The sequence below is a fragment of the Orycteropus afer genome, unplaced genomic scaffold, assembly GCF_000298275.1.
Source record: "Orycteropus afer afer isolate SDZICR_OR568_19922 unplaced genomic scaffold, OryAfe1.0 scaffold00456, whole genome shotgun sequence".
Lineage (NCBI taxonomy): Eukaryota > Metazoa > Chordata > Mammalia > Tubulidentata > Orycteropodidae > Orycteropus > Orycteropus afer.
The window spans coordinates 1,267,663-1,333,684 of record NW_006922043.1 but is presented as its reverse complement, the minus strand read 5'-3'; the positions used below and the strand labels follow the sequence as shown (position 1 = coordinate 1,333,684).

The following is a 66,022-nucleotide window of genomic DNA, read 5'->3' as shown; positions in this document are numbered from 1 at the left end:
CTTTGTCTCACCTATTTTGGTCATGTTGTCAGAAGGGACCATTCCCTGGAGAAGGATGTCATGCTTGGTAGGGTGGAGGGTTGACGAAAGAGGAGGAGGCCTTCAAGGAGATGGATTGACACGGTGACTGCGATGACGGGCTCAAGTATAGCAGGGATCGTGGAGCTGGCGCGGGATCGGGCAGTGTTTCCTTCTGTTGTGCATGGGGTCGCTATGAGTCGGAAACGACTCGACGGCACCTAACAACAACAACATATCCCTCATGAACATAGACACACAAATCCTCAAGATAATTTTAGCAAATCAAACTCAGCAATATACAAAAAGAATAACACATCATTACCAAATGGGATTTATCCCAGGAATGCAAGGCTGGTTCAGTATTTGAAAATCAATCAATGTAATCAAGCATGTTAACAGAAAAAAGAAGAAAAATGATATGCTTTTATAAATTGATGCAGAGAAAAAGCATTTAAAAAAACAAATAAATTAAAAGAAAAAGGATTTGACAAAATTCACCACCCATTCATGACAAAAACTCTTGAAAACTGGCAACAGAATGAAATTTCTTCAATGTAATAAAAGGCATTTACAGAAAAACCTACAGCTATCTTCACTATGGATTACACCTCAACATAAAGAAAGTATAAATCCTCACAACTGGACCAATAAGCAACATCATGATAAACATAGAAAATACTGAAGTTGTCAGGGATTTCATTTTACTTGGGCCCACAATCAATGCCCATGGAAGCAGTTAAGAAATCAAATGATGTACTGCAATGGGCAGCTGTGCTGCAAAAGGCCTCTTTAAGAATGTTCATATATTTAGTCACAGGAACATCAAGTTTAATTGGCATAACATACTACACAAAACATTGTTCCACCTCCTACTTTGGTGAGTAGCAACTGGGATCTTAAAAGCTTGCAAGCAGCCATCTAGATGCAACGATGGGTCTCTCCTTATCCAGAGCAAAGAAGAATGAAGAAAACCAAACATTCATGGAAAGAATTAGTCCTAGCGACTGGTGCACCATGTGATCCATAGCCTATATGACTATGAGACCAGAAGAACTAGATGGTGCCTAGCTACCAATGTCAATCCCTTGGAGGAAGATCTATGTAGGAGACCCTGGATAGAGAGGAAGGACAATGTGGAACAAAACTCAAAAGCATTTGGAAAAAAAAAAAGTGGGGGGGGCCAGGTTTGCTGGTCTGATAGAACCTGGTGGAACCACTGAGACGATGGCCCCTAGCTGCCCTTCAGGTCTGGAATTGAACCCACACCTGTGGCTTCCAGCCAAACAAAAGACAGGCATATGAGTTGAACATTTATCTGAGGTAAATATACTCCTTGGAGAGAACAATCATGGGAGAAAGAAGGACTATTTATGCACAGGGAGACAGCTCAGGCAGCAGGGGACACAGGGAAGAGGTGACTGTCGGGAGGAAGTGGAAGGGGAGCTATTGCATTGTGGTGAATTGTGGTCAATGTCATGAGACAAAGTGTATGTGAACTGCTGTATGGAAAGTGAATTTGCTCTGTAAATTTTCACTCAAATCACAATAAAAAAAAGTCATGAGAAAACAGAAGGGCAGTATTTGCACAGGAAGAGCTTGGGGGGCAGGAGTGTGTGGGAGGGAAGGACACAGGGAAGAGGTAACAACAGGGAGGAAGTGGGAAGAGAGCTGTTACATTCTGTGGAACTGCAGTCACTGTCACAAAGCAAAATGTGTATGAACTGCTGTACGGAAGATGAATTTGCTCTGTAAACTTTCACCCAAATCACAATAAAAATAGAAAAAAAAAAAAAGAATGTTCATATATTTAGGATAGAGTTAATAGGGGGCAAAGTTATGATAACTTATTAGCCGCAGCCAATCACCCTGAGGGAGTGAGTTGTTGGGCCTGTGCCCTCAGGACCATAGTCATGGGGAACATCAAGTTTAATTAGCATAACATACTACACAAAAACGATCTACATCCTACTTGGAGCTCTGGTGGTGTAGTGCCTAAGGCATTTGATTGCTAACCAGAAAGTTGCCGGTTCAAACCCACCAGCCACTCTGCAGAAAGAAGACTGGGCAATCTACTTCTGTAAAGATCTACCACCTTGGAACTCAGATCTTTAAAGCAAGCAACCATCTAAATGAGATAATTGGTCTCTCCTCATCTGGAGCAAAGAAGAATGTTGAAAGCCAAAGATGCATGGAAACAATTAGTCCAAGGGACTAGTGAACCATAGGAACCCATGATCCTGAGACCAAAAGAACTAGATGGTACCTAGCTACAACTGCCAAGCACTGGAAAGGGGATCAAAACTGGAGATCCTGGATAGAGTGGGAGAAAAAAGTGGAACAAAATTCGAAATTATGAAAAGATCAGGCTTATTGGTCTGATAGAGGCTGGTGAAACCTCTGAGACTATGGCCCCTAGTTACCCTTTGGGCCTGGAATTGAACTACTCCCTTGGCTTAACTTCCAGCCAAACATTAGACAAGACTGTGACGTGAACGATTACACCACGGAGGCATATCCCTTAGAACAATCAACCATGGGAGATCAGAAATGCAGTACTTGCACAGGGAGATAGCTCAGAAGGCAAGAATGCATAGGAAAGACAACACAGGGAAAAGTTTACCACAGGGAGAAAGCGGGAAGAGAGCTGTAACAATGTGGAGATTGCAATTAATGCCATGAAACAAAATCTGTATGAACTGCTGTATAGAAAATGAATTTGCTCTGTAAATTTTCACCCAAATCACAATCTGAAAAATAAAAATAAAAAATATTTTGTAGACAGCTGTGCCTTTCTTTGAGTATTTACTGGATTCTGGACCATGCACTGGGAGCTCTGGTGGTGTAGTGCCTAAACCATTTGACTGCTAACCAGAAGGCTGGCAGTTCAAACCTACCAGCCACTCCGTGGGAGGAAGACTGGACAATCTACTTCCATAAAGATTTACTGCCTCAGAAACCCAGAGGGGGTCACTATGAGTAGGAATTGACTTGATGGCAGTTTCCTTTTTTTGACCCTTCACTTGGGGCTTCGTGTTACCGTGTGTGAATCCTTAAAATGTCTGGACAGGTTGGTCTGACCACTCTGATTTTACAGGTGAGGAAGTTGAGAGGTAGGGAGGGACCTAGGTATGTCTGATCCCAAAACTTAGGCCTTTCACCACTGCCCACTTTAAAACCAGAAACCAAGCCAGTTACTGCCAAATCAGCTCTGATTCATGGTGTTTCAGAGCAGAACTGGGCTCCACTGGCTTTTTAATGACTGTGACCTTTCTGGAGTAGATCGCCAAGCCTTTCTTCTGAGAGGCCTCTGGGTGGATTAGAATCTGCAACCTTTTGGTTAATAGATGAGCATTAAAGCATTTGCACTGCCCAGGGACTCCTATTATTACGTAAATGACCTCCCTGTTCCCATAAGCATGTTCTCCCTGGCCTCTGACAGCTATCACTAATTAATGTTACCCCATAAAGTCAAAATCTGGGGATCAGAACGAGCCAGAACTGTCCACATACCATAGACTAGGCCTTTGTTGTCCTGGACAAAAACACCCCTAGTTTTTAGCCTGCTCCCCTTTCCCCAGACAGGCCCACACTGGGGGCACCTGCCCCAGCTGCCTGTGAGGCAACTGAGCTGGGCAGGGCAGCCACTCCCTGCTTCCAAATCTGTCCTCCCAAGGTCAGCAGCCACAGGGAAGACAGCTGTGAGGAAAACCAGGCTGACCCCAGCCTCCAGAAGCTTCCTCAACATTCCCTGCAGTGCTAGGCCCCAGGATGGAGGGCAGGGCAGGCAGGAGGAGGGACCACAGCACTCCTGGGGAGCCCAAAGGGAGGGGGCACCTGCAGCTGGCCTGCGGCCGCCTGGGCAGAAACTTCTGACTTTGGCCCCTGTGTTTCCTCATGTCAGCTTTTCTATTTTAGACGGATTGCTTCTCTGGGAGAGAATTTTCAGTGAGCTTGTGGGAAACCAGGAAAGGCCAGGCCTGTGCCTCTGGTTGCTGCTCGGCCCTGAGGCCCCCTCGGTGCTCTTAGTTGGGGGTGGCCAAGCTGGCACGCTCCCAGGCACAGGCTACTCTATCAGTTACGCCTCCCTGTCCAGAATGTTCCTGCCTCTTGACCCAGCCAGGACACCCTTGGATTTTATCCCAAAGAGTCATTGTATGGCCATGAAACCTTGGAATCAGCCTAGAGGTCCTGTTGAGGAGGAAGGTACAGCCATGGAAAGACAACGGGAGTGAGGCCTGGAAGGCAAGGTGGGGAAATGCTGATGATGAAAACTTGTTGTTGTTCTGACTACAGCACCCCCATGTGACAGAGTAGAGCTGCCCCATATGGCTTCCTACACTGTCATCTTAATGGAAGCAGATGGCCAAGTCTTTTTCCCATGGAGCTGCTGAGTAGGTTCGAACCACCAACCTTTCAGTTAGTAGCTTAACTGTTGCACCAGCAGTGCTCTTTTGAGGAAATGTTAGCCAACTGCACAACTATTGAGATTGCAGAGTGTGGACGCAACACCGCAACCTAAGAAGTGCTGGTGAGCTTGTGGACACGTGCAGAACTGAAGGAACCAGGTTTAGCCCCTGCTCTGTGACTTATGTGATGTGTGATCCTGGACAAGACGCCGAGGCTCTCTGAGCCTGATTTCCTTGTCTGTCAAAACCAGACAAACTTAACAACCATTGCTGAGGATTTAATGAGACTGCATTTAAAGTCCTTGTCCCCAGGTAGGGACAAGCAGATTGTGCTCATTACTAATCTAAAGGTTGGCGGTGCAAACCCACCCAGGAGTGCCATGGACAAAAGGCCTGGGGGATCTGTTCCTGTAAAGGTTGTTGTTGTTTTAAAAGTCAAAATCATAAAAGAAAAGATCAGATTTACTGACCTGACAGAGACTGGTGAAACCCTTGAGACTATGGCCCCTAGTCACCCTTGAGGCCTGGAATTGAACTCACTCCTGTGGCTTTATTTTCAGCCAAACAATAATAGACAGACCTATGCAGTGAACAGTTACACCAGGTAGGTAACACTCCTTAGAACAGTCACTCATGGGAGATCAGAAGGGCAGCATTTGTGCAGGGAGATAGCTCAGAGGGCAGGAATGCATAGGATAGAAGGACACAGGGAAAATGTAACTACAGGGAAGAAGTGTGAACAGACCTGTTATATTGTGGGGATTGCAATCAATGTCACGAAACAGAATGTGTGTCAACTGTTGAATGGAAAATGAACTTGCTCTGTAAAGTTTCACCATTGTTTTTGGGTGCTGCCAAGTTGATATCAACTCACAGTGACCCCATGTGACAGAGAAGAACTGCCCCTTAGGCTGTGATCTTTATAGAAGCAGATAACCAGGGCTTTTTCAGGCAGAGCTGCTGGTGGATTCCAACCACCAACTTTCTGGTTTGCAGGCACATGCTTAACCGTTGTGCCGCCAGGGCTCTTGCTTCCATAAAGATTACAGCCAAGAAAACCCTATGGGGCAGTTCTACTCTGTAACATATGGACTCTCGGTAGCATAGTGCCTAAGGCACTTGACTGCTAACCAGAAGGCTGGCGGTTCAAACCCACCAGCCACTCTTCGGAAGGAAGGTTGGGCAATCCTACTTCCGTAGTGATACTGCCTCGGAAACCCAAGGAGGGGTCGCGATGAGTTGGGGCCGACTCGACGGCAAGTAACAACAACAACAACAACATGAGTCCATGGCAGTGAGTTTTTGGTTTGTATTTAAAGTCCTTAGCCACATGAAAGGCACATAGTAGGCACTCAGGGAAGAACAGCTGTGATGGCTTTTAATAACATAGACAAATGGTAATAGTCTGATATGACAGACAGAGGTGGAATACCAGCAGCCAAATTTATATTCCTTAAAAAAATGACCCCTTCAACCACTGTTGTGCTATACAAAAACAAACAAACAAACAACAAAAACGCTAAGTGTGGTAGTTCAGTTTGTGTGTCAGCTTGGTTGGGCCTGGTTGAGTGGCTGAGCAGCTGGATGTAGTATTCCCCATGATGAGACTGGTAATCAACTCCACAGTGGAATCTACTGTGAGCAGCTGAGTAGCTGCCTTAGAGAATGTGGTCTGCTTCCTGTATATAAGCAGAAGCCTTGGGGAATAGGCTCTAGCTTATGGCACACTTGGACCCTGCATATAGCTCTGTCATTGTTCAGCACCCTGCCATGCTTTGCCGGTCTTGGGCTTACAATGGACTTAAATTAATGGCTTGCCGTGTGGTTTGGTTGGGACAGCGCCTTTTTACTTGTCAACCTTGGCCTTCTCAGCCTCAGCAGCCAGCAGCTGTCTGAATGAAGAAACACCTCTATCTCCAGTGGGCTGGGAGCACGAGGTAGAACTAGACCCCAAGGTAGAGGGGCTTTCAGCCAGCCCCTAGAGCCTGGCACTTTGAACTTGGACTTAAAGCCTCCAAACTGTAAGAGAATAAACTCCTGTTTGTTAAGGCCATCCCATTTGTGGTATATTCTTGTCAAAATGGCACTAGGTAACCAGAACACTAAGGCCCCTGAAAAATTCCCTTGATGATGTGGGCCTCCAGTTTTTGCCTGTCTATGCTAGGAGGTGTCTGTTTCTCACCTGTTTGGACCCCTCTCCTACCGGGGGATTACATCCAGGTCCCAGGTGGGGAGAGGTTCTGCTGTCAGCACCAGGTGCAGCCTGGCTTCCTAAGGGGGAGCCTGCATTCCTGGGATTCCTGGAGGTGGATACTCCCAGTCTGGGCCTTACACCCAGTGCTGCTTCCTGGTTCAGAGTGGTCAGGTTCCCAGCTCCACCTGGAGGCTGAGGGAAGCCTGTCCAGGGAGGCTCAGGGCCTGGGATGGGGTGGAAGGTGAACGCAGGGGCAGGCAGTTGTTAGGACTTTGAAGCAAGTTTGGGGAAGTGTTCAAACTAACAGGAAGGAGGAGGAGAGTGGGGGAAAACTGCTCAGTAGGTAAGGGGCTTTTCGCTGAAGTAGTGGGAATGTTCTGGAACTAGAGAGGTGGGGTGGTTTCATGCAAATGGACTAAAGGCCACTGAATTGCTCATTTTAACATGGTTAATTTCTTGGTATGTGAATTTCACCTCAACCAATGATTTTTTTAAAAAGCCCACAGGAAGAGAAATTGAACATTGGATAATGTGGAATTTCAGTGACCACAACCATCTCTGGGGATTTAATGAAACTGCATTTAAAGTCCTTGTCCTTGGGTAGCACAAGAGGCTTATGCTTGTTACTAACATAAAGGTTGATGATTTCAAACCCACCCAGGAACACTGTGGAAGAAAGGCCTGGCCATCTGCTTCTATAAAGATTGTTGTTTTGGGGTGTGGGGGTCAAGTGGAACCTACTGATTTCTGGGTGTGGTGTCTTGTTCCTCTCTGGATTTCCTCTCACCCCGCCTGGTCCAGCAGTGAACAAGGTCCACAGTGTGTGTGTGTGTGGAGGTGTAGATGAGTGAGTGCATGCTGGCAGGATTGAGATGATGTAGGCACAGGGGAAGGCCTGGGGCTCCCTGAGGATAGGAAAGCCCAGCACAAGGATGAGTAAGAGAGGCAGAGGAAGGGGCGAGGTGGCCACCATTCTGGTTTAACTGGGACCAAGTGGTGCCAGCATGGGGACATTCAGTGCTAGACCTGGGACATTGCTGGGTAAACCAGATGGTCAAGAACTAAACCCACTGCCATCAAGCTAATTCTGACTTATAGCAACCCTATAGAACGACATAGAACTGCCCCATAGGGTTTTTAAGGCTATAAATCTTTGTAGAATCAGACTGCCTCAACTTTCTCCCATGGAGCAGCTCGTGGGTTTGAACTGGTGGGATCTATAGGTTAGCAGCCGAATGCTTTAACCACAGTGCCACCAGAGTTCCAGATGGTCACCAGAGTGCCAGATGGTCAGTCACCTCTAAGTCATCTTTTGTTGTTGTTATTAGGTGCCATTGAGTCAGCTCCAACTCATAGTGACCCTAAGTACAACAGAACAAAACATTGCCCGGTCCTGTGCCAGCCTCACAATCCTTGCTACATCTGAGCCCATCATTGCAGCCACCGTGTCAATCCATCTTGTTGAGGCCTTCCCCTTTTTCACTGACTCTACCAACCATGATATCCTTCTCCAGGGAATGGTCCCTTCTGACAACATGACCAAAGTTGGTGAGACGAAGTCTGGCCATTCTCGCTTTCAAGGAGCATTCTGGTTGTACTTCTTCCAGGACAGATACGTTAGTTCTTTTAGCAGTCCATGGCACTTTCAGTATTCTTTGCCAACACCACAACTCAAAATCATCTTTTCTTTGGTCTTCCTTATTCATTGTCAAGCTCTCACATGCATATGAAGCGGTTGAAAATACCATGGCTTGGGTAACACACACCTTAGTCTTCAGAGAGACATCTTTGCTCTTCAGCACTTTAAAGAGGTCTTTTGCAACAGACTTGCCCGATACAATACGTTATCTGATTTCCTGACTGCTGCTTCCATTGGTGTTGATTATGGAACCAAGTAATATGAAATCTTTGATAACTTCAATCTTTTCTTCATTTATTGTGATGCTGCTTATTGGTCCAGTTGTGAGGATTTTCATTTTCTTTATGTTGAGGTATAATCTATACTGCAGACTGTAGTCTTTAATCTTCATTAGTAAGTGCTTCAAGTCATCTTCACTTTCAGCAAGCAAAGTTGTATCATCTACATATTGCAGGTTGTTAATGAGCCTTTCTCCAGTCCTGATGCCATGTTCTTCTTCATGTAGTCCAGCTTCTCGTATTATTTGCTCAGCATACAGATTGAATAAGTATGTGAAAGTATACAACCTTGGTGCACTCCCTTCCTGATTTTAAGCCACGCAATATCCCTTTGCTCTGTTCAAACGACAGCTTCCTGGTCTATGTACAGGTTACTCATGAGCACACTTAAGTATTCTGGAAGTCCCATTCTTCTCAACAGTATCCATAATTTGTTATGATCCACACAATAGAATGCTTTTGCATAGTTAATAAAACACAAGTAAACATCTTTCTGGCATTCTTTGCTTTCAGCCAAGATCCATCTGATACCAGTAATGATATCTTTGGTTCCATGTCCTCTTCTGAATCCAGCTTGCATTTTTGGAAGTTCTCTGTCAGTATACTGCTACAACCGTTTTTTAATTATCTTCAGCAAAATTTTACCTGCATGTGATATTAGTGATATTGTTCAATAATTTCCACATTCTGTGGGATCACTTTTCTTTGGAATGGGTACAAGCAAGGACCTTTTCCAGTCAACTGTCCATGTAGCTGTCTTCCAAATTTCTTGGCATAGATGAGTGAGTGCCTCCAGTGCAGCACCTGTTTGTTCAAACATCTCTATGGGTATTCCATTAATTCCTGGAGCCTTGTTTTTCACCAATGCCTTCAGTGCAGCTTTGACTTCTTCCTTCGAAACCATTGGTTCTTGGTTCAATACCATTTGTTCCTGAAATGCATGAACACTGACCAATTCTTTTTGGTACAGTGACTCTGTGCATTCCTTCTATCTTCTTTTGATGTTTCCTGCATTATTCAATATTTTGCCCACACAATTTTTCAATATTGCAACTCGAGGCTTGAATTTTTTTCTTCGGTTCTTTCAGCTTGAGAAATGCTGAGCGTGTTCTTTCCTTTTGGTTTTCTAACTCTAGGTCTTTGCACATTTCATTATAGTAATTGTGTGATGGTTATGTTTGTGTGTCAACTTGGCTGGGCCTGGTTGAGTGGCTGGGCAGCTGGTGGTAGTTATTCCCCATGATGAGACTGGCAATCAACTCCATGGTGGGATCTACCACAAGCAGCTGAGTGGATATGATCTGCTTCCTGTATATAAGGAGAAGCCTTGGGTATGGTCTCTAGCCTTTGGCACGCTTGGACCCTGCATGTAGCCATGTCGTTGCTCAGCAGCCTGCTATGCTTTGCTGACCTTGGGACTTACAGTGGACTTAAGTTAATGGCCTACCGTGTGGATTGGTAACATTGGGACTGTGCCTTTTTACTTGTCAACCTTGGGGCTTCTCAGCCTCAGCAGTCAACAGCTGTCTGAGTGAAGAAAAGCCTCTAGCTCCAGTGGGCCAGGAGCAGGAGGCAGAGCTGGACGCTAAGGTTGAGGGGCTTTCACTCAGCCCCTAGAGCCTGGCACTTTGAACTTGGACTTAAAGCCTCCAAGTTGCAAGAATAAACTCCTGTTTGTTAAGGCCATACTCCATTTGTGGTATATTCTTGTTAGAGCGGCACTAGGTAACCAGAACAAATTGACTGCCTTCTCAAACTGCTCTTTGAAATCTTCGGTTCAGCTCTTTGATCTTGTCATTTCTTCCATTTGCTTTACTGTCTGTTCAAGGGCAAGTTTCAGAGTCTCTTCTGACATCTATTTTGGTCTTGTCATCCTTTCCTGTCTTTTTAAGGACCTTTTGCTTTCTTTATGGGTGATATCTTGATGTCATCCCACAGTTCCTCTGGTTTTTGGTCGCTGGTGTTCAGTGCATCAAATCTATTCTTTAGATGGTCTCTAAATTCAGGAAGGATATAATTAAGGTCATATTTTGGCTCTCATGGACTTGTTTTAATTGTCTTCAGCTTCAACTTGAACTTGCATATGAGTATTTGATGGTGTGTTCCACAGTTAGCTCCTGGCCTTGTTTTGGCTGAAGATATTGAGCTTCTCTATTGCCTGTTTCCACAGATGTAGTTGGTCTGATTCCTGTGTACTCCATCTGGTGAAGTCCACATGTATAGCTACCATTTATGTTGGTATTTGCAATGAATAAGTCGTTGGTTTTGCAAAATTCTATCATGCAATCTCCAGCATTACTTTTTATCACCAAGGCCATATTTTCCAACTACTGGTGATTGTTCTTTGTTTCCAACTTTTGCATTCTAATCACCAGTGATAATCAACACTTCTTGATTGCAGGTTTGGTCAATTTTAGATAGCAGAAGTTGGTAAAAATCTTCAATTTCCTCATCTTTGGCTTTGGTGGTTGGTGTGTAAATTTGAATAATAGTAGTATTAACTGGTTTTCCTTGAAGGCAAATGGATATTATCCTATCACTGACAGCACTGTACTTCAGGATAGATCTTGAAACATTCTTTGTGAAGATGAATGCCTTGCCATTCCTCTTCAATTTGTCATTCCCAGCATAGTAGATCAAATGGTTGTCTGACTCAAAATGGCCAAAACCAGTCCATTTTAGCTCACTAGTGCCTAGGATATCTACCTTTATGTATTCCATTTCATTTTTGACAACTTCCAATTTGCCTAGATTCATACTTCATACAATCTATGTTCTTATTGTTAATGGATGTTTGCAGCTGTTTCTTCTCATCTTGAGTTGTGCCATATTAGCAAATGGAGGTCCCGAAAGGTTTACTCTATCCACATCACTAAGGTCAGCTCTACTCTGAGGAGGCAGCTCTTCCCCAATTGTATTTTGAGTGCCTTCTGACCTGAGGGGCTCATCTTCTGGCACCACCCCCTTCGGACAATGTTTCAGGGCTATTCGTAAAGTTTTCCAGCAACATGTCAGTGTTTCACTGCTTTTCATAAGGTTTTCACTGGCCAATTCTTTGAGAAGTTGGTGGCTCCTTCCTTCTTCCGAGTCTGTCTTAGTCTAGAAGCTCTGCTGAAATCTGTCCTCCATGGGTGAACCTGCTGGTATTTGAAATACTGACGGCATAGCCTCCAACCACATAGCAACATGCAAGCCACCACAGTATGACAAGCTGACAGATGAATGGTGGCTAAATCACCTTCAAGGATGGCAGTGGGAAGAGATAAGATGTAGGAGAAAAGAGCCAGGAGGGAAGGAGGCATGGGGGGAACATGTGCCTGGGTGAACCTGGAAGGAGAGAATTTGGTATTATGAAGAAACCTCACAATGTCATGAGCAAGATGTGTTCAGCCTGTTCTTTCTATAACTGGGAAACTGAGGTCAGGGGAGGAAGAGAGAATGGTGGCCCAGTTGGGACTGGTTGGATACCAAGAGTGATAGGTGCCCACCCCAGGGGGTGGAGAAGGAAATCCTAGGAAGGGGGTGGTAGCATAAGTCCCCTTGGCTGCCTGGCATCCTTGTCAAACCCACAAGCTACTCCTCAGAAGGAAGATTGGGCAACCTATTTCCGTAGAGATACCGCCTCAGAAATCCAAGGAGGGGTCGCTATGGGTGGAATCGACTCAATGGCAGTGAGTTTTTTTTTTTAATATATCTATATCTACCTGCATTTATATATACACATATATATATATTTTTGAAGCTTCAAGTCCTATAAGAAAATGATGTTATTATATTTCAGATCTTTGGCCTCCACAGACCCTCCCCTACTGCTCAAGTTCATGAGCTTACTGTCTTCTTTGAAGACATACAACATGGGCTTATCACTCACTCACTCATTCACTCACTCATTTATTCATCCATACAATAAGCATCATTGATCCTGTACGCTATAGTCCAGGGGTCAATGGCGCAGGCTGGACCTTCATCCTGTTCTGATGTTGAGCATTTGGCTACTGGCTGGGGTCCCTGGGCCATTTTCATCCTCTCGGGCCCTCAGTTTTCTCATAGTGAAAAGGGGATAATGAAAGCAGCCACTTGTGAAAGTGTAAGGAAGTAACATGTGTAAGGAACTTAACAGAAAAAGGAGCATCTAAGTGCTCACTGTGTGCTCCCCCCATCCCAGCTCAGTCAGCCCTAGGAGAGATTGGACCAGGAATTTCTACTGGGGAGGAAGTGGCAGCAGGACCACTATGGAGGTTTGGGGATCAGAAGAGGAGGGCCAGGAGGACGTTGGCTGGCCCTATGGAGGGACCTGGGGAGCCCAGGAAGTGCCCTGTCTGGCTCACTCCATCCCTCTGGTGGATCAGGGGGTGAAGCTTTCTAGAAATGTTGTCTGTATAAAAATTGTTCACGGAAACATCTTTACTAATTCACCCCTGTTGGTCCAAGCAGTCTGGAAAAAATCACTCTAAAATGTTTTCCCCTTTTCTGTGGCTCTCACTCTTTTCAGTTTCCCCTTGTTTTTGGGAGGGGTATAAAGGGATTTGAAACTTAAATAATAAAACACATTGCTTCCTTTTGTTGATCCACTCTACCCGCTGGTTATTCCATTTCAGGATTTTAGCTCTGACTGCAAGGGTAGATTGGAAAAATTCTCCACAGCTCAGAAAGCTTTTTCCTTTTCACCGGAAGGTTCTTTCTCCCGGGGTGTGGGGAAGAGAGGGCGGGGCCAGACCAGTTTACCTGGAAGTCCGGAAGCTGAGTTAATTGTTTTGAGTTCTGCCAGTTCCAGTGTCATGATCCTCATTCCACTTTGCTAGGAGGGTTGGCTGTTGTTGTTATATGCCGTCGAGTCGGCCCCGACTCATAGCGACCCCTCCTTGGGTTTCCGTGGCAATATCACTACGGAAGTAGGATTGCCCAACCTTCCTTCCGAGGAGTGGCTGGTGGGTTTGAACCACCAGCCTTCTGGTTAGCAGTCAAGTGCTTTAGCCACTATGCTACCAGACTGGAAGTAATTTGTGTCTGGGGCTGCAATCTGGGGTTCACAGTTGGGGGTGGCGCTAGGCTGGAGGGGGAGGAAGGGTCTGGTAAATCCTGTCAACAGTTTGGCTTTTGACCTGAGGGCCTTGGGAAGCCATTTCTGAACGTTAAACTGGGGAGAGACAGACCAGAGCTGGAGCTTTTGAAGCTCCTCTGGTGTGCTGGGCAGAGCTTGGAGGTTGGAGGGCAGCGTGCAGTCTTATTGTGGTAACAGGATGTGCATGGAGAGGAGTGGGTAGATCTAAGGGCTATCTGAGAGGTGTGGGCAATCCGGGGTGGGCTCAGGTGTCCATCAGCCAGGCTGCCAGGTGGGTGGGAGATGCCCATCTTCACACCTGAGCTGGTTTTGTTAAACATTGGAGGATGCCCGCCTCCCGCTCTAGGGCACCTGGGCCACAGGTGACTGGGCCTGGTGGACGCAGATCCACGTGAGCCATGGGCTTACCTCCCTGTGCCCTCCCCAGGAGGAGGCTCCAGATCAGCTGCCACGCTTCAGTTCTCGTATCTATGACAACCACACACGTCACGTTCCCAGGGTGTTTCCACTTCTAACGCATGAGCCCTTTGTTTGCTGAGGTACCTGTGTCATATTAATTGGAAAATAAGAGACTGTCATTCTACCCACAGGCCTGGGCTGGGGTGGTGGAGCTGTGGGGGCCACCTCCAAAAGTTTAAAACCCATGTAGTTTGCAGAAGTGGGGTCCCAGGTTCTGCTCCTGCCCTTCAATCCTCCTCTCTGGGCCTCACCAGGCCATCTGTGATGGAGGTGGAGCACACCTGCCTGGAGGCCAACATGAGAGAAGGGCTGCAAAACTAGTTTGCATCCAATAATTTTTAGGATTGGCTATACTGGATAATTTTTAGGATTGGCTATACATAGGAGCTCTGGTGGCCTAGTACCTAAGGCATTTGACTGCTAACCAGAAGGTTGGTGGTTCAAACCACCAGCCACTCCTGGAAGACTGGGCAATCTACTTCCCTAAAGATTTACTGCCTCTGAAACCCAATAGGGGAGTCGGAATTGACTCGATGGCAGTGAGTTTGGTTTTTGATTTCTTTATACTGATTACACAAGGCTGGACGGAAAGACGGTGTGGTGGCTGTGGGAAAGAGTTGGCTCTGGAGGGACTCTCAGCACTTTGCGCGGGGACTGAGTCCCTGATCTTGTAAACGGTGGGTATCAGTACCTATCCACCTGAGATGTGTGGGGATTGAGGTGCTACCTGATTCGCGGGCTGGCCGCAGATGCTCTCAGACAGTCAACTGCTGCGATCATCAGTATTAACGTCAATAAAGAATTGATCACTGGACCCGGGCATGATTCGGAGAAGAAACGTTGGGCAACGCCCACTCCTCAGAATCCCCGGGGAACATTCTGTCCCAGGATGTGGGTGTCGGCTACAGGGTTGCTTACAAAATTCACTAGTACTTCCCTGTGTATATATTATACTTCAATTTTAAAAAGTGCGGGAGAAGGTGGGCCCGCACCAACCAACTCCTGCACTTAGACGCTTTGGAGAAGGAAGCGCGCACAGCCTGCGGTCCCTTTAAGGCGTTGGGCTGGCCGAGGCATTCTGCCCCTTGTCGCTCCCTGTAGCGCTCCTCCAAGAGGCCGGCTTTGTGTCTTGGCTCCACCCCCGGGACACCGCCCCCTCCCCTCGCGCACGCGTACTGGCAGCGCCCCCCCTCACGCTGCCTGGCGCCCGCCGGACCTGCAGCCTCGTCGAGCTCGGCCCGCGCTCCCGCCCAGGCGGCGGCCGACGCGACGCCTGGCCCCGCCGTTGCGACTTGGAGGTAAGCGGCGGCCTTCGGGCCTCGGGCCGCAGCGAGGTGACTGGGCGGGACCCGGCTGCCCCCTCAAACAGCTCCCAGCCGCCGCACGTGTTCCCCGCCGGGCCGGCGCCCTGAGCCTCGGCCCCTACTGCAGCTCTTTCCCGCGGGCCCCAAACCGCCTCCTGAGGGTACGGGCCCTCCCCGTGCAGGCGCCTTTGGTGAGGGCCGCTTTTCGCTCCCACATTGTACCCGTTTAGTGTCCCCTTCTTCACCTTTCTTCTGGCTCAGTTTCCCCGCCCGGCAGCTGGTGACCCTTCCCCCAACCCAGCCCCCCCGAAGGTCCTACCTTCTTTCCTCAGAGTATCCTCCCAAACTCCCATTGATTGCCTGGTACCTCCTGCAGTCACGTCCTAGTGTTCCCGAACTTCTTCTCTTTCCTCAGCGGTCACATGACAAGATTAAAGCCTCAGGGTTTGGGACGCCCCCTCACCCCTCCACACTCCCCAGCCAGCGTGCACATCGTCCCCTTTTCCTCCATTTCTTCAGATAGACCCCAGGCAAACCTGTCCTGGATGTGGTTCATGCAGACGGTGACTGTAGATGTGCCTGCTCTCCTCCTCATTACCCCTGAGCCCTAGGCTGCCAGGCCCCATATCCTTTAAGAGCCCAGGGTCCTAGGTTGAGGTCATTGGGGTGTGAGTCTGCCCTCATGAAGGGAGAAGCCACCCACCTTCCCGTTTAGGTGCCTCAGACCACTTCTAGTCTAGTCTGCGAAAGCCATTTGGGGGAGGGGTTTAAAAGACTCCTTACCAGCTTTCTCTTCAGCAAATGTCTTAAAACTTGGAGTTTGGTGGGGCACTACACTGAATCTTGTCCCTGAGGTTGCCCTCTAAGGAAAGCAGGGAGCGGAAATGTGCCCAAGAGAGGCCAGGTAGAAGAGCGCTGTGTTGCCTGGTATCATCTGGGCACCTGAATAGATATAGGAAGGCAGGCTTGCCTTCCTGTTTCTGGGATGGAGCCCAGGAATTTGTGTTTTACCAGAGTCCAGCGAGCACTCAGGTGTGGGGTTCTGCCTTAGATGTTAGGCTCATTGGGACAAAAGGTGCCAAGAAAGGGCAGGGAGCGCTGAAGGCCACATTCACATCGCCTTAGGTTCACCTTCTTGAACCTTGTCTTAGAGATCTGGCCTTTGACCAGCTTCCTGTTCCCTCAAAATGGCCATTTCTCAAAACATGCCTTGTAGATTCGCCTCAGTGTTTGTGAAAAATGCAGTCCTGTGCCCCCTACCCAGTGAAACAGAGTCTTTGGGTGTTTGGTCAAGAAATCTATATTCTTAAGAGCCCACCTCTCCACTTGCTTTATTTGTATGATGATTGTTGAGGGTTAGGCTTGAGCTGGGTGGGGTTCAGACCCCCAACTTTAGCCTGTGCTTGCCCCCCACCTGTGGGCAGCCAGTTTGCTGGAGTTAAACACTGCCTCCAGGTGGGTCTTTTTACTCTTTATGCTAATAGGAACTCTCTGGCCCCTGAGCCACCCTTTTGTGGAGGCTGAAGACCAGCCCTCTGCATCCTCTGTTCCCACTGATTTACTTGGGGGCAGGGCACTGACTACTCTCAGCCCTGTGCTGTGATGGGGCTTGATGCATGGAGACCGGCTTCTCAGCAAATTGAGCTCCGCACGGGGTGTTGCTGGGTCCATTCTCTCTCTCATGGATGAAGACTTTGAGACCTTTTTGATGGTTTCTATTTTGCCTTAGTGTTCCCAGGGACCTGGGCAAGTTTGTGTTTTTAAGCTCCAAGCCAGAATTTAGAGCATGTGAGCTCATTAGATGAGTGTTGGTGCCAGCTTAGGGATGTGGATGGCCAGTGACATGTGCAAGAATGGGCTGTTGGCTCTCTGTTTTAATAGCACTTCCCCTCATTTCCACATAACCAAGTGAGTTTTTATAACAGTTTTCCAGTATTGGAGGTATCCTAGTGGTGCAGTGGTTCAGTGCTCAGCTGTAAACTGAAAGGTCAGTGGTTCATACCTACCAGCCACTTCAGGAGAAAGAGGTGGCTTTTGTAAAGATGACAGCCTTGGAAACCCTGTGGGGCAGTTCTCTGCCCTGTAGGGTCACCATGAATCAGAATCAACTCAACGGCAGTGAGTTTGGCTTTGGTTTTATCCAGTAATGAAATCTGCCCCTGTGACAGAGGAGCAAAGCGCTTACTGCACGGATTTTGGGTATTTCCCATTGTCAAGCAGAACCTAACTGAGCTTTGGTCTCTTTCCTCTACAGTGAGTCTCTCTCTCAGGGATCAGTGTTGAATTAGGTGGCTTACAGCAGGCAAGGCCGGCCCTGGTTTGCTCTTTTCAGCTGTGTGCTGTTGTTACCTCATCTGTTAGCAATCCTGAGGCAGCCTCACACTGCAGCCTGTGCATTGAGCCTGCAGAGCTGTGGGACCCCTGGGTGCCTGCTCATGTGTCCCCATGTGGCTGCTAATGTCACTGCATCACTTGGGATGCGTTTTAGGTTTTGGATGAGCTCCCACACTTCGACACCCTGATGCTGAATCACCTGTCCTTTGGCATGGTAGGTTTTTGTTCAGTAACCTTGGGTCTTTTTTTTGTTTATCAAGGGCTCTTTAAAGAAAATCATGTTTTATGTGGACCAAGCTGCATTTCTGGTGACTGTCTGGGTGACAAAATAGGAAGCCCCTGGAAGTATGGGGTCTTTGATTCCAAAAGGGTGAGCGCAGGGCTGTCTTGGCATAGCATCTGAAAAGCGTTAGCATGGATTTAGCTTACTAGTTAGGTTCCCCAGCTTGAAACAGGCTCAGTATGGCAGGCAGGCATTTTTCTTTTTGATTGTTTTTCTGTTGTTTTTAAACTGCTTTGTTTGTTGGCCTGGGTCCCCCTACGATAGGTTTCAGTAAGCAGACGCGTCTGTCCGTTGTGACCCTTCTGCCTGGAGCTCTGCCCTCCTGTGTCCTTGCCTGGTGAGTTGTAGAACCATGGCGACTGAGGAGAAGAAGCCGGAGACTGAGACTGCCAGGGCACAGCCAACTCCTTCATCATCGGCCACTCAGAGCAAGGTATGTGCAGCGTACTTCTTGGGGACTTCCATGGGAAAATAGGCTTAAAAAGTCTTGGAATATTATTTTAAACCCTTAAATTTGTCCTCCCTACTCTGCTAACAGAGCTACCAGTTTTACTCGTTGAGTACATGGCTAACGGATACTTATCATATGTCATGTCAAGGGTTTCCAAACATGTCACCTGGAGAGGGAGGTTGATCAGTAACGTATGGACTCTTGTTGATCTTGAATGTAAGACTGAGAATGGGGCCCAGGAGACGTCTCTTTACAATTAGTTCCCTCTACCCTGGCCCGATAATCCTGATGCCCAGCCAGGCTTGTGGGCCCCTCCTGTAGATAACAGGAAGCAAGCAGGTCTTTCACATGGGTAGCAAGAGTTCATATTTGCTGTGGGGAGGCTGGACTTGGGACAGGATAGGAAGAGATGCCAAAGCCAGGCCAGAGCTGGTAGAATTCCTGTGATAGAGCAATGTCCCAGTGATGTGAGTAATAGGATGTGGGCTGAGGCTGTGCCTTGAGGTGGCCTTAGACCTTTCTGGCTCAGATGATGGATCATCAGAAGACAGATGAGGAATTCAGGAGAAACAGGTTTGTGTACAGAGGTTAGTGGCACAGTGCTGAAGTGCTTGGCTGCTAATGGAAAGATCAGTGGTTTGAACTCACCAGCTGCTCTGACTAATGTGGCAGTCTATTTCCATAATGATTATAGGCTTGGAAACCCTATGGGCAATTCTTCTCTGTCCTATAGGGTTCCTAAGTGTTAGAATTGATTCATTGGCAATGGTTTGGTTTTGGGTTTGAATTAGCTCAGAAAAGAGCCCTGGTTGCTCAGTGGTTAAGCATTCAGCTAGCTAACCAAAAGGTTACCAATGGGAACCCATCAGTGGCCACAGGAGAAAGATGAGGCAGTTTGTTTCCGTAAAGATTACAGCCTTGGAAATCCTATGTTGTTGTTGTTGTTGTTGTGTGCCGTCGAGTCGGCCCCGACTCATAGCGACCCCTCCTTGGGTTTCCGAGGCAGTATCACTACGAAAGTAGGATTGCCCAACCTTCCTTCCGAGGAGTGGCTGGTGGGTTTGAACCGCCAGCCTTCTGGTTAGCAGTCAAGTGCTTTAGCCACTATGCTACCAGAGCTCCTTGGAAATCCTATGGAGCAGTTCTACTCTGTCCTACAGAGTCACTGATTTGGAATCGACTTGATGGCACCCAGCAACAGCAGTGAGCCCAGAATTAGACATGTTCAAGTTGAGAGGTGACATCCAGGTAGCAATTTCCAGGGGCCTGTGGAATACGGATTTGGAGATGGGTCTGTGTTTAAACTGAAGCTTTGGAAATTACATCCAAGCTGGTAAGCACTGTCCTACAGAGTCACTGATTTGGAATCGACTTGATGGCACCCAGCAACAGCAGTGAGCCCAGAATTAGACATGTTCAAGTTGAGAGGTGACATCCAGGTAGCAATTTCCAGGGGCCTGTGGAATACGGATTTGGAGATGGGTCTGTGTTTAAACTGAAGCTTTGGAAATTACATCCAAGCTGGTAAGCACTTGAGTGGACAGTGGTGGTTGCATTTTGCAAACTTAGATGTTGCACCATCTCTCCAACAGCCTACACCTGTTAAACCAAACTATGCTCTCAAGTTCACCTTGGCTGGCCACACCAAAGCTGTGTCCTCTGTGAAGTTCAGCCCAAATGGAGAGTGGCTGGCCAGTTCCTGTGAGTACCCCTGCTCCTGCCAGCTGCTGGGAGGAGTGGGCTGAGCTTTTGACCAGAGTCAGGGGACACTTGGGTGGGTTTCCTTCTTAACCCTGATGCTAGTCGCTTGCAGGGAGCTGCGTGTCCCTCACTGTAACTGAAGGCGCCACTGCTGGCTGCTGCTCCTGAAGTGGTACGGGAGGGGGAGGGCGGAACCGTAGATGGGGCCCAGTCAAACTCCTCAGCCTTCCCGATGTAGCAGTGCCCTATGCTGCTGGGCTCTGGGCAATTTGTGTTTGTCATTGGGGCAGGAATCCAGACTCCAGTCTACCAGCTGGGTTCCTGGATGGTGTGTGACTGCCCTGCACCTCAGCTCCTTTTCATTCCCTCCTTTCAGCTGCTGATAAACTCATTAAAATTTGGGGCGCTTATGATGGAAAATTTGAGAAAACCATATCTGGTCACAAACTGGTAGGTGTCTTCCCAGTTAGAGCAGGGTAGTAGGAAGGTGGCTGTGGAACAGGGAGCTCCAGAGGTCGGGGGCTTGGCAGGGCCTTGTGAGGTTAAGATGGGCTTTTTTGTAGTGCTTTGCCTCTTGTTTTTTTCCTACAAGTACTTTGACCCCACAAGGTGTTTTTGCTGGATTAGGACCCCATGGTGTCCCTTGTGGTGGGTGTTTGATGTTTGCCAGAGAATTTTCCTGAGAGTGGGGTACCTATGTATCCTTAGATGGATGTGTGGGATTCTGACCTTTGTCGCATTTCGTCACATCAAACTGCTAACCCCAGCTTTCTCCCCAGGGGATTTCAGATGTGGCCTGGTCCTCAGACTCCAATCTCCTTGTCTCTGCCTCTGATGATAAAACCTTGAAGATCTGGGATGTGAGCTCGGTAAATAGCACCTTGTGTTTCCCTGTCCAGTGGGCATATGGTGGTTGGGGAAGGGGGCACAGTGGGCGGGAGGTAATTAAATTTGGGGACAGCAGTTTCCTGGAAGCTCTCGCTTGTTGTCTGAGGGTGCAGGTTGGTGGGAGTCTTGGGTTGATTTAGCCTGATGGATCTGGGAAGCAACCCTTGGGGAATGACTTAGTCTGACAATGCTGTTTTAGGGGAAGTGTCTGAAAACCCTGAAGGGCCACAGCAACTATGTCTTTTGCTGCAACTTCAATCCCCAGTCCAACCTCATCGTCTCAGGATCTGTAAGCACACTTCATTTCTTGTCTGTGGGAGGGTAGAGGACCTGTGCTCTTCTTCAGGGTGTGAATGATCGTCCATCACACATCAGTTGACAACGTGGCGATGGGTGGTGGGCTTCAGACTATTTTTGTTCCTGGGGACATGGGACTGTGGCATGTGGCAGGTCTTGGGAGCCAGGAATCTCTCATCTCCTTGCCTCCCTTTAAAATCATTTCAACCTGCTCTTTTTTTTGTCTTCAGTTTGACGAGAGCGTGAGGATATGGGATGTGAAAACAGGGAAGTGCCTCAAGACTTTGCCTGCTCACTCGGACCCGGTCTCAGCTGTAAGTCCCTCTTCTTGCTGGGGATGTGGCTCGTGTCCAGCTGAGGGCATGCATATGTGACTGTGTGGGCCATTGAGGACACCAAGAGAGAGCTCTGTTCTGGCCCAGTGGAAGGATGGGTGGTGAGCAATCTTGTAGTGCCTGCAGTGAGCACGGAGGGCCTTCTGTGCACTGGGGTGCAGGCTGTAGGTGGACTTTCGGGGGAAGGCATCCCCTGGAGACTGAAAGCTGCTGTGAAAGAGCGAGCCATGTGTGTGGAAACACAAATTGTGAGGGGCACTAGAAGGGTTGGTTGGGTGGTAGGTGCAGGGGTTAAGGGGGCACAGAGTTCCAAGGGTGTTGGGGACACCAACCACATGGATCACAAACTGCTCCATTGGGAAAAATGACCACAAGGGTCTATTCTTCACAGAGTCTGCTTACTTCTGTGATGGAGAGGGAAGCTGAGGAAGTGGGTTTGCTCCTTGTCCCCCAGTGGGTATCCTTGCCACTTTCTAAAGTCAAGCAGGTGGATGTATCTCAGGCCTGTGTTTTTCCCAGCTGAGACCTTGTGTGGTGTCTTGGTGGGAGTGGGGTCTTGGGGAGTCCTGGGTTGTGAACCCCCACCCCCCCGGTCTAGGTGCCTTTATTCCTGGTCTTTGGAGGGGGTGCTCCCGCAGAGCCCTGTGAAGTCAGTCCTGCCTCCTGAGTGCCTGTGGGGTCAGCCAGAGTAGAACTGTGAACCTGCAGGAAGTAACCAGAGATTTGAGTCTGAAAGAAAGAGGAGTGATGCATGTCACAGAGGTCAGGACCAACTGCAAGGGGACTCTCTGAACTTAAAAAAAAAAAAAAAAAAACCACAACAATCCAATGCCGTTGAGTTGAATCGGACTTGTGTTGACCTTAGAGGACAGAGTAGAACTGCCCCCTATGGTTTCTAAGGCTATCATCTTTACAGAAGCAGACTCCTACGTCTTTTTCTCATGGAGCAGCTGGTGGGATTGAGCCACCAATCTTGGTTAGCAGCTGAGCCTTAACCACTGTGCTTCTAGAGCTCCCTCTGAATAGGCAGGGCTTTTAAAGTTTCTTACAAAAGTAATGTGTGCTCATTAAAGGGGGGAAGGGCAACACCGCAGGTTAACTGCTACTAGCACAATCTTCCCTTAGGGGTTTTGTTGTTTTTAAACACATACTGGTCAACTTACCTCACTCCTTTTCTTTCTTTAAGTAACTATGGTACTATATCATAAGGGTCCTGGGTGGCACAAATGGTAACACTTGTCTGCTAACCTAAAGGTTGGTGGTTCAAGTCCACTCGTTGGTACTGCAGAAGAAAGCCTTGATGATCACCCATTAAGATTTCAGCCAAGAAAACCTTATGGAGCAGTTCTGCTTTGTAGCATATGGGGGTACCATGAGTCAGTGGACTTGAGGGCACAAGACAATAGCAGCAGTGACTGGGCCACAGCTTTTATCCTACAGCTTTTCCTGGTTTCTTGGCCATCTTTCTGTACCAGTGCCTGCAGCTCCACGTGCTGCCCTTTGACTGCTGTGATGGGTCCACAGTCTGGCTTGTTTGTGGTGATTGACCACCATTGGTGGATGTGTGTGTGTAGTGTTTGCATCTGCACAGTCATGCCGGGAGCACCCTGGACTGAGCATCTAGACTCTGTGGCTAGTTCCTGCAGGAGAAACACTAAGAAGCAGAAGTGCTGCTTAGAGCACACACACATAGTTTTTTGATGAATAGATTTTAGAGCTAGACAAACTGGTGGGAAGATGTTGCTCAACACGCTCCCCTCTCTGTGCCTGCCTCCCCTTAGTAGTGCAGGCTGCTGCTGGCTCCTGCCTGGGCTCCCCTGCATTTTTTTGTCACTCTGCTCTGTATACTTCTGCACCAGGCTCCCTTGCTCAGCTGATTGGTCAGTGTTTTCTCTATGTTCAGCCAGCTCTTCTCTCCTCAGGTAATTGCTGCTCTGTCTGTCAGGCTGACCCTGTCTCGCTTCTTTCCTCCCTGGGGCTCTGTCACTTCCTCAGAGAGCTCTCCTTGCCTGTTCTGCTTTGTTGGGGCCTGGTCTCCCCCATGACTTATTTCTCGGTGACACTTCCTTCACCGTTGTCTTCTTGATACATGGCTGCTGTGCCTCTCGCATGGCTGAGCCTCCCTGGCTGTCTGGAGAAGCTGTGCCACAGTTGGTGGTGTTGGTGTGTAGATGAGCTGTGCCATAGTTGCCAGTAGTGCTTTGTAGACGTGGTTAGGAGGTTAAATCGTGAGGTTGGACATGGACGTTTTTGGGACTTATGACAGCTACCATCTAGCGTAGCAGCCTTGACAAATCTGTTTTACAAACTCAAAGGGATGAACGTGGCTAGATCGATTGCTGTGAGTTAGAAAGAAAAGTCCTTTGAGAGGAGAGTGAACGGATCTATGATTGCACTTGAGAGGCTGGTGTGGCATTTGCCTCCTACCAGCATAGCTGGTGGTGGAGGTTGACTGTTTACAGAGCTTCTGGAGTGTCTGCTGAGAGGGTCATTAGGGACCCACTTGCTGTCCAGCCTGGGGACCACTGGCCACACATGACAACAGAACACTTGACATGGCAGCTCCGAGCTGAGATCTGCTTTGAGTGCCTTATGCTCAGTGGTTTCCCAGTCTGAGAGCTGCAGAAAGAGTGGGGGCAGCGTACAGGTGGGTTTGATATTTACTACACGCTGTAATGATAGTTGGTTTTTTTTTTTTTAATTTTGACTGTGATTTGGGTGAAAGTTTACACAGCAAATTCATTTTCCATATAGCAGTTCCACACATTTTGTTTCATGACATTGACTTCAGTCCCCACGATGTAACAGCTCTCTTCCCACTTCTTCGCTGTAAATACCTCTTCCCTGTATCCTTGCCTATGTATTCCTGCCCCCTGAGCTATCTCCCTGTGCAAATACTGCCCTGTTTTCCCATGATTGATTGTTATAAGGAGTGTATCTAAATCAAACCCACTGCTATCGAGTTGATTCCGACTCACTGACTCCCGTTGGGTTTCCAAGGTGGTAAATTTTTATGGATTTATATTGCCCCATCTTCCTTTCACAGAGTAGCTGGTGGGTTTGAACCACCAGCCTTCTGGTTAGTAGTCAGATGCCTCAGGCACTGTACTACCAGAGCTCCTTAAGGAGTATATCTACTTGGTATAAATATTCACCCTAAATACCTGTCGTTTGACTGAAAGCCACAAGAGTGAGTTCAATTCCAGGCCTGAAGGGTAATTAGAAGCCACAATCTTGGTGGTTTCACCAGGCTCTGTCAGACCAGTAAGCCTGTTTTTTTTTAATAATTTTGAGTTTTATTTTATGTAATGATAGATGTTAAATATATTGGCTGAAGTAAAATCCATTAAATTGATTCCACACATGGTGTGGTGCCTTGGGATATCCAAATGGGCATTCTCCACACGTGGCATGTGGTGATCTGGGACACCTAGACATGTGGTCTCAACTGGCAGCCTTGGCATCACCTAGGGACCTGTTGAAAATACATCCTGGGTGCCACCCAGACTGCTATACCAGAAATGTGGGTCAGAGCCTAACAATCTTAAAGGCCCTTCAGGTTTATGTGGGTTTGACAGTGCCTGTAGTCACACTGGGGGGTCAGGGGACTGCTTTTGGCATCTGGTGAGTAGAGAGGCCATTGGTACAGCTTAACAGAACAGCCATCCACAGCAGAGCCACATCTAGTCCTCCACATCCCGAGGGCTGAGGACTCCTCAGCTCCAGACTGTAGAGGCAAACGTGGCCTCATGCCCTCCTGAGTAATTCAACTGGGCTTTCACTGTGGGGCTTGATGTTACGTAGGAAATATCACAGAGCATGGAGCAAGATGGAGCATTTCAGAAAGGTGTCACCTGTTTGTAAAAAGGCTTATGTTGGGTACCATGCCCAGGATTCACACTGACAGAAATATATATACTCCAACCCTTGACATGGTGTTCTTTTTATTCCCACTAAGATTCCATTAGAAAAAAAATCAAAAGGGAAAAGAATAAATAAATCAGGTCACAAGCGTGAAACTCTTGTCAGGTTGCAGTTCTCTGAGGAAGTGTCTCTGGCCCTGTATCGGTAGGGGATGGTGCTAGGGGGTCAGGGAGAGGGTTTGGAAATATTACAGGTAAGCTGCTTGGTGTCTGCAACAAGTTGGAAATTTTCCCTCTTCTGAGAGATGAGGGGTGGAGTGTCCTGCCTCCCACTCTGTTCCCCCTTAGAAACCTACCTGGGATGGGCACTTGGTGGCTTTGAACAAGTGAGACGAGATGAGCAAGAAGGCACTGGGCTTCCTTCCTTGTGCTCAGTAGCGAAGAATGGTGCTTTCTGTTTTCTTTTTTTCCTTTAGGCTGATCCCAAAGCTGTTGTGAAGCCCATAGTTTTGTAAAATGGAAGCATCTCTCAATTTTTGTCTTAAATGAGCTCATAATTGGTGGTTTTTTTGGGGGGCCTTCCTCTTCATGCAAATTAACATGTGTCCACTCTGTAGTTAGTGGTTTGCCCTCCTGTCCCCACCCACCCTGGTAACCATCAAAGATTGTATGTCTTTTTGTGTGAAACCCTTTTCTTTTTGCGGTAGTGGTCTTATACGATATCTGTCGCTTTGTGATTGACTAATTTCACTCAGCATGATGTTCTCTAGGTTCATATCCAAGTTATGGGATGTTTTGCAGATCCATAGTTGTTTAACACTGCCTAGTATTGCATTGTGTGTATGTATCACAGTTGATCCATTCCTCTGTTGATGGACACTTAGGTAGTTTACATTTTTTGCTGTTGTGTATAATGCTGCTATGGGTATGCACATATCTCTGTGTCATGGCTCTTATTTCTTTAGGATATATACCAAGTAGTGGGATTGCTAGATCATACGGTATTTCTATTTCTAGCTTTTTAAGGAAGTGCCATACTATTTTCCACAGTGGCTATACCACTGTACAGTACCACCAGCAGTGTATGTGGGTTCCAGTCTCCATACCCTCACCAGCATTTGTTGCTTTCTGTTTTCTTTGAACTTTGCTATTAGTACTGGGTTGATATGATATCTTGTTGTTTTGATTTGCATTTCTCTAATGGTTAATGATTGCATTTCTTCATGTGTTTGTTAGCTGCCTCAATGTCTGCTCGTGTCCCCTGCCCATTTTTTTAAATTGTATTATCTTTTTATTGTTAAGGTGTTGAAGTTTTCTGTAAACTTTAGAGATTAGTTCTTTAATGTGTCGCCAGAATTTTTTTCTTAGTCTTTGGGTTCTCTTTTTACTCTTTTGATGAAATCTTGATGTGCATATGTATATCATTTTTGGGAGGACCCATTCATCTATTTTGTCTCCTGGTGTTTGTGCAATTTTGGTTGTGTTCAATAGTGTGTTTATACCATGAATTAGGGCCCTAAACTTGTCCATATTTTTTCTTTGATGGTTTTTATGGTTTTAAGTTTTATGTTCAGGTCTTTGATCCATCTTGAGTTTGTTTCTGTATATGGTGTGTGATATGGCTGCTGTATCGTTTTTCTGCAAATGGATATTTTGTCAGTACCATTTATTAAAGAGATGTCATCTCTTTTTTAATACCAACTCATGACAAGCCACGTTGACCTCGTCTCTGCTGTCACACCTGTGACTAATGGCCAGGCAGACTGGAGAGCCCAGTGGAGCTCAGCTGGCTTGCTTGCTTTTGTGAATGGTATATTTCATAGTAGAGTGATTGAAGAGTGGTCCTTATGCTCAGTTGTCCCTTAGGAAACAGCAGGTAGGAAGATCACCTTGTCCAATTTGTTCGTGTATCCGTGGTATCTGTGGGGATCATGGGAACCAGGAGCAGAGGGTGGCTCTGTCGCTGCATGTGTCCGTTTATTGGCTGCTCACCAAGTCACAGGGAGGATCAGTATTGATGCTTTCAAATAAATTTCTTTTTTTCTTCCCATTCTTGTTCTTAGGTTCACTTCAATCGTGATGGGTCCTTGATAGTTTCCAGTAGCTACGATGGCCTGTGGTAGGTATGGCTTTCCTGTCACTTGGTGAGCACGTGTGTATGAAAGACCACCTCAAGTGAGGTGCTGCCTTGGAGACAGAGAAATAGAGACACGTCCTCACCCTCAAATAGCATACAGTCCATGGGTTGGAACAGGTGTGTAGACATGTGATGCAGTTTGAGGTTCTGATAATGCAGTACAGATGGACAGCAGGGCCAGGTGACTGGAACTGGGAGGGTGGGGCAGGCTAAGCCCCGTGTAGATGCTGAAGTGCCTTTGCAGTTTCATGGCTGGTCGAGCTGTCCTAGTGAGAACTTGTGTACAGTGGATCAGCAAAGACCCCAAGATAGGGAAAGTGAGGAGGGAATGGCATGTAGCCTGCATAGTGCCTAAGGCATTTGCCTGCTAACCAGAAGGCTGGTGGTTCAAATCCATCAGCCACTCCTCGGAAAGAAGATTGGGTAATCTACTTCCGTAGTGAAGTACCACCTCGGAAACCCAAGGAGGGGTCGCTGTGAGTCGGATCCGACTCAACGGCAGTGAGTTTGGTTTTTGTTTTTTTAAGTATGTTTAGTAGGTCTGGTAGTGTAGTGCCTAAGACATTTGACTGCTAACCAGAAAGCTGGCGGTTCAAACCCACCAGCCACTCCTTGGAAGGAAGATAGGGCAATCTACTTCTAGTGGGGAAGGAAGATGGAGCAATCTACTTAGTAGTGATACTGCCTCGGAAACCCAAGGAGTAGTCGCTATGAGTTGGGTCTGACATGACAGCACATAACAACAACAACAGTAGAGAGGAGCTGGTGCACTGGCTGCCACCCTGGTCAAACTTCTCAAGGAAAAAAGCAGACTAGAAACGTGTCCACATTCAGAAAAATGGAAAAAAAAAGGGAAATGAGTGAAGGCATTTAACTACTAACCAGAAGGCTGGCAGTTCAAACCCACCAGCCACTCCTTAGAAGGAAGGTTGGGCAATCTACTTCTGTAGTGATACCGCCTCAGAAACCTAAGGAGGGGTCGGATCCGACTCCATGGCAGTGAGGTGTTTTTTTTTTAAAAAACAATATGTGTAGAAGAGATGTAATTCAATGTGTTAGGTATTACAATAAATGATGAATTGGATGATTACCAATTCAAAGGCTGTCAGATTTGATTATGAAAAAAAAAAAAGCCTCTGAGTTGTTTTCAAGAAACATGCCTGGAATAAAACGATGAGTAAAGCTTAAAAAAAAAGATGGGTAAATGATATTAAGCAGTTAAAAAGTGAAAAGAAATTCGAATGATTCAGTGGAGCTTGAAGACACAACACTAAACTGCAGAGTTGTCCTTTGCCATCGACAGATGGTGACCCCCCCCACATGTGTAGAATACACATGATCCATAGGGTTTTCAAGGCTGTGACTTTTAAGAAGCAGATCACCAGGCCTGCCTTCTGAAGTGCCTCTGGGTGGATTTGAACTGGTGACCTTTTGGCTGCTAGTTGAGTGCTCAACCATTTGCACCATGCAGGACTTCTGGAGTCAAGTAAAGCCCACTGAAGCTCTTCACGGGAACGGGTGGTAGTTCTAAAATCTTCCTGGGCCCCTCCAGTTAGGAACCCAGACGAGCCCCAGCTGCTGTCGAGTTTACTCTACTCTGACAGCCACCACGGTGTGCAGAGTAGAACTGTGCTCCAGAGGGCTCCCAAGGCTGTGACTGTTCTGAAGCATATGACCTGGCCTGTCTCTAGGTGGATTCACTTCAGTCGTGATGGTTCCTTGATAGTTTATCAAGAACTTAACCATTTGTGCCACCCAGGAAAACCAAACAGGACTAAGAGTGACATTATTTAATGGGCAAGACAGCAGGGCACCAGAGGACCAACATTCAAATTGACAAAATGCAGGACAAACAGGATTGCATAAACATGAGGGGCACAGGGGGAGGGTGACTGGCTATAGAGGGAGGAGACTGGGTTAGGGTTGGACATGGTAAATGGAGAGTAAAACTAAACGTACACGTAACGTTGAATGTAAAACAAGCTCTTAAAAAACATTTATGAAGAAGACCTGAGAATCAAACTTTTATGCATCAAACAACATAGCAGCCCCCCCCAAATAAAAAATAAGAACTGGAAACCTAAGAAGAACTTGAAAACATTTTGAGTGATTTTTTTTTTTTATATATTGCTTTTGGCCTTTGACAGAAGAAAGGTTGGGACTTTGCATGAGGGTGGTAAGATAAGCTGTCAGCTGTGTGGAGAGCGTTTGCTGCAGATCAGACAAGATGTCCGCCTTCCTAAGCATAGAACTATCTCAGAATAGCTGTGGACTTGGCTCTAAACATTTCCTAAAGAAATTAGAGAAAGAAAAACTAAGCATACTTTAAAAAGTAGGAGGAAGGAATAAGTTAAAAGCTGAATGAAAAATAGGATCATTAAAATCAGGTGTATTCTTTGATAAGTCCAATGAAGTCATTAAAAATTTGTAAGCTTGATTAAGGAAAAAGCAAAAACAAGATTAGAAATGAGAAAAAAGGGTGCGATGGAACCACAGGTTCAGGGAAGGACTAAAGCCCCTCCCCTAACCACACACTAGACCGCTAGAGAATGGGTTTCCCATTTTTGAAACCCACCTGAGAAGTGGGAACTTGAGTGGACCAGCCACTATCAGAGACTGGAAAAGTGGTGGTGGTGGTGGTGGTGGGTGCTGTCCCATTGATTCTGACTCAGCGACCCCATGTGATAGAACTTCCCATAGCCATCCAGGCTGTAATCTTTACAGGAGCAGGTGACCAGGTGTTTTCGTCTGCAGAGTGGTCGAAAGGTCAAACCGAAGACTTTTTGATTAGCAGCCAAATGCTTAGCCCCTGTGCCACTGGGGCTTCTGGAAAAATGGTTGAAGGTGTAAAAATAGTGTTGTCCTGTGGTTTTATACCTGAATCTAATAAATTAGCAGGAACTTCTAAGGCTGTATAAGTGATTGGAGCCCACAGAAAAGGAGGGACCCTCCCCAGTTCGTTCTGTGAATTGTGTACTACCTTGTTACCCAAATCTGACTGTGAGTCCCAGAAAGAAACCCCAAGAGGACACTGTGGCTTGGGAATCTTGGTGTCAGTGTTCTTAGTAACATACCAGCAGACTAGATCCAGCAGTGCATCAAAAAATGATATTCTGAGACCAAGTAGGTTTATTGACCAATTACAGGATTATAGTAGCAGTGTAATAAACATCAGGAAACTTCCAGTCTGATTAATAGTGATACATTCAGGGGGACCCCAGCATGATGTATTGATGGATGGAAGGGCACCTGGTACCTTTCATGGGGGGAGAATGGGGTATCTTTGTGGGTGATGTGTGTATATGTTTCTGAGTGACAAACCATTGGTGTGGTGCTTTATACTTATGGGCCCAGTTCTTCCGTAGCCCGTGTGCATGCAGGTGGCAGTTAAAGGTAAAGCTTGCCGAGAAGGTGTCTACTCCATTAAGTAGGCAGATGAGAGGGGATGCTGACCGTGGGTTGGGGATGCACGAAGCGGGTGGTGGGAGTTGGATTTAGAATTTCTGTGCCCTCTGACCCCTCTCCATATGACTGAACTGGTCTGTAGAAATGTCAGTACTGATGTACAGTGGTCTCGTTCCCAGAATAGTGTTAGCCAAACCCACAGGGAAGCCGGTGGGTACGTCTAGGTGCCCACCACGCAGCGTGCTGCTCTCTGGATCCGCTCGCTGCTGTGGAACTGGATGATGTCTGAAAATTGGCACAGGATGCTATGTTTTCACAACATCTGAGCCCTCCCCTCTGGGCCTAAGTGCATGGGGAGAGGCTCGCTCAGTGCCCTCTGCCTTGGCTGCTTTTTTCACCAGTGGGGACTGAAATGTTAGCTGGTTTTAGAAGGGCCACACAAACATGTACATATATGTGAGTGTACTTCGTGTGCAGTGCTTATGTGTGTGCACGGAGTGCCTCATCTCTGTTGGGAACACGAGGGGGCAGTTGTTGAATAAGTGAAGTGTCAAATTAAAAATAAAGCAAGTTGGGAAGAGTCTGTTAGTCCTTAGCCTTGGGTTTGATTAATAATGTAGAACTCACGCAGATGCTGAGGTCGCTGGATTTTTTTTTACAAATGGTTTGATTTTCGTTTCAGTCGAATCTGGGACACGGCCTCGGGCCAATGCTTGAAGACGCTGATTGGTGAGTGGCCTGGGTCTGCTCCAGGGCCCATGTTTCTTGTCTCTGGAGGGTCTCCTTCTTCGTGTGTCAGCTGCATTCAGGGAAGGAGCCCTGGTGGTGCAGTGGTTAAAGTGCTTGGCTGCTAACCAAAAGATTAGTGGTTTGAATCCACCAGCAGCTCTGCGGAAGAAAGATAATGACAGTCTGCTTTTGTAAAGATGTGACACCCTTGGAGATCATATAGGGCAGTTCTGCTCTGTCCTATAGTGTCACTGAGAGTTAGACTCGACGTCCAAAAGTTTATTATTTTTCAGTGATTTTTCATAGGTAAATCTTTTGTGAGATAATCCTCTGTCCTAGTCTGTCCCCTTTGTGAGGAACCTTCTTTTTCACCTGACCACCTCTATTGGCCCCTTCTGAATTCTGTCTGCTCTGATTTCTTCTCTGGCCTCTTTGAGGGTGAGTGCCTTTGTCTCCCCTCTGCTGTCAAGTATTATAGCCTGCCCCTTGCTCTGAGATGAGGCCCTGGGACCCTCTGCCTGCTTTGGGCAGATCCTCACCCTCCCTCCCTTAACTTTGGGGACTCTGCTGCCAGGCTCGCAGACATGACTGAGCCCTGCTCTGCAGGTCCCTTCTCAGGAGGCAGTACAGGGCCCTGCCCTCCAGGCGGGTGCTGGGTGCCCCAGAGGTGGATGTTGTGCCCTGCAGCATGAAAAATGCCTGAGAGAGAAGAGGAAAGATGCTGGGGAGTGAGGGGGAAGGCCTTGCAGGCGAGTGTGGAATGGAAGGTGGAGAGAGACAGTCAGGGCCTGCCTGGGGGTGGGGTGGGCAAGGACCTTAGCCCTACAGGCCTGGGAGCCCTCACTGGGTGGTGGGGAGGGAGCCCTGGAAGGCTGTGTGGTGTATTGGCGTGGAGGGTGAACAGGAGTTCAGGTGAAGAACATGTAGTAGGGGGGCTGTGGCCTGTTAGGCTATATATTGCTCACCTGCCTTGGGGAGGGTTTGGGCCTTGTGCCTTTTGTTCCCTTCCCCACAGGTGTAGCAGGTGGCAGGCTATTGTGGTGCTCACCCTTCCTGTGACAGCAGTCAGCTGGGGTGACGGCATCATCTGTCCAGTGCTGTACCGTGACCGCTGCCTGGGGAGGCTGGATCCTCATTTGTGCTGAGAAGTCTGCCAGTGCTCCCGTTTGCCGGGGGTTGGGGCACCATGCTCAACACTGTTCTGTTAAACCTGTGACCGTTCCATTAATCCTGTGACCCTCACAGCCCCTTGGTGGGCAGGTGGGGGCTGTCCTCATCTTACAGGGAGGAAACTGAGGCACAGAGAGGTTAAATGGCTGCTGAAGGCCACACAGCAGCAGGTGCTGGGCTGGGCTTTAGTTAGACTTGTGTTCTTGTGCCATATGTCCTCACTTGCTTGCTTGTTATGTCTCCCAGCCTGGGGTGAGTGGGTTCTGATGGGGTGTGCTGAGGGTGCTATGAGCCCCATGAGGAGTCAGTGCCTGGAAGGCGAGAGTCGTGTGGTTAGTGGTTGTCCTTCAGGTCTAGTGAGTGTGCTAGAACCTCTTGAACTCCACTGAGATGAGTCAGCTGATGCAGTCCCAGCAATACTTTGCTGATTTGAAGTAGAAACACGATACTGCTTCCCGTCTGCCCTCGTAGTGCCAGCTCTGGCCAGAGGGACCGTGTGAGCTCACTTCTAACATGCTTTTACAGTGGGGGCCACCAGCCCGAGGGAGCAGAGGCCCCTGGAGCCAGGCAGCGAGGCCAGGCCTCCCAGTCGTGGTAATATGCGTGCTGCTCCCTCTCTGTGCTTGGGATATGGCATGCAGACCCTCTAAGAGGCTCTCTGGGCTGGAGGGATGGCCTGGTTCCACACACATCTCCCTCAGTTCCCCACACCAGGTGTATGCTCCGCTGAGTGCCCTCCTCACCCAGGCGGGGGGTCATGACCCCTCACCCTGGCAGGCCATCGCTCCGCCCATTGTGAGGAGCACAGGGTGAGTGGAGGGCTGGGATTCTGATGCTCCTGGTGGTTCTGGAGCACTGATTCTTCTCACCTGGGTATGAGAGGGTGACTAGGTCACTTCACTGTCATGGCCGCACTCACCTGCATTCCCAGAATCACCTGGGGTTAAGCTTTAGACCCAGAATACCTGAAGCAAAAGTGTGAGGATGGTATGAAGGTTGGTTCCACAGGGAATTTTAACTACTCTTGCTGTGATAACTGCATAACAAGAACACTTGAGATTATCGATTCATGTTGTCTTGTCCTTAGTGGGAACAGCTGTACTTGCAGCACTTAATTTCTGTGAGGTAGCTGGTCGTCAGGCACCTGGTGAGCTGAGGTGTTGCTGAGGTGCCAGCACAGCCTGGTGGTGCTTTAATTTGCCTCAGACCCTTGGTCCCTAAAGCATCAGCTCTGGGAAGGTTATGGGATGCCCTACCCATCAGGCCCCTGCAAGGCCAGCTCAGCTCTCACTATGGGGCGTGTGTCAGGTGAAGGAAGGGGCACCTGTGTGAGGCTCTGGTGGGTGGTGAGCTTGGCTTCTCTGGCCCACCTCAATTGTCAGCCCTGCCTTTGTGTGTCTGTTCAGATGATGACAACCCCCCGGTGTCCTTTGTGAAGTTCTCTCCGAATGGCAAGTATATCCTCGCTGCGACGCTGGACAAGTGAGTGCTTTTCTTCATGTGTGGGGTGGGCGAGGGGGTGGGTCACCTCACCTGGGGACACCCAACTCCTGCCAGAGGAAGTTTCTTCTGGGGCTGCTTTCAGTGGAGCATGTGGCCCAAGTACCTCTGTTGGGCTTCTGTAAGGTCAGTGATAGGCTGCTGGCTCTGCTGGAGCCATATTTTGAGTCCAGCATCTCGCTGAGGGACTGGTAGCCTGGCCAGGCCCTACCCCTGGGCTCTAGCCTTCCTGACTGAGGACTGGACTGGATGAGACTTCTGGAGTCCCTTCTGGTTCTGACCTCTGAGCACCTTGATCTTATACAGCATTGTGAAGGAGCAGTTCACAACCATTTAAACTTAAGTCCCTCTGGGCAGTCATTTAAATCCTTCTTCCTTGCACACAGACCCAGCTGCCTTTGCCCAGCAGCCAGCCTGCAGCTGCCTAGAGCTGGCCTGGTCAGTGCCAGTGTGGGAGTGAGCTGCCCTGAACATGAGCGTGAATATTGGCAGTGAAAGCCATTCTGGATGGGCCTGGAGCTCCTCGTATCCCTTTGTAGTGGGGATGAGGTCAGCCTCCTCTGATGTAGGGAAACAACACCCAGCAGTTTCTTTATAAAGGCTATCTTTGAACCAGGGCTTTGAACTGGTTCAAACAGTTCAGTAACTGCTGTGGTAAACGGGGGCCACTCATGCACTACATAGCAACCAAATCTGTTGCTGGTGGTATTCTAACCCAAGTAGGAAACAAACTTAGAGATGACAGCTGACTGTACTGCTTTGAATGTGTTGCTCTCCAGAGGCCTACCAGTAATCCATTTTCCAGCCTCAGCCTCCTGAGTCTTCCAGGAGGAAGGACTGGCAAGAGTGTTAGAGAGCATTGTTATGCCAGGATGTGTACAGTGGTAGTTAAGGAACTGTTTTGAATCAGTATGAAACCCTGCTTTGAACCACAAATACTTGGCATTTTCCTGTTTGCTTTTTTTTTTTTTTTTAATTTTTATTGTGATTTGGGTGCAAGTTTACAGAGCAAATTAATTTTCCATACACAAAATGTTCATATACATTTTGTCTCATGACATTGACTACAATTCCCCACAATGTGACAGCTCTCTTCCTACTTCCTCCCCAGTTACCTTTGCCCCACGTCCTTCTTGCCTGTGCATTTCTGCCCCCTGAACTATCTCCCTGTGCAGACACTGCCCTTCTATTGTCCCATGATTGATCGCTCCAAGGAGTATGTCTACCTGATGTAAATGTTCACTCTATTTGCCTGTTTATTGTTTGGCTGGAAGCCACAGGAGTGAGTTCAGTTCCAGACTTGAAAGATAACTAGAGACCATAGTCTCGGGGTCTCACCAGGTTCTATCAGATCAGTAAGCCTGGTCTTTTTTATGATTTTTGAGTTTTGTTGCACATTGTTCTTCCACTCTATCCAGAATCTCCTGTACTAATCCCTTTCTCAGTGGTTGACCACTAGATAGCTAGGCACCATCTAGTTTTTGTGGTCTCATGGTCATATAGGCTGAGGATCATCACATGGTCTACTAGTCTCTTGGGCTAATTGTTTCCAAGCATCTTTGGTTTTCTTCATTCCTTCTTGTCCTGGATGAGGAGAAACCCATTGGTGCGTCTAGGTGGCCGCTTGAAAGCTTTTAAGACCCCAGGCATTACTCACCAAAGTAGGCTATAGATCAGTGGTTTTGTGTAGTATGTTATGCCAACTGAGCTTGATGTCCCTTGAGACCATGGTCCCAAGCCCACGGGTCCAACTACTTGTTCTCTCAGGGTGGGTGGCTGTGGCCAATAAATTATAACTTTGCATTGTTAGCTCTATCATATATTTGGGTATTCTTACAGCACATACAAATGCATAAGTAGAAATATCGTGTGCTAACCTTATATATGGTCATGGGTCTGTCCCCTTTTGCCCAGATGTGCCTGATCATTCAGCCTGTCTACCCATAGACTGATGTTTGTTATCACTACCAGTGCAGTATTGTACATGTAAAAGGGTTTATCTTTGTTCCCCTTTGCTCTTAAGCTCTATCAATTTCCTGGACTTTGTGAACTTGGTGTTCGTGATGTCTGCTGTGTGCTCCCCTTTGGGGGTCGATGTCCCATGGCTCTCCTCCTGAAGCCTGTAGGCTGTGCTGGGCAGCATTGGAGTTTGGGCTCAGGGACAGAAAAGGCACCTCTAGAGAGACTCTTGGAAATGTGTAGGTGACTCTCTCTCTCTCTCTCTGTCCTCCAGCACGCTGAAACTCTGGGACTACAGCAAAGGGAAGGTGAGTGCTGGGGAGAGGATGCAGCTGCAGCCACAGTGGCTCCTGTCTATTGGTGTAGGGCCTGGGTCGGGGCTTTTGCTGACAGCAGGGCTGGGCCAGGGGCTAAGTAGCAAGAGCCCTTAGAGAGGTGGGAGCAACCTTCCTGGAGCTGGTTTGGTGCAAATGTCTTAAAGAATGTGGCTTTTTGCAGCTTGGTTAGTCTACAGGATGAAGCTCTGAAGCATGTGTGTTTGTACTCGTGAACATTTAGAGCACTTTTTAGAACTGAGTTTCATTAGCACTAAAATTCTGTGCTTAGTACCTGGGTAATTACCCAAGGCCAGGGGATCGTGTCTCTGAACAGAGTTGCCACCTTGCCTTGCAGTGCCTGAAGACGTACACGGGCCACAAGAATGAGAAGTACTGCATATTTGCAAACTTCTCTGTCACTGGTGGAAAGGTAAGTTTCCTCCCTAAGAAGTTTCTCAGCTTCCCCTGTGTTCCCTCCTGAGGTCACCCCTCTGTTGCAGGTGAGCTTACCTTCTGAGAGATGCTTCTCCTTGCACATGAAACAAACCTGTGTTTTCTGGGCATAGTGTGCACACTATACCAAGCAAAGCAGCTTCCTGAAGGAGGTGTGCATGGGGGAGGAAGGTTGTAAACTGATTGTGTCTTTGCCATACAAAGTGCCCTGAGCGGGCCAGTGCCTCATCTCCTCTTTTCTCCTTGTTAACCAGTGGATCGTGTCTGGTTCTGAAGATAACCTGGTTTACATCTGGAACCTTCAGACAAAAGAGATTGTACAGAAGTTACAAGGCCACACAGGTGAGTAGCAGCATGCTACGTAGGCTCATTCCATTTACATAGGCAGCAGTTCTGGAAAAAACAGAATGGACAAGTGCTTCCATTGGGTGCCCCTGCCTCCACCCCTTTCCTCCATGCTCCAGTGCTGGAGAGAACAGGACTCCACTTTGGAGGCTACAGCAAAGTCATAATGTCATTATGTCTAATGTCATAAAGCTGAATGCAGTCCCACAGTACCCACCCTTAAGACCCTTTTATTCCCATCTACCTGGCACCCGGTGCTCTGTGGCTCTGGGATCCCTGATGTGGGTGCAGCCTCTTGTTCTGCCTCCTCTGCCCAGTCCCCTTGTCCTGGAGTAGTGGGGGGATCTGCTGCCTGGTTCTGGAGGTCCAGCTGGTGCTCCTGCCAAGTTGTACCTTGGGAGGTTCCTGAACAGCCAGGATTCCCTTGTCTCCCTTGTCTTCTGCGTCTGCTCTGCCCCATGCCCCCCATGCCCACTGCCCTATTGTCCTGCTTCTTAGTAGACAGCAGTGGTTTCAGTCCCCTTTGAGAATTTGATGAAAGTCCTAGAAAGTGTTAAGACTCTCCTGAAAAAGTAAAAGGCAACTCCCTACCCACCGGGAATGTGGCTCCTGGGGTTTGCACTCACTTTGTCCATATTTCCCTTGTCTGTCCCCCCACACTGCTTCCCACTGCTGGAAGCCACACCTGCCCCACCCTGTTCCCTGTCCCCAAGGGCTTGGTAGGCATGCAAGGGACAGGTGGAGCTGTAGCCATGTCACATGAGCTTACCCTGGATATACACTTGCTTGCTTACTTGGAGGCCTCACACGAAGGCGGAGTTGTCCTCATGGGGCCAGAGGCAGCCCCCAGAGTTTGCTGGGGGCTGGTGGGGGTGGACATCCTGGGATCTGTGGAGGAGGGTGGATCACTGACAAAGAACTAGAAACTTCAGTGAAACCAGGGGTGACCCATAGGCGTGCTTATGGACAGGACCACTCCCACCCCACGCTTGCCACTTCTACAGCTCAGTGCTGGGCGAGACATCTGGGGCTCCTCTGCAGTGCATGTTGGGGGGCCGGAAGCAGGTGCTATTGCTCCTCACCTTGTGAAAAGGTGCCGGCATGCTGAGCTCTGGAGCTGCTTCCCACCAGAATACGGCTGACCTGGCTGCTCAAGTAAGCTGTCTGCTATCAGGCTGACCCACTGTCCTCTATGGCTTCATCTGTCAGACCAAGGGGAAATTGCCCAATAAGCAAGATGTCTTAGTGACCTGTTGTTGTTACGTGCTGGTGAGTCGGACCCGACTCATAGTGACCCCTCCTTGGGTTTCTGAGGCAGTATCACTACGGAAGTGGATTGCTCAACCTTCCTTCTGAGGAGTGGCTGGTGGGTTTGAACCGCTAGCCTTCTGGTAAGCAGTCAAGTGCCTTAGGCAGTATGCTACCAAAGCTCCACTTAGTGACCTAGTTAGTAACCTAGTGCTTCTGTAACAGAAATACTACAACTGGATGGCTTTTATAAACAGAAATTTATTCTTTTGCAGTGGAGGAGGCTAAAAGTCCAAATTCCAGGCTCCAGCTGTAGGGGACGGACAGCTTTCTTTCTCTGTCAGCTCTGGGGGAAGGTCCTTATCTTCTTTCAGTATCTGTGGTCCAGATGTTCCTTGGAGATTTCCATGTATATTGTTATTAATCTTCCCCTGGGTCTAGGAGGTTCTCAGTGTAGTGACAACAGGTCCAAAGGATGTACTTCATGCCCGATTCTTCTTTCTTGGTGGTAGTAGGTTCTTCCTTTTCTGTTCGATTGTTAGTCTATTTTTATATCTCAAAATAGATTGACTCAGGATACAACTTACTCTTGTAGATTGTATCCTTCCTCATTAACATAACTGCCTCTAATTCTGCCTCATTAACATAGAGGATAGGATTACCAACACATAGGATCATTACATCAGATCACAAAGTGGAGGATAATTACATACTACTGAGAATCATGGTCTAGCCAAGATGACACACATTTTTTGGGAGATAAAATTGGATCTATAACAAGGTAAGCATGGACTTTTGTGCTTATTTACTAATCTGTAGTAATCAGTTTCATGTTTTTTACAGGTGAAAAACTTGTGAAACTGTTCACTACAGATTAATGAGTAAGCACTAGTAAGCCTATGCTTTCCTTGCTTATTGGGTAATCTGATGTCAGACATGTGATGAAAGGCTAGGAGAGTCGGTCAGGGCAAGGCCTTGTCCCTTTGGGCCACCCAGTAGGGAGAGGTGGAGCTATACCGTGGAGGAGGGACTATTCCTGACTGTCTCTTTATTTCCAGATGTTGTGATCTCAACAGCATGTCACCCAACAGAAAACATCATTGCGTCAGCTGCGTTAGAAAATGACAAAACGATTAAACTGTGGAAGAGTGACTGCTAAACCCTTTTGATACACGTGAGAGACTATCAAGAAGTTGACCCGGATTGGCAAGAAACGGGGATTTCCAGAAGTGGCTCCTGGGCTTGGCGTTGGGGTCTGGGAAGGGGCCAGGTCCGAGCCTCCTCACTGAGGATTGCTTGGCTGAGGAGATATGTGCACACCACCGGAAAGTTCTCAAAGCTGCCGGTAACACTTCTTGCCAAGTCTTCTAACACTGTCTGGCGAAGAGTTCCTAGTCACACTGTGTTTCAACAGAGTCAACAAGAGTTTTTAATTTTTTATTACAAAAGGGTGAAGTTCAGTTTCTCAAGTTGTTTTTTCCAGTCAATGTTCTGTACCTTTTTGATAACTTCCTACCAAGTGCAAATGCTGTGACAGGCACCACTGTGGGCTTGGTGGCTCCCTGCCCCATTTCCCTCATCCCTGCCCCCCTGACCCTCCACAGAGCCAGCCCACTGTCTGTCCAGTAGACGCTGTGACTACACGGACCCCTTGCTCTTCACTGTTCATTGATTCTTGCTTGTAGTGGTTCTCAATGTATTTTGATGTCTTTCTGGAAAACAGAACATTGTAAAGTTATTTTCGTGTAAAAAAGGTTTTGTGTTCTGGAAGTTGGCGGTCCATGTTGCTCATAGTGTTTACACCCCACTGTCCCTGTGTCTCCCTGGTGCTCATGCAGCTTGCTGCACCACACGCTGTGGCAGGAGATGGCCTTGTGTGTGCTGTGTTGGCCAAGCGCCCACAGAAGCTTGTCTCCAGTTGGAGACAAAGTCTCACAATTGGCAGGAAGCTAAGAGGATTTTCCCCCCAAAAGACACAAGCCCCATGAAGGTGCACCCTCTGCCCTGACTTGGTCCAGATCCTAGCAGAATAGACCCCTGGAGTCCAGTGGTGTGGGCAGTCTCAGGGTGGACTGGCAGTCCCACACAGGATGTGACTGGGGGTTGCACCTTCTGAAATATTCCTGTTGATGGGATGAAGATGCTCGTCTCGGCCAAGACTTGTAATTTATGGAGGATTCCAGCTTGTGTGCAGTGGGATGTGTGGGTGGGGGTGTGTGGCCAGGACTTGAGCCAGGGCTGCAGACAGTATGTATGCCTAGGGCCACCCTCACAGCCCTGGCTCCCAGAGCCATGTCAGTGCTTGGCTGTGGTCTTGGTGGTTAGGTCTTTGCAAGGTGGAGGTGCTGTGAGTACAGGGCAGGGTTTGAGTGTTAGGAAAACTTACATGGAGTGAGTTGAGGTTGGGGCTCAGCCCCCTAGGGTTCCACAAAAGATTTTGCAGGTCAGGGTTGCCATCCAGTGTGACTGGGCAGGAGAAGGGTGGCAGAGGGCTGCTCACCTGACTGGGTCTGCTGACCATCAGATCAGCAGAGCTGCTGGGTTGATGGGTGTGGCTTGGGGACTCCCTGCTGACCTCTAGGTTTGCCAATGACCATGGTGCAGTTACCCAGGGACCTCTGGCCTGGGGCCCATAGGGTGGGGCTGTAGACAGTGCTGTATAATCAGATAAAGCCCTAAGGGCCTAAGGTTTTGGGGTCCAGTGGATAGCAAGTTACTAGCAAATTGGGGCCTGTCTGGTGCTGGGGTGACTGGCTCCTCAGCAGACTTCGTGGTCTGATGGTGGCTGTCATGCAGGGGTTTAGAAGGCGTGTGGATATAAGCTTCTAACAATTCCCCCCCTGCACCCTGCAGTAGAGTGCAAATGGATGATCTCTTAGAAACGGTGCAGTAAAATGGGTTTTTGTTTTGAAAACTTGGGGTCTAGGATCCCCGTGTTTGCAGCCTGTTTGCTAGAAGACGCTGAGATTCCTGTCTCTGGGTTTCAGCTGCTTTCCTCCTGGGCTTACCACAAGCTGTTGAGGCTCCTTCAGTCCCCACTGTCCTGGTGTCGGAGCCCTTGGGGAGCAAGGAGCTCGCTGGGCTGAGCACCGGTGCCTGGATAGAGTTTATTTTTTCTATGTTTTGAATTCTCTGTTGTAGATTTATGTAAAAATGCATTCTTTTTGAAAATAAAGATTTTCATGTCTTGTAACTTTATCCTGTGACTTTCTTCAGCATCAGCTAGTTCCTGGGGTGGGGCCTGGCACAGCTCCCCTTTGCCTTATGAGCCCACCGGGTGCTCCAACTTAAAGTTACTGTTTTTTAAAATAGCTCTTTCTTTATGAATGTTGTGTGATTCTTATGAAGGTTCTAGATGGCTGACAAAGTAAAACGAGCAGGCGAAGATAGTAAATCCTACTGTGTTAACATCTGGGGGAAGATCTTGCAGTGTGGCTCAAACATCACCTTGTATTCATGAGGAAAAGTCAACTTTTCGTTATAGAAAAATTCAGATATCCATAAAAGAGGGTATGCCATGGTGCTGCCCTGTGACCCAATCGCTCAGCTTCCCAGATGTTCACATCTGTTCCATCTACCCTCTTGAAGGGTTTAGTATAGATCTCAAACAATGATCACAAGACCAGAGAATATTCTAGTTGTTCTCAAAGATCATTCTCCAGAAGCATAACCACATGCTGTTTTCATACTAGAACAATCACTTTTCATCAAATATCCAGTCAATGGTCAAGTATTTTCCAATTGTCTTATTAGTATCTTCATATATGTACCTGTGTGTGCATGTGCATGGATACACATGCACAAAGATGTGTATGTAGCTACACACGTAGCTGGCTAGTTTGGGAGACAAATAGGTCCACCATGTATTTGGCTAACTAATCTCAAGTCTGCTTTAACTCTTGTGACTGGTACATACACTGCCCAGCTACATTTTCTACCTTTGGGGTTTAGTAGGATGCTGCTATCCTGCTCTTAGTATGTGCTGCCATCTGATGGGAGGTGTGGGGGTGGGGATGGGAGCTACCTAATGGTGTGACTGAAGAAATAGACCTCCTCCCACCAACTCCACCACCATATGCCCCCAAGGTGTCCCACTAATACCAAAATCCTATTACCTCAACTTTTTTTCCATTTCATTCAAAATGTCTTCTACTACTGAAAACACATGGTTTCAACAAAAAATTCAAAGCAGAAAGCAATTTGGTCTTGAGGGGATTGGCTCTAGGTTCTCCCTATTTTCCCTCACCATTTATCAGTTGGAAGCCATTTGTCCTGTAGACATAGCCTGCTCCAGATTCTGCTGATTGTGGTTTTTCAACCTCTTCCCCTGCCTTTGTCCCATGTCCCCTGTGAACTGGAGGCATGTCAGGCTGAGCTCCAGTCCTCACACTCACAGGTGCTGCTGTGCATTTCTAAACTGTGGCATTGTCAATCAGGTGGGTTTGATTTAATCTGGTAAGCCTCTTGCCAAGTGCTCAAGTGAGCCCATATTTTAAAAGCATATTTAAAAGCTCTTATGCCCTCACAGAAGTCCCAAGAAAGCACTTACAGAAGGCACCTTTTGCCCCCTCCTGGTTTCACCCCTTTGGGGATGTCTGTCTACAAGAATGGCTGTTGCATTCTGCATGTTCTGCTTTAGTCAGTGGGAAAAGCAGCCCACAGGGATAAGGGTGATGGGTGTGGTGTGGTCTGGCCACTTATGGGGTCATAGTCCCTCACAGGGTAGCCTTAATGATCAGGGTGGGTTCTGAGGAACAGGAAGGGCTCATTCAGCTGAGATGCCACAGAGAAAAACAATTCAGGAGGGAGGCAAAGCAGGCACTGCTGTCCAGAGGAAGGATGGCAGGTCCACTCTGAGCCCCAGGCCCCTGAGAGGAGGCACTAAGCTCTCAAAAGCAGCCTGTCAGGACAGGGACAAGATAGAACAAACAGGCAGAAACACAATACAAGAGTCCTTTTAAAAAGAAGGCAAAGTGCCTTTCCTACAAGTATAGAATGGATGTTTGCTGAGGAATTGATTGGATGCAACACCCTGTGAGATGTGACAACCAGCTCAAAGAATTCAGGGTCCACACTTAAGCAAACAGGGAAGCTTAAGAGGAATTTGCAGACAGATGCAAAGACGTAAAAATGCACAGGGCAGTAATGATGGCATCCCACTGGACACAAGTTTTGCACTTCTGTGACAAGTGTTTTCACAATTCACAAAGTTGTAAACTAGCTCAAAGACAGCAAAGGGCAGAGAAGGCCTGGAGGGCTGCAGGACTGGGCAGCCAGCACTGTACCCTGTTCAAGGTCTTGCAGTTTGTCCCACTCCATCAGGAGGGTGGAGTGCAGGAGGAGGCCAGATGGGGCAGGTAAGGCCTTCCACGCATAAGCATGGGGATGGCAAAGAGGCAGGGAGGGCCCGCAGCTCAGAAAAGGAGCTGTCCCGAGATTCCACATGAGGTGCCAGCACCGGCATCCACGCAGTCCGTCTGAGCATCAGGGGGCTCTGGGCTCGGGCGCACTCACGCCTGGGTGCACTCTCCCAGCGACCGCGCTGGCCTCATGACGATATGGGGCTGATGAGCTCACCAGCCTCAGTTTATCTTCACAGCCCAGCCCAGTCCCCTGGAGTTAAGGCTCCAACACGACACATTGCTATCCCTGCTTCCGTATTTGCGGACAGTTGGCTACAGGCCAGTGGAGGCAAGGTTCGCTGCTTCCCTCCCCGCTCATTTCTCGATGGCCACAGCACTGCTTTTTGAGACCGCGATTAAAAAAACGGACAAGAAAAAAAAAAAAACCATGGTTAGATGCCACAAAGTAGGTGGCAATGCCTTAACCGTATGCGTGTTGTAAGGCCCAAGGGCCTCTTCCATCCTTGTCAAGGGGAGTGCTAACCTTCTCTCCTTTCATACAACACAACCTATAATATAGTCCACATACTATTTATGACCCCAGGATAGCGCCACCTTTCCCTTACGGTGACTTTTCGTCAGTCCGTCACACAGACACACCTGTGGAAACTCTAGCATCCAGTCGGTAACTAAGAACAGTACATCAAATCGTCTGCACTAATTTAAACAAGTAAAAACAAGAAAAATCTATTTTTTTTCTTCCTGCTTTTAATATATTCATAATACAAACCAATCAGAGGCCGAGGGGAACACCAGCGGTCCCAGCGGCATTCGGAAACAGATTTCCCCCGGAACTAAAACAGAGACCATGCGCACTACCTACATTGACACTCCTTACGGGCGGTCCGGGAGAGACACGAATTGTCTGCGGAAATGGAAGTTGTTTGTAACGAATCAGAAACCGACCAGCCGGAGATCCGCTTTCCGGACTTCCGGCGGACGCGGCCCTGCGCTTGGAACTGTGGGTGCTGGGGGGTCGTGAACCGTGCAGGGTGTCTGGCAGACGCCAGGGGGCGACATCCGCGCAGGCTCCGCTCCCGGTCGAGCCCGATCTGCGCATGCTTCGATCCGGCCCCGGGCCAGATCAGCGCATGTTGCGTTTTCTTCGGATGTTCGCCCGAGCTGGGTTCGTAACCTGGGTTCGATACCCTACGTTGGGTTTCGACGAATATTTCCGCTGCGTTCGTCTTCCCGGCTTTACATTTAAATTTAAATTTTAATACTTCCGATGTGATCGCCTGCGCGGTTTAGGTGACTGGCAGGACTGACGCCCGGGGAATTCTGCTTAATTTTTTCCTTATCCGCACGAACCGAAGCCCGAGTAGCCCCACGTCCTTGGGAGCCGGGCGTGGTTTTGTTTGTTTTGTTTAAGCGGCAGATCCAGAACGGTCGTGGAGCCCACTTCGCGGGCCGCAGCTGCGTTCCCTAGTTATTTTCAGTCTTCTCTTTTGTCACCCCTTCCTGCTAGATTGTAAGAAGTGTCTACAGGAATACTACTGTCCCTCTCCCCACCGCCCACCCCCGAAAACGTCATTGTCGTTGTTGTTATGTGCCATCGAGTCAGCCCCGACTCATAGCGACCCCTCCTTGGGTTTCCGAGGCAGTATCACTACGGAAGTAGGATTGCCCATCCTTCCTTCCGAGGAGTGGCTGGTGGGTTTGAACCGCCAGCCTTCTGGTTAGCAGTCAAGTGCTTTAGCCACTATGCTACCAGAGCTCCTCGAAAACATCATAATCCATCACTAATTATAAAACAAATGGGCTTAAACTGCCATGCAGTACCACATCATTTGTTTAAAAATGACAATAACATGCGTGCATCTGTGAGGTATGTACGTGTGTGAGCCCATATATTTACAGATGAATACGTGTGTACACGTGGATATATACAGGTGGGACAAAATGATGGTGACATGCATGAATATATGTGGTATGTGCATGTGTGTGCATATATTTTACAGCTATACATGCGTGCACACACACGCACTTACAGAGACAGGAAGGAGACAAAATGGCAATGACGTGCATGCGTGTATGAGGTTATGTCCAGTGGTTTTCTAGCTGGCAGTGACCTATGCCTGTGAATGGTTTGTGCTTTCTGAATTCTGCATGTTCATCTGAAAAACTAGACTCAGTTTGTTGGTCAGGTGGTGGTGATGTTGTAGGTGCCATCGGTTCTGACTCATAGTGATCCCATGTATGATAGAATGAAACACTGCTGGGTCCTGCGCTATCCTCACAATCAGTGCTGTGCTTGAGGCCATTGTTGGCAGCCACTCTGTCAGTCCGTCTCACTGAGGGTTAGTTAAGTAGGTGGATATATTACTTCTTACCCTTGAGAGTCTGGGGCAGGGGCAGGGACTGCTGAAAGGGAGCAGGTGGAAGTGAGGATGGGGGTGTGTGGCCAACTGAGGCCAGAGGCCATTCGGGTGTATCCCTCCTAGCTTGAAAATTTCGCGGTAAACCCATGGGTTATGGCTGAGGAACATGGGCAAGTCCTTCCCCTGGGGTGCTGTGCTGGGCAATTCCAGGAGCCTCCACCAGGGGGCAGGGCTGCACCTCTCAGGGCTCCAGTGGGGCTGAGAGGGAGAACTCAAAGTCCCTTTGGCTGTCTTCCCGAGTCCCCTGGGGGACAGACGGGTAAATGTCTCACCTTCTCTAGTCCTCACTGCTTGCAGGGGGCAGTGGGGAGCAGGCCTGCCTTTTCATCTCACCTTCTGGATCTCTGTGGCCTTGGACAAGGCGATTCATAGTTCTGTGCCTCAGTTTCCTCTTCGCTGAGGTGACTGACTACAGAGTTGTGAAGAAGTGTTCGGCACAGGTCTTGGCAACGAGGAGGCATACCAGGGCTCAGAGTGTTAAAGGACGTCTGAAGGTGACACCTGGCCGAAGTACAGGCAGGCACTGGGGCTGGAGCCCAGGATCCTCTCTCCTGGCATCCAGGTCCCTCTGACCTGGAGGGACTGAGGGCTGGGCCAGTGATGCGGATCTTTGTTTCACCACCCTTGGCCCCTGGTAGGGGAGCTCTCCTGGCACAGTGCCTAAGGCATTTGACTGCTCACCAGAAGGCTGGCAGTTTAAACCCACCAGCCACTTCTTGGAAGGAAGGTTGGGCAATCTTACTTCCGTAGTGATACTGCCTCAGAAACCCAAGGAGGTGTTGCTATGAGTCGAATCTGACTCAATGGCAGTGGGTTTGGTTTATTTTTTTTCTTGCCCCTGGTGGCTGTGTGTGGGACTTCCAGTTCTTGGGGTTCATGGCATGTGTGTGCAGGCGAAGGCTCTAGAAATTGTTACTTCTTTCAAAGGTGAATTGTGTTTTGTGTCATGCAGCTGAATTCTCTCATTGCAGAAGCTTTCTAAGCCATACAGGCAAAGTTGAAACATAAAAAAGAGCATGGTCTTACCCACACCTTCCAACGGGCACAACTTTTGATTTCCGTGGATGAAAACCACTTACATACTTATAATTTCCTATTTCCTGTAATTTGCCCGGTTGTAAAACAGCTCAGAGATGGCCACAGGGCGTGAAATAGGGCAACCAGTGCTTTTTTGCTGGTTTCAAGCCTTTTCACAGAAAGCAGACTACTCCATCAGGAGGTTTGCTGCACCGGGAAAGCAGGAGAGCCTAGCGAGGCCTTTTTGGTGAATAACTTTCCAGACTTGTTTCTGCTTATTTATGGTTTAAAACAGGATATTTCCTTGTGCTGAAGACTGTTCCCCTCACAGTCTAACATTTCTGAGCTTGGGACATAGCATAAGCGAAGTGTACAACTAGTGCTATTTTGATGCTGCATCTTGAGCTAATGGTGTCGAAGGGGTGCTGCAGTTTTCACAACCTGATTTTCTCCTTGCCTCAGTGTCCCTTGTGCCTCCTCCACCAGGGTGGCCAAGAGCTGCTCCACCAAGGCCCCAAACCATCTTTGCTTCTACGGAGACAGTGATAATTGTCTGGGGAGGGAGAGGCCCCTCCTTGAGGGCCGCTATTAATAAAGTGACCGCTGACCCCGGACGTGCAGGAGGGAGTGGGTCTGAAGTGTTCTCAGGGTTGGCCTTTGGCTGGAGACCTTGCCTGACCCTGCCGGCCCTGGAGCACCCATTTCTGTCCTAGGCCTGATGACCCCTGGTGGACCGGAAGCCCTGTGTGGACAAAGTGCTGGGGCTGCCCTTCCTCCTTGACATAAATATTCCAGGACTGCTTCCCTGAAAGTGTCCGGAACAGCCTGAGGGAGGGAAAGGCAGGGACCTGGGGCCTGCGGGACTCACACACTGGTCTAGAACCTTCTCAGCTGCCCCACTGTCCAGCTCTGTTTATAGACCCTCAGGCAGAGGGACCTTGTTTTACTTCTCTCTCAGTCAGCCCCTGAGTGTTTGTGGATGTGGCCTGGGGACAGAAAAGGGGATGACTCCACACCTTCCTGAAACCAAGTCTGTTCTGGAGACAGGAAAGACAAGAGCTAGGGAAGGGACCAGTGTTACCATGTCTGGTTATATCTGTACATGTTTCTCGGGCTATGTCCTGGGTCAGGAGGGAAGCAGACTATTAAACAATTGGCTATATGAGCAAGAAGCAGCCAGAGGACAGCCCGGGGATGAGGGGGTGTCTCTTCTGCACACGTTTTTGGGTTTCTCCTTCCTCTCCCATTTCAGCCACACAACAGCTGTGAAGTAAGCCCTGCTGCTGCCTGTGCCTAGCGCTTGAGAAACCAAGCGACCCATGGACCAAGCTACCAGTCAAGGTTATACCCTGAGTGAGGGTGCACTGGCTCAGAGCCCCTGTTCTTGAGGACGTTGCCAGAAGGCCACCTGGAGCAGAGGCAGTAGCTGAAGCTTTGGGGCTGGTGGTCTGGTCCTGCAGGAAGATCTGCTGGGTCAGAGAGGTGGAGTGGCCAGGAGGCTTCCTGAAGGGTGCGTCGTGCACATTGCATGCTGCATTGAGAGGCACATACTCTAGGCAGGGCCATAGACTGGGCATGGTCAGGGGTGGGAGCCTTGAATAAGGAGGTCTGGCAGGTAAAGAGGGTCTGGTGGGCTCAGAGAAATGGGACTGGCCCAAGGAGCCTGACATCTGCCTGGTGCCTGCTGATGCCCAGGGTAGGGGCCACCCTGAGGCCCAGTGCTTGGCACAGCCCTATTCCAGGGCAATCTCTGGAAGCAGGAGCCTTGTGCCCACTGGTAGACAAGGCTGCATTCCATCTGGTTTTATTCAGCCCTCCTGTCCTGCTGAGAGCCTCTGCCACGTTCCAGCCATGGATGCACACCCTGGACTGGCCCCCTTCCCTCGCTGGACATTCTGGCTCTTTCCCAAAAGCTGCACACATTTAACCAGGCAGCACAGGCCTTGCTTGGTACAGGGAGGGCTGGAGAAGTTCCGGAAGCAGAGCTGGGCATTCCCAGTGGCGCTGAAGGACCAAAATAGCCTGCATGAGAGACAGCAGTGGTGACTCTGTTCCGGCTCCCTGCCGGGTCCCCGAGGCTCTGCACTGCCGGCAGCCACATGTTGGCTTGGCAACGTACACACCTTTTCTGTAGGGCACTAAAACTCACCCTTGAAGATGAGGCTGCCAGACAGACCAAGCCTGGCCTGGGAAGAAGTAAGAGTGCCAACCTTCTTTCTCCTCTTAGGCACACTGATCAAAGCAGCCAGTATAGCATAGAGTACCTACTATGTGCTGGCTGCAACCAGGTGCCTGTGGAGCTGGGCATTGCTTTCTCCAGTGACAGAGGAAAAAACTGGAGTTCAGAAGGATCCCCAGCTGGTAGAGAGCAGATTTGAAGGCAGCTCTGTGAGTTGCTTTTTATTTTTATTTATTTTATTTTTTTTTATTGTGATTTGGGTGAAGATTTACAGAGCAAATTCACTTTCCATATAGCAGTTCACACACACTTTGTCTCATGTCATTGACCACAGTTTACCACAATGCAACAGCTCCCCTCTCACTTCCTCCCCATAATTACCTCTTCTCAATGTCCATCCCTCCATACACTCCTGCCCCCTGAGCTGTCTCCCTGTGCATAAGCAGCCCTTCTTTCTCCCATGATTATTCTCTCCAAGGAGTGTATCTACTTGAGGTAAATGTTCAACTGATGTGCCTGTATTTTGTTTGGCTGAAAACCACAGGTGTGGGTTCAATTCCAGACCTAAAGGGCAGTTAGGGGCCATAGTTTCAGTGGTTCTACCAGGCTCTATCAGACCAGCAATCCTCGTCCCCCCCCACCTTTTTTTTCCCCCTCCAAATGATTTTGAGTTTTGTTCCACATTGTTCTCCCTCTCTATCAAGGATCTCCTACATAGATCCCCTTCCAAGTGGATGACAGTGGTAGTCGGGCACCATCTAGTTCTTCTGATCTCATAGTCATATAGGCTGCAGATCGGATGGTGTACCAGTCACTAGGACTGATAGTTTCCATGAATTTTGGTTTTCTTCATTCTTCTTTGCTCTGGATGAGGAGAGACCCATCATTGCATCTAGATGGCAGCTTGCTAGCTTTTAAGATCCCAGATCGCTTGTGAGTTGCTTTTTAACAGCGAGCCAAGGCTGGTGATCGATATCTGCTGAGAGCCACATGCCTTCCTCCACCACCACCACCACAGGGAACATGCCTTCCATGGCCTTACATACTTGGGAAATTCTGTTTATATCTTATATTCTGGCACCTGCCACATGGCAGCTGTAAACTTCACTCACTCCTGCTTGTTGAAGACCTACTGTGTCCCCTGTCCTGAACCAGACCCCCGGAAGAAAGCCGTCACACAAAGAGACATGGGCAGACTTTGGAACTTACTGGTCTAGGGCAGAGCCACCACCAGTAACTGATTCCTGAATCAGAGTTGTGGGTTTGGTGCCCTGGGATCTTGTGGTGTGAACAGAAGAGTTCTGGCAGGCTCAGTCATGAGGGCGAAGCCTGGAGACTAATCTAGAGTTTGCTGGGGGAAGACGGAGAGGAGAGGCTCTGGGAAGAGGCATAGCTGGTGCAAAGGTCCGGGAGTAGGAAAGAGCAGGGCTCCAGAATGACTGGAAGGAAGGCTCAGAGGCTGCAGATGGGCAGGGGTCAGCCCCATGATGGGCGAGGGTCTTCAACCAGTGGCTGCAGGAGGCTGGGGCAGGTGATGGGATCAATTTCCATGTGACAAATTCCTCTCTTACCCAGCGACATTATTGGACTGGCCTGCATCCCACCCTGGGTGTCTCCAGGGACCTAGCAGCCCCCCATGTGGCCCATGCATCTTGTCTAGAGCCCCTGGTGCTATAGTTATGGGTTGGAGCAAGCTCTACTCACCCCCCCACACCCCCCCATGGGAGTGAGAAACACCATGTGCTGGGAATCTGGGATACAGCTCTGGAGACTTGTACTGTGTGGCTGAGGAGGCCCTTGCATGGACCACCCCTGTACCAGGGGTTCTGGAGGGGCTAGTGGCCCCAGAACCATCCTGTCCACAGACAAGAGGCACCTCGTTGGTGCTGGCCTTCGTGAAGGGTGTGGGAGCTGGGGCCCTCTTGCACCCATTTCTCCTGCCATTCTGGGAAGGATGTAGAGGGATCCCCTCACAGAAGGGCCCCTCCTGGTGGGCACCCATTGTCAGGCATCAAAGGATGAGAGTGGGTGGCGAGAGTGGCAGTGTCCTTCCCAGGGGCCTTTTGCCAAGTTGGGCTGGGCCTTGATGTTGTCTCAGCCTCTCTGCAGCACCTTGAGGCCAGCCTGTTCTGCCTGTTTGGGATGAGGAAGCAGGTGCTGGGTCAGGCTGAGTTGGGGACGTCAACTTTTGGGCCGTGTGCTGAGCCTCAACCAGACTTTCTGGGAACTGAGAGCCTTGCCTCAGGATCAGATGTGGCTGAAAAGGGTCCCTGCAGCACAGTGGGGGAGGGGGAGGACCCTTGCTACCCTGTGCCCCAGGCTTTCTGCAGAGTCCTAATCCCAACCCCGTGACCTGGAGTTCCCTGTGGCCCCAAGGCCTTGGCTAAGAGGCCTAGGGCAATTTCCGGCTGTGCTGAGCCTGGGTCTGGTCACGTCTCAGTTCCCCACAGACTCCGCTCTGGGCCTGCTGCCTGTAGGGGGAGGACACAGTACCCACACAGGCCACCCTGAGCTGGTATGGCCTGGATGCAGGAGTGCAGCCGAGACCACACACCAAGGCGGGAGAAGGCTGGTTCAGCCTGCACAGACTCCCCATCTGCCGTGGCGGTGGTGGACAGTCCTGTCAGGAGCCCAGGCTCGGGTACCGATCCAGCCAGAATCCTGTGTTGCCCCACGAGGGAAGCAAGCCTCTGTGTGTGTGTGTCCTGCGGGAATAGATGACCACATATAGTGCTAAAAACAGAAGTGACCTCTTATGGTTCTGGAGCCAGAGTCTAAGATAGGTGTGGGCTGGGCCACACTCTCTGGAGGCACCAGGGAAGGTCCTTCCTGACTTCTCCCAGCTTCTGGGGCCCCCAGATGTCCCTGGCTTGTAGCTGCATTGCTCCTATTTTCACATGGCTCCTCTGTGTCTGTCTCCCCTTGCTGTCCCTCAGGTCACTGGTCAATGGATAGGGGGTCCCCCTGAATAATCCAGGATGACCCCATCTTGAGATTCTTAATCACATCTGCAAAGACCTTCATTCCAAACGTGGTCACATTCACAGGTTCTAGCACATAGCTTTTTGGAGGCCACCAGTTAACTTGTTACACCCTCCAGACATCAGTTTCAGCATCTGTGAAATGGGGATGAGCAAGCTCGGGCAGGGTGGGTTGAGGCCTGGGTCCAGATTCCTGCTTCCTGTGCCCAATCCAGCTTTCCTTTCTCTTTGCCCCCAGGAGGGCTCTGTTTCTCTGAGGGAAGCAGTCTCATCCCAAAGTCAGGCTCGGGTTTGTCCCTACTCTGTCACCAGTGCTCTTGTGCCCTTGGTGAAGTCATTCCTGCTTCTGTGAAGTGACCCTTGGGCCTCTGAGGGAGATGTGCCCTTTACAGGGCACACAGACCCTAAGACCTTAGACTCATTTTGTGCTTAAAACACAACAGTGACCTTCTACCACTAGCGCAGAATAAAACGCATGAGGCCAGGCTGGTCACCTCGATAGCACACTCCCATCCCATGCAGTGACAGTGCCCATCCACGCTGCCCCTATTTGTGCTGTGCCCATCTGTGCTGCACTCACCTGGACTTCACCCACCTGTGTTGTACATACCTGAGCTTCATACACCTGTGTTGTGGGCTGGGAGGGATGCAGAGCCCCTATTGAGTGGGACAGAGCCCTACACCTTCCCTATACTCAGGTGCCCCAGAAGGCACACTGCGCATCTTCAGATGGGGTGACACAGACCCAGGTGTGAATCCTTGTAGCAGCCCTCCAGATCAGCCTGCTGACCCCATCTTACAATGAGGCTATACCCCCTCAGAGAGGCACTGGGAGGTCCCTAGCGTCACATAGCTGGATCAGAGCCAGCCAGGGCCAGGGCACCAGGCCTCTGGTTTCCAGAGCACTATGGTCCTAAGCCATTGCTCTTCTCTTTGGACAGCAGCCCCTGGCCAGCAACAGGCCTCAAGGTGTTGCCCTGAGCTCTGGCAGGGCTGACTCAGGACTGGTTCATGGGAGCTCTGAGTTTTCTCCCAGTTCTCTTCTTTATTTAACCTCTGCTGCCGTCGCTGCTCAGCTCGGAGCTAGCCTCCTCTGTGCATAGCCCTGCAAGCTTGGAGTTCTGGTCAGCTCACTCTTCTTCCCTCCAGGCCAGTGACTGGAGTAAGGCTGAGGGACATGGTGCGGGCAGGCCATGCCCCCCCTGATCCATGCACCCAGACCTTGGCTTACCACATCAGGCTGTGAGTACCAAGTGCCTTTGGCCAGGCACAGCACAGGGTGGAGACCACCTGCCCCCCAGAGCATCTCCTTCTTTAAAAAGGACATGCGGATGTATGTCTAAATGGAGAGTGTATCCAAGATCATATACAGGGTTGGCAGACAATGGGCCTCTCGAAGAGTATGAAGGGATGGACACTGGGAGGAGGTAACTATGGGGAGGAAGTGGGAGGGGAGCTGCTGCATTGTAAATTTTGGTCAATGACATGAGACAAAGTATATGTGAACTGCTGTATGAAAAGTGAATTTACTCTGTAAATCTTCACCCAAATCCTAATAAAAAAAAAAAAAAAAAGGACATGCGGGCAGCATCTTCTGACCACCTCTAATTTCATAAGAGGGAAACAGAATCACCCTCAGTAGGCCAAGGCTGTTCCAACCTTTTTACCAACTGTGACGCCAACCGTTCCTCCTGCGGCACTCACTACTTTTCTGCTGGTTTCGATAATTCATTGCAGTGGCCACACAGAACTCACAGACAATACTCACGACTATGGGGTTTACTAGCAAAGTAACAGGTTACAATTCAGGTTTGGAACGCTCTCAGGATACAATTCTTGGATCAGGATAGTCTCCCCTCTGCTATGTCCTCAGGCTCGCCTCTCTGGCCCTTGGCCTCTGGGCCTGACCTCTGCCCTGCTCTGGCAAGTGTTAGAAAGCTCTTTTAACTCTGCCAATAGGGACTCCTACGTGCACTCCACTCTGCCAGTAAGCCTCCTGCTCAAGGACACTCAGCTTTCTCACTCTGTGGGCTGGCAAGCCCACTGCTCTGTCTCATTTTTCTTGGTTTTTCTGTGGGTGGTTTCTGCCATTTTTATTCCAGGGGCGTCTAGAGCAGTGATCTTGGGTCCAAGGACACACTCTACTCCACCTTTGGTTTTTCTCTCTTGGTGGTGGTGAGAACCTCCTTTCTGTCTCTAGGAAGACTCATTTTAAACCTAGCAGAATGACAAAATTAACCAATCCCCACATCAGAGTTCCATACACCTCATTTGCATGATCCCACGCAGTAATCTGGAGCTCTGGTGGCACAGTCCCTAAGTCATTTGACTGCTAACCAAAAGGTTGGCCGTGCAAACCCATCAGTCACTCCGTAAAAGGAAGAGGAGGCAATCTACTTCTGTAAAGATTTACCAGCTTGGAAACCCAATAGGGGTTGCTGTGAGTCTGAATTGATTCGATGGCAGCAGGTTTGTTTTTTTGGTGGGGGTCACAAAGACTGATTAGAAAAGCCATACCAAGTAATTCACTGCACCACACCTTCCCTGCAGGATGAGGGTGATCCCACCTACTTGGAGGGGCATGGGAGCAGTAAATCAAGTCCGAGTGTGAAAAGTGCACAATAAGGCCGGTGCACAGTAGGAGCTTGTGAAAATGAGTAGGACAAGACTTGGTTAAGAGTGAGCTGCCAGCATGCAGACCTTGAGGCAGGCATTTCCTTTGAGCAAAGATGGGTGCTCCCGGGGCTGTTGGGAACTCTCAGGGAGGAAGAGGCTCTGAGGTGGTCATCCACGTTTCCTTCTAGAATAATACACAGGGGATCTGAGAATGCCTTTCCCATGTATCTCATTAAATTCAGGTCCTATTGACATAAAAACCACTGTCCTTTTGGTAGGGGTAAAAAGATGTCTTTGTTCTTTTAATTTTTGAATTTTCTGAAAAGGGCTTGAAGGAATTACTGATGAAGATCAGAGACTATAGCCTTCAGTATAGATTACACTTCATCATAAATAAAACAAAAATCTTCACAACTGAACCAATAAGGAACATCATGATAAAAAGAGAAAAGATTGAATTTGCCAAGGATTTAATTTTATTTGGATTCACAATCAACAAGTGACCTTCAAGAAATGAAATGACAAATTGGGTTGGGAAAATCTGCTGCAAAAGGCCTCTTTAAAATGTTAAAGAGCAAAGATGTCACTTTGAAGACTAAGGTGCTCCTGACCCAAGCCATGGTATTTTCAGTTTCCTCTTATGCAAGCGAGAGCTGGACAATGAATAAGGAAGACTAAAGAAGAATCGATGCCTTTGAATTGTGTTGGCGAAGAACAGTGAATATACCATGGACTGCCAGAAGAATGAACAAACCAGCCTTGGAAGAAATATAACCAGAATGCTCTGTAGAAGAAAGAATGATGAGACTTCATCTCTTTTACCTTGGACATGTTACCAGGAGGGACCAGTCCCTGGAGAAGGACATCATGTCTGGTAAAGCAGGGTGTTAGTGAAAAAAGGAAGACCTACAACAAGCTAGATTGACATAGTGGCTGCAACAATGGGCTAAAACATAGCAACGATTATGAAGATGGGACAGGACCAGACAATGTTTATATCATAAGTGGCCTGTTCATGGTCTTTACCCATTTTATTTTCTAATGAGATAGCCATCTTTGTATGTATCTGTAGGAGCTCTTTACATATTAACAATACAGATTCTTTTTCAACTGTGTGTGCTGAAAATGCTTTTCTAGTTTGTCTTTTGTCTTTTACTTCATCTGTCATTTGACTTTTACACTTGGACATCAATTTTCATTTTAGTCATATTGCTCTGTCCTTTGTGGTGGTCATTCTTGGTGTGTGTGCTGGTGGTCTCAAGCAGGCAGCCTGGGTTGGGGCGCTGGGGAGACATGGTCCTTGCTGGGGCTGCTGAGCTGGGGTTTGACTTTGTGCTCCCAGTAGCTTCCTGGGGGTGGACGTGACGGTGCCACTGAACTCTTCTTGGAAATGCATTTGTGGCAGAATGTTTCGGGTCATCCCTTTTGGCTTTTATCAACCTAAACAGGACATTCTGTTGCAGTAACCGAGATTACGCTTGGTTTGCTGGAAAATCAAAGACATGTGGGTGTGTGTGCACGTGTGTGCATGTGCGTGTATGGAAACGGGGCAAGAGTCACCCAATTAACAATTTAAAACAAGCCTCTGAAGATCCTTAAAAGTCCACTTCCTTTGAGCCCAGGCCCTTCCCTGAGCACTCAGCTGTCTGGGTGTCACAGGAGAGCCCATTGAGAGAGGACGAAGTAGGCATGAGACAGCATATGACCACCCCCTCTTAGACTGTCAGAGGCCAATGTGTTCCCCTGGGCATGGGCAGTTATGTCCATGAACAGTCCCCAGTGCCTGGTATCAGATTGGATGGAGGTCATGCTTGTTCTAGGCAGGGCCCCACAGAGAGTACCTGGAATCAACTTGATCCACAGACTTCCCAGCACCATGCGGCGATATCGCTGTTCTACCCATTTACAGGTGGGGAAGCCTGAGGCCTGAAGTCTTTGAGTAGGCAGAGGCCTCTGTGTTGCTGGGTCCCTTTCTCCTGCCCCCTCATCATAGGATGCAGTGAAAAACGGAAGTCTGTCAGTTCTGATGTTTGTTAGGCCTTCTGAGGACAAGGTTTCTGACATCTAGGACCACTGGTATGGGCAGGCTCACCTTGCAGTTACACAGCATGGCTGGCTTGGCTCTCTTCTTGCTCAGCTGTGGCCAGGCTCACTGGGCCAGATTTGCCCTCATGGAATGGGGTGATGCTTCCGGGATAGGGGTACATTAGATAAAGGGACTGTGTTTCCAGCATACAGAAGGTGCTCAATTGTTGATGATGCTGGGGACTACTGAAGCTTGGCACAGAAAGGGAGGCCTATTACGCTTCTTTCTAAGTATATGATTCCCAGAAGGTGGCCCTGTGGCTCTTTACATGGGGGTTGCTGTTTTTGTTAGCGCTTTTGAGTTGGTTCCAACTCAGAGTGACCTCATGTGCACCAAAAGGAAACACTGCCCGGTCCTCACAATCCTCACAATCACTGCTACGTTTGAGCCCATCATTGCAGCCACTGTCAGTCCATCTCGTAACTGCCTGGAGGAGAAAGGGATAACTTAATGACTCTTGAGATGGGCCTATGGGGCAAGTGCCGACTCCCACTGTGTGAACGTCAATGACCACCTGGAAGCAGTCACTTCAGGTGTGGTAGTTAAGTTTGTGCGTCAACTTGGCTGGGCCTGACTAAATAGTTGGGCAGCTGAATGTAGTTATTTCCCATGGTGATATTGGTAATTAACTCCATGGTAGAATCTATTGGAGCAGCTGAGTAGCTGCTTTGGGTATGTGATCTGTTTCCCGTATATAAGAAATAGCTTCGGGAATGGTCTCTAGCTTATGGCACGCTTGAACCCTGCACGTGGCCAAGTCATTGTTCAGCAGCCTGCCGTGCTCTGCTGATCTTTGGACTTTTAATGGACTTGAATTAATGGCCGGCTGGGTGGTTTGATAATATGGGGACTGTGCCTTATTACTTGTCAACCTTGGGCTTGTCAGCCTCAGCAGCCAGCAGCTGAATGAAGAAAAGTCTCCAGCTTCAGTGGGCCAGGAGCAGGAGGCAGAGCTGAAGTCCAAGGTTGAGGGGCTTTCACCCAGTCCCCAGAGCCTGGCACTTTGAACTTGGACTTAAAGCCTCCAAATTGTAAGAATAAACTCCTGTTTGTTAGGGCCATCCCATTTGGGATATATTCTTGTCAGAGTGGTATGAGGTAACAAAAATATCAGGTGTTCACTCCCCCTTCCTGAGTGACAAGGACAAGTTCTAGGGAACCAGGCAACTTGGGTTGTGTACTCTGACTGGGCAAGACAAATCTCTCCTATCTGTGAAATGGGCCTAATGACAAGGTTGCCTGCCATGCCACCAGGTTAGTGAGAACCACTAGGCAGTTTCTACACTAACCCTTTAAGCTTCATGTGGAAGCAGAGTATTCTCACACCTGGTACTCTTCTGCCTTTCTGTGGGGTACAGAGTTGCTCCTTGTCCACTTCCCCTTGGTTCTCTCAGGCCCCAGAGGGAGACCTTCGATGCTCCTGAGGCTGCATGTGAGTGTGGCCCTTGAATTCTTGAAGCAAGAGCCATCCTCTAGAGACATGCTGCCCCCCTCGCAGTCATGCCACCCCTCCTCCAAGTCATGCTGCTCCCACCCCTCAGTCATGTTACCCCTCCCCTAATCATGCTGCCCCCTTACCCGTCATGTTGTCCCCTCCCCCAGTCATGCTCTCCTGTCCCCCCCCAGTCATGCCGGTCTCTCTAAAGTAACTTGCAGGCTCCAACACACATGAGCCGCTGCCGTTCCACCTGCTAGGCCAGCACCAGAGACTTTCCATGGTAGGGCCACAGGGAGGAAGCCTAGGGTGGCCAGGGCCAACCTGGTGAGGGGACTTTGTCCCCCATACTGCTCAATTCCAGGGCTGGACTCTGGCCAGGTCCAGGCAGGCCAGCACAGGGTCCTCCCACATGGAGGGGTAGGTGCTTTTGGAGGTGTTAGGCCCCCCACCCCAGGCAGTAGAGGTGCATGACTCAGGACTCTCCCCTGACCCAGCTGCCCCAGACAGAACAGGGAGTCCCCAGAGTGCCATCAAGAGTCAGGCAGAGCTGACCCTGGAGCCAGGAGTCCTGACCCCAGACGGAGCTCAGTCCAGAGACAGGAGGGTGCTGAGCCCAGGCCTCGGGTTGGGCAGGGGCGAGGGACGGAACCTCGACTGCCTCTGAGCTCTCGGGCACCTACAGTATTTGATTCCCACTCCCCTTCCCGCTCAGAGTTCAATTAATCAATGGAAGAAATCTCTTGTGTCACACCTCTCTGAGTCCCACAGGCTCCTACAAGATTGATTAACACAAACATCAATTTCTTGGGCTGCACGCCTCTGAAAACACGGCACTTTTTCAGATTGAATTGCTACTGTGCGCCCAGTGTAAATAAAGGAGAGGGAATAATATGGAAGATTTGTTACTGTGTACAGCAGCTGCTTTGCTCCCCTCTCTGTTAGTGTTGTTAGGGGAGGGAGGGAGAGAGGAGAGAGGGAGAGAAAGAGAGAAACGGAGGGAGAGAGAGAGGGAGGGAGGGAGAAAGAGAGAGAAAAACAGAGAGAGAGAGACAGCGAGAGAAGAGATAGAGACACAGAAACAGAGAGAGAGGGAAACAGGGAGAAGAGAGAGACACAGAGAGAGGCAGAGAGAGGAGAGGAGAGAGATGGAGAGACACACAGAGCAAAACGGGGAGGGGAAGAGAGAGAGACAGAGAAACAGAGACGGGGAGAGAGGAGAGAGAGACACTAAAAAAGAGAGGCAGAGGGATGGAGAGACAAAGAAACAGAAAAAGAGGAAAGAAGGGAGGGAGAGAGAGACATAGAAAGAGAGGAGAGACACAGATAGAGGCAGACAGAGGAGAGAGAAATACCAAAAGAGGGAGAGACAGAGGGAAGGAGAGAAGGGGGGGGCAGAGAGAGAGGGAGGGAGAGGAGAGACAGCGAAAAGAGAGAGGAAGAGAGAAACAGAGAGAGAGAGAGATGGAGAGAGAGAGAAGGAGGGAAGGTGAGAGAAAGAGAAACAGGCAGAGAGAGAGAGAGAGTGGAGACAGCGAGATGGAGGGAGAGAGAAAGCAAGAGAGAGAGAGGGAGAGAGAGACAGATGGAGGGAGTGCTGGGGGTGGTGGGGGTGGGGGAGTTAGACCTTTCTCATGGAGAATGGCCTCTCTGGCAGGAGGCTGGGAGGGAGGGACTAACTGGTCCTTTATTTTCTCTGGCAGTCAAGGAAGGGTGGTTGCTGGGAAGGTGGGCACCCCTGACCCTGCTTCTCCTCGGACTCCACCCTGCCCCGAACGTGAACATGTGAATGTCCCTCCCTCCCTCCATGACTCCTTCCCGACAGCAACAGCAATAGAAGACAGGAGGGAGCCAGCTCAGGCTTGGAGGCCCTGCTGGAGTGTCAGAGGCCAACACAGGGACATTCCCAAGCTGGGGTCCACGTGCCTGGACTACCTGGACTCCTGAGAACATGGGTTTCGGGGGCCCAGAGCTCAGGCAGCTTCACCTCCTCTCAGCCCTCCCTGCCTGTTCCCCTTTGCTGGGACGGCCCTGAGCCTCCATGAGTGGAAGCCCTCCCAGGCAGAACCCCAGCCTCCTCTTTTTCACCCTCCCAAGCTGCTCCTGTGCCTCCAGCTCCTCTGTCTCCTTCATGGGGGTCCAGCCAGCAGTCCAGGGAAGTGGACGTGAGTGTATGGGGAGCTCTGCATGCCCTAGTAGACACCAAGAACAAGAGAGAGAGGTGGACTTGGCCTAGCCAACCCAGCATCTTTAATGAGCATAAGGATGAATGATGGTGCCTTGTTTTCAGCTGAGCGTCTGCATTGTGAGTGTAGGCCTGCAGCACACCTCCCCATGGACTGCCATGTCCTCACGCTTGGTGGCCAGCATGACCCCACAACCTCAGGAGCTGATGGTAAAGGCAGCAGGCTCACCAAGTACAGGCATTCCATGTTCTTGTGACCAACCTGTTGTGGTAGGTGTGGGGTCCCCTTACACAGATGAGGGGCCTGGCACAGTGCCCTGTATGGGGAGTCCGGTCACCATTGTTGAATGAAGGAAGGAGGGTGATGGGGAAAAAGAATCAGGCTCAAGACCATGCTCTGGAAGGGTGGGGGCAGACCCCAACTCTCACGGGCTTGGCCGCGCTTCAGCTGCCCCACTCCCAACTCCCAGGATCCGTGTCCAGGCCCACTTGTCCTGGCAGGTAGCAGGATTTTGGGTCATTATTATCATCATCATCATTGTCATTCTTCCTCCCTGTTGGAATCTAGCTAGGCAGCTCAGCTCTCGCAGGATTGGTAGGTTTTGAGCAAAAACTCTTGCCCAGTTCTTGGAGTGGGTGGTGGTGGTGGGGGTCATAGTTGACCGAAGCTACATGGATGCTGGCTGTCTAAACAGAGAGCCCTCCCCCACCCCAAGGCAAAGTCCACTGGGGGAGGGAAAGGACTGGGGCTCAAGGGCGGTGAAAGGAGTGGGGGCTGGGATGGGTTTTCAGGAGTAGAGACCACCTGGGTCATCGAACCTGCCCAGGACCCTCCCCTGCCTCAAGCCCTCCGTGGGGAGCAGTGTTCTCAGAAGTGAGCTCAGGCTCTGAGTCAAAAAGTGTGAGTTTGAGTGTGAGTATGTGTGTGAATGTGTGTGAGTGTATATGTGTAAGTGTGAGTGTGTGAGATTGTGTGAGTAGAAATGTGTGAATGAGAGTGTATGTGTGAGTGGGAATGTGTGTGTGAGTGAGTGTGGAAATGTGTGTGACTGTGTGGCTAGAAATATGTGTGAAAGTGAGTGTGTGTGTGTAAATGTGAATGTGTAAGTAGAAATGTGTGTGTGAGAGTGTGTGTGTGAGTGGGAATGTGTGCATGTGTGTGTGAGTGAATGTATGTGAGTGGGATTGTGTGTGTGAGTGGGAACATGTGTGTGAGTGGGAATGTATGTTGATGTAAATGAGCGTATGAAGTGGGCTTATCTGAGTGTGATTGTGTGTGTGTGTGTGTATGAGTGGGAATGTGTGCATGTAAGTGTGTCTGTATGTGAATGAGTGTGTGTGTCATCATTTCTGTGCCTATTTTTCCAGACACTTGAGCCATCCCCACCCTTGTTTGCTCCCCAGTTATTTCTTAGCACCAGCGCTGAGCTGGCCCTGACCTATGGAGAGGGGATACAGTAGGGAGCCATCACTAAGTTAATGCAAGCAGTGACAGCATAACGCAGCCTTGGCCTCTGGGATGGAGGTGGAGGTGGCTCCAGAAATCTGAGTGGGAGTTGCCTGAGGGCAGGAAGCAGGCACAGACACCACCACTGCAGAGGAAGGAGGCTGAAAAAGTTGGAGAGGGAAGGGTGGGAGGCTGGAGGACACGGAGTGCACAGGGTACCAGAAAGAGTATGTGCTGGGGTGTGGTGATCAGTTCAGGATTTGCAAAGATCTTGGCCAAAGAGTGGGTTCAGGGTGGGACAGCAAGGAGGCCAAGGAAGGAAGCTGCTGGGTGAGTGGTGAGGTGGCCTGGATGGGGTGGTGGAGAGGGGAGTAGTGGGGTGGGAGTGGTACTCAGAAGCAAGAGGATGGGGTGTGTGTGTGGGGGCCATCCAGCATGAGCCCTGAGCTGCTTGTACCCCAGGAGCACCGCCTCGGAGAGCTTCTCCCCCCTTTGTTTTGCAGCTGGCATTGAACCAGAACCTTCTTGGGCAGTGGGCCAGTGTTGGCCAGTACATCCCAGACACCTCCTCCAGGGCTTTCCCTCCCTCTGTGTTCCCTTGACCTCCCCCTATTCCAGCTGTACTGATCGAGGAGAGGGGCCACAGGGTCAAGAGGGGCTAGAGCTGCAGGCTGCCCCTTCTTTGAGAAGTCAGCATGACATCTGGTGACTTGGCCCATCACAGCCCAAGGTCAAGTGGCTCTCAAGGTGCCTGGCTGGAGAGGCTGACCCTGTGGCTGATGCACTCTGCTCTCAGCAGCAGGCATCTCTGGGTTTCCTGGAGTCCAGGACCTGTTGGAGGGCAGCTGTGTCCCGGAGGCCATCCGGAGAGCCGCATTTTCTTGCTTGTCCTGCTGGGTAGCTTGGCTGAGTTCTTCCTCTCAGTTCTGGCGTGGCAAAGAACGTGTTCACAGAGATGCCATTGGATGCAGAGGGTCAGCCTCTGCTTTCCAAGCCCAGGCCACAGGGCTGGCTGTCCCCTCTGCTCCACGGTGCACATCCCTGGAGGCTCCTGAGATCATCCAGCTCAAGCAGCTCCTGATGTTCCACTGCGAATGGGCCCAAAGTACTAGGAGAAAAAATGAGCAAGGTGCCAAGCCATGCGTGTCTGCTTGCTTCATTCCCTCCGCCAACCGCCGTCCAGTATTTTCTGACTCACAGCCACCTCACAGGATAGAGTAGAACTGCCCTGTAGGATTCTAAGGTTGAAATCTTTACTGAGAGCTGACTGCCACATCTTTATCCCACGGAGCTGCTGATGGCTTCAAATTGCCAACGTTGCAGTTAGCAGCCAAGTGCTTAACCACTGCACCACCAGGGCTTCTCATCCGCTCATAAGAGTCCCCCCACAATTCTAGGTCTGCCCCCTATCTCTTTCTCTGATATTGATTACCTCAGAGGAATATGAATGGGCATTAGATATTTACTTATATTTCTGTATAATGGCTTTTTTTTTTTAATGGCCATATTTTTTTCCTTTAAAAATGTTTATTTATTTATTTATTTTAAATGGAGACTTATCATACATAAAATGGTTAAGTGCTTGACTGCTCACTGAAAGGCTGGCAGTTCAAACCCACCCAGTGGTTCTGTAGGAGAAAAGACCTGGTAACCTGCTCTCATGAAGATTGTTCTTGTTAAATGCCATCAAGTCGATTCCAGCTGATGGGGACCCATGTACAACAGAAGGAAACACTGCCTGATCCTGTGCCATCCTCCCAATGATTACTATGTTTGAGCCCATCATGGTAGTCACTGTGTCATTCCATTTAGTTGAGGGTCTTTCTCATTTTCACTCACCATCTATGTTACCAAGCACGTGACCTTCTCCAGGGACTGGTCCCTCCTGATAACATGTTCGATATGTGTGAGACGAAGTCTGGCCATTCTCACTTCTAAGGAGTATTCCAGCAGTACTTCTCCCAAGCCAGATTTCTTGTACTTCCGAAAGTCAGTATTCAATATTCTTCACCAACACCATGATTCAAAGGCATCAGTACTTCTTCAGTCTTCTTTCACTGTCCACCTTTCACATGCGTATGAGACAATTGAAAATAACCATGGCTTGGGTCAGGTGCAACTTAGTCTTCAAAGTGACATCTTTGCTCTTCAATACTTTTAAGAGGTCTTTTGCAGCATATCTGCCCAATGCAACATGTCATTTGATTTCTTCTTCTTCTTCTTCTTTTTTTTTTTTAAATTTTTGCAGTGTTCCTGCCCCTCCCCTCCCACTCCTGGTAACCAACAAAGAAAGTTTCCTCCCATATACAAACCTTTCCTTGACTTTTTATAATAATGAGCTAATACAATATTTATCCTTCTGTGATTGACTTATTTCACTCAGCATAATGTCCTTCAAGTTCATTCACATTATGCGGTGTTTTGCAGATTCTACATTATTCTTCAGTGTTGCATAATATTCCATTGTGTGTATGTACCATAGCTTGGTTATTCATTATTCTGTTGATGGGCACCTAGGTAATTTCCATCTTTTTGCTATTGTAAATTGTGCTGCGATGAACATGGGTGTGCGTATATCTGTTCTTGTCCCAGCTCTCACTTCTTTAGGATATATACCTAGTAATGGGACTGCTGGATCAAATGGTATTCCTAATTCCAATTTTTTAAGGAATCACCGTACTGCTTTCCAGTATGCTTTCCAGTGGTTGTATCATTTGAGAGTCCCACCAGCAGTGTATGAGAGTTCCAATCTCTCCACGTCCTCATCAGAATTTATTATTTTCTGTCTTGTTGAACTTTGCTGTTAGTGCTGGGGCAAGATGGTGTCTTACTGTTGTTTTGATTCGCATCTCTCTAATGGCTAAAGCTCGTGAACATTTCTTTATGTTTTTATTGGCCACCTGAATATCCTCTTTGGTGAAGTGTCTATTGATGTCTTCTGCCCATTTTTTAATTGGATTGTCTTTTTGATGTTAAGGTGTGGGAGTTTTCTATAAATTTTAGAGATAAGTCCCTTGTCACATATGTCGTTGCCAAATATTTTTTCCCAATCTGTAGGTTCTCTTTTTACTCTTTTGGAGAAGTCTTTGGAAGCATGTAAAAATTTAATTTTTAGAAGGTCCCATTCATCTAGTTTACCTTCTGCTGTTTGTGCATTTTGGGTTATGCTTGACAGTCTATTTATGATGTGAGTGAGGACCCCCAAATTCGCCCCTATTTTTACCTTGAAGAACTTTATAGTTTTAGGTTTCACATTTAAGTCTTTGATCCATCTGGAGTTAGTTTTTGTTTATGGTGAGAGGTACAGATCTTGTTTCATTTTTCTGCAAATGGATATCCAGTTTTGTCAGCACCATTTATTAAAGAGAACATCTCTTCCCCATTTAATGGATTTCAGGCCTTTGTCAAAAATCAGCTGACCATAGGTCAGTGGATCTGTTTCTGCCTTCTAAATTCTGTTCCACTGGTCTATGTGTCTGTCATTGTACCAGTACCAGGCTGTTTTGACTACTGTG

General features: G+C 48.8%; 1 protein-coding gene and 1 non-coding gene across 2 annotated transcripts; one reads left to right on the top strand and one right to left on the bottom strand.

The window, feature by feature from the left end:
- The first annotated feature begins 18,332 nt into the window (after positions 1–18,332).
- WDR5 (WD repeat domain 5) lies at positions 18,333–39,937 on the top strand. The gene is made up of 13 exons (XM_007954296.1): positions 18,333–18,413; positions 20,024–20,132; positions 20,509–20,582; positions 20,912–21,001; positions 21,220–21,309; positions 21,548–21,631; positions 27,579–27,634; positions 31,740–31,786; positions 34,363–34,438; positions 36,690–36,723; positions 37,088–37,162; positions 37,440–37,527; positions 39,837–39,937. The coding sequence occupies exons 1-13, from the start codon at positions 18,333–18,335 to the stop codon at positions 39,935–39,937; spliced, it is 1,005 nt and encodes a 334-aa protein (XP_007952487.1).
- A 4,623-nt stretch (positions 39,938–44,560) lies between these two features.
- Positions 44,561–44,686, bottom strand: LOC122151435. Its single transcript, XR_006164150.1, has one exon. It is a non-coding gene; the product is annotated as a U6atac minor spliceosomal RNA (small nuclear RNA).
- Positions 44,687–66,022: the final 21,336 nt, after the last annotated feature.

Excerpts from the sequence above, each read along its gene's own strand:
- WDR5 (XM_007954296.1), top strand. The coding sequence starts at position 18,333 with ATGGCGACTGAGGAGAAGAAGCCGGAGACTGAGACTGCCAGGGCACAG. Across the intron at positions 21,002-21,219 it reads AGATCTGGGATGTGAGCTCG|GGGAAGTGTCTGAAAACCCT; the intron begins GTAAATAGCACC and ends ATGCTGTTTTAG. Across the intron at positions 21,632-27,578 it reads ACTCGGACCCGGTCTCAGCT|GTTCACTTCAATCGTGATGG; the intron begins GTAAGTCCCTCT and ends TCTTGTTCTTAG.